We start from the raw sequence: 72,089 nt of genomic DNA, 5'->3' as shown, positions 1-72,089 counted from the left end.
AAGTTCAAGAAGGGCAAGGGTAAGAAGAACTTCAAGAAGGACGGCAAGGATGTTGCCGCGCTCGGTAAGCCAGTTGCCGAGAAGAAGTCAAAGAATGGACCCAAGCCTGAGACTGAGTGCTTTTATTGCAAAGGGAAGGGTCACTGGAAGCGGAACTGCCCCAAATACTTAGCAGACAAGAAGGTCGGCAACACTAAAGGTATATGTGATATACATGTAACTGATGTGTACCTTACCAGTACTCATAGTAACTCCTGGGTATTTGATACCGGTGCCGTTGCTCACATTTGTAACTCACAGCAGGAGCTGCAGAATAAGCGGAGACTGGCAAAGGACGAGGTGACGATGCGCGTCGGCAATGGTTCCAAGGTCGATGTGATCGCCGTCGGCACGCTACCTCTACATTTACCTACTGGATTAGTTTTAAACCTCAATAATTGTTATTTAGTGCCAAGTTTGAGCATGAACATTGTATCTGGATCTCGTTTGATACGAGATGGCTACTCATTTAAATCCAAGAATAATGGTTGTTCTATTTATATGAGAGATATGTTTTATGGTCATGCCCCGATGGTTAATGGTTTATTCTTAATGAATCTCGAGCGTAATGTTACACATATTCATAGTGTGAATACCAAAAGATGTAAAGTTGATAACGATAGTCCCACATACTTGTGGCACTGCCGCCTTGGTCACATTGGTGTCAAGCGCATGAAGAAGCTCCATGCTGATGGACTTTTAGAGTCTCTAGATTATGAATCGTTTGACACATGCGAGCCATGCCTCATGGGCAAGATGACCAAGACTCCGTTCTCCGGAACAATGGAGCGAGCAACCAACTTGTTGGAAATCATACATACTGATGTGTGTGGTCCAATGAGCGTTGAGGCTCGCGGAGGATATCATTATGTTCTCACTCTCACTGATGACTTGAGTAGATATGGGTATGTCTACTTAATGAAACACAAGTCTGAGACCTTTGAAAATTTCAAGGAATTTCAGAATGAGGTAGGGAATCAACGTGACCGAAAGATAAAGTTCCTACGATCAGATCGTGGAGGAGAATATTTAAGTCACGAATTTGGTACGCACTTAAGGAAATGTGGAATCGTTTCACAACTCACGCCGCCTGGAACACCTCAGCGTAATGGTGTGTCCGAACGTCGTAATCGCACTCTATTGGATATGGTGCGGTCTATGATGTCTCTTACCAATTTACCGCTATCATTTTGGGGATACGCTCTAGAGACAGCTACATTCACTTTAAATAGGGCACCGTCTAAATCCGTTGAGATGACACCGTATGAATTATGGTTTGGGAAGAAACCTAAGCTGTTGTTTCTAAAAGTTTGGGGATGCGATGCTTATGTCAAGAAACTTCAACCTGAAAAGCTCGAACCCAACTCGGAAAAATGTGTCTTCATAGGATACCCTAAGGAAACCATTGGGTATACCTTCTACTTAAGATCCGAGGGCAAGATCTTTGTTGCCAAGAACGGATCCTTTCTGAAAAAAGAGTTTCTCTCGAAAGAAGTAAGTGGGAGGAAAGTAGAACTCGATGAAGTACTACCTCTTGAACCGGAAAGTAGTACAGCTCAGGAAAATGTTCCTGTGGTGCCTACACCGACTGGAGAGGAAATTAATGATGATGATCAAGGTACTTCGGATCAAGTTGCTACTGAACTTCGTAGGTCCACGAGGACACATTCCGCACCAGAGTGGTACGGCAACCCTGTCTTGAAATCATGTTGTTAGACAATGGTGAACCTTCGAACTATGAAGAAGCGATGGCGGGCCCAGATTCCAACAAATGGCTTGAAGCCATGCAATCCGAGATAGAATCAATGTATGAAAACAAAGTATGGACTTTGACAGACTTGCTCGATGATCGGCGAGCGATAGAAAACAAATGGATCTTTAAGAAGAAGACGGGCGCGGATGGTAATGTTACCATCTATAAAGCTCGACTTGTCGCTAAGGGTTATCGACAAGTTCAAGGGGTTGACTATGATGAGACATTCTCTCCCGTAGCGAAGCTGAAGTCCGTCCGAATAATGTTAGCAATTGCCGCATACTATGATTATGAGATATGGCAGATGGACGTCAAAACGGCATTCCTTAACGGACATCTTAAGGAAGAACTGTATATGATGCAGCCAGAAGGTTTTGTCGATCCTAAGAATGCTAACAAAGTATGCAAGCTCCAGCGATCCATTTATCGGCTGGTGCAAGCATCTCGGAGTTGGAACATTCGCTTTGATCAGATGATCAAAGCGTTTGGGTTTATGCAGACTTATGGAGAAGCCTGCGTTTACAAGAAAGTGAGTGGGAGCTCTGTAGCATTTCTCATATTATATGTAGATGACATACTCTTGATGGGAAATGATATAGAACTTTTGGACAACATTAAGGCCTACTTGAATAAGTGTTTTTCAGTGAAGGACCTTGGAGAAGTTGCTTACATATTAGGCATCAAAATCTATAGGGATAGATCGAGACGCCTCATAGGTCTTTCCCAAAGCACATACCTTGATAAGATTTTGAAGAAGTTCAAAATGGATCAGTCCAAGAAAGGGTTCTTGCGTGTATTGCAAGGTGTGAGATTGAGCTCAGCTCAATGCCCGACCACAACAAAAGATAAAGAAGAGATGAGTGTCATCCCCTATGCTTCAGCCATAGGATCTATTATGTATGCCATGCTGTGTACCAGACCTGATGTAAACCTTGCCGTAAGTTTGGTAGGAAGGTACCAAAGTAATCCCGGCAAGGAACACTAGACAGCGGTCAAGAATATCCTGAAGTACCTGAAAAGGACAAAGGACATGTTTCTCGTTTATGGAGGTGACGAAGAGCTCGTCGTAAAGGGTTACGTCGACGCTAGCTTCGACACAGATCTGGATGACTCTAAGTCACAAACCGGATACGTGTATATGTTGAATGGTGGAGCAGTAAGCTGGTGCAGCTGCAAGAAGAGCGTCGTGGCGGGATCTACATGTGAAGCGGAGTAGATGGCAGCCTCGGAGGCAGCGCATGAAGCAATTTGGGTGAAGGAGTTCATCACCGACCTAGGAGTCATACCCAATGCGTCGGGGCCAATCAAACTCTTCTGTGACAACATTGGAGCTATTGCCCTTGCCAAGGAGCCCAGGTTTCACAAGAAGACCAGGCACATCAAGCGTCGCTTCAACTCCATCCGTGAAAATGTTCAAGATGGAGACATAGATATTTGCAAAGTACATACGGATCTGACTGTCGCAGATCCGTTGAGTAAACCTCTTTCGCGAGCAAAACATGATCAACACCAGAACTCTATGGGTGTTCGATTCATCACAATGTAACTAGATTATTGACTCTAGTGCAAGTGGGAGACTGTTGGAATTATGCCCTAGAGGCAATAATAAAAGGATTATTATTATATTTCCTTGTTCATGATAATTGTCTATTATTCATGCTATAACTGTGTTATCCGGAAATCATAATACACGTGTGAATACATAGACCATAATATGTCCCTAGTAAGCCTCTAGTTGACTAGCTCGTTGATCAACAGATAGTCATGGTTTCCTGACTATGGACATTAGATGTCGTTGATAACGGGATCACATCATTAGGAGAATGATGTGATGGACAAGACCCAATCCTAAGCATAGCACAAGATCGTGTAGTTCGTTTTGCTAGAGCTTTTACAGTGTCAAGTATCTTTTCCTTAGACCATGAGATTGTGTAACTCCCTGATACCGTAGGAGTGCTTTGGGTGTACCAAACGTCACAACGTAACTGGGTGACTATAAAGGTGCACTACAGGTATCTCCGAAAGTGTTTGTTGGGTTGACACGGATCGAGACTGGGATTTGTCACTCTGTATGACGGAGAGGTATCTCTGGGCCCACTCGGTAATGCATCATCATAATGAGCTCAAAGTGACCAAGTGTTTGGTCACGGGATCATGCATTATGGTACGAGTAAAGTGACTTGCCGGTAACGAGACTGAACGAGGTATTGGGATACCGACGATCAAGTCCCGGGCAAGTAACATACCGATTGACAAAGGGAATTGTATACGGGGTTGATTGAATCCTCGGCATCGTGGTTCATCCGATGAGATCATTGAGGAGCATGTGGGAGCCAACATGGGTATCCAGATCCCGCTGTTGGTTATTGACCGGAGAGCCGTCTCGGTCATGTCTGCCTGTCTCCCGAACCCGTAGGGTCTACACACTTAAGGTTCGGTGACGCTAGGGTTATTAGGAAGACTTGTATGTGATTACCGAATGTTGTTCGGAGTCCCGGATGAGATCCTGGACGTCACGAGGAGTTCCGGAATGGTCTGGAGGTGAAGATTTATATATGGGAAGTTGTCATACGGTCACCGGAAAGTTTTGGGGGCATATCGGTATTGTCCCGGGGCCACCGGAGGGGTTCCGGGGGTCCACTGGGAGGGGCCACCTCTCTCGGAGGGCCTCATGGGCCGTAGTGGGCAGGGAACCAGCCCCTGGAGGGCTAGGCGCCCCCCCCTTGGGCCCATGCGCCTAGGGTTGGGGGGGAACCCTAGTGGGGGCGCCCCCCTTGCTTGGGGGGCAAGCCCCCTCCCTTGGCCGCCGCCCCCCCTCTAGATCTCATCTAGAGGGGGCCGGCCCCCTTTCCCCTTCCCCTATAAATAGAGGAGCGAGGGGAGGGCTGCACACAACATCCAAGGCGCAGCCCCTCCCCTCCCCAACACCTCTCCTCCTCCGTTAAGAGCTTGGCGAAGCCCTGCCGGAGTACTGCCTCTCCACCACCACCACACCGTCGTGCTGCTGCTGGAGCCTTCTTCCTCAACCTCTCCTTTCCCCTTGCTGGATCAAGAAGGAGGAGACGTCAACCGCTCCGTACGTGTGTTGAACGCGGAGGTGTTGTCCTTTCGGCACTTGGTCATCGGTGATTTGGATCACGGCGAGTACGACTCCATCATCCCCGTTCTCTTGAACGCTTCCACTCGCGATCTACAAGGGTATGTAGATGCACTCCTATCACTCGTTGCTTAGATGAACTCATAGATGGATCTTGGTGAAACCGTAGGAATTTTTTTATTTTCTACAACGTTCCCCAACACGATCATACTCCATTGTTCGTCGACTCAGGGGAGCCGAGCCACGTTGGAAACAAAAATACCTTTTCTTTCGAGATGGCCTGGTTTGAACGCGAAGGTTTCTTGGACCTGATTGCCCGGGAATGGGCTAAGGGTGCGGGAGGGAAGACTTTGGTCGAGCGTTGGCAGAATAAGATTAGGCATTTGAGAAGCTTCTTACGGGAGTGGGCTATGCATCTTAGTGGAGTGTACAAGATTGAAAAGGAAAGGCTCCTTTCTCTTATTCAGACCCTTGACTTAAAGGCTGAATCCACGGTGTTGCAGCCAGCAGAACACCAGGTGAAAATCAAGGCGCAGAAGAGGTTGAAAGAACTTCTCCGCGAAGAAGAATTGAAGTGGGCCTTGCGGGCTAAGGTCCAAAAAGTCGTCCAGGGGGACGCAAATACTCAGTTCTTTCACCTGATTGCTAATGGTAAGCATAGAAAGAAGAGAATCTTTCAGCTTGAGCAAGATGAAGGAACGATTGTAGGACAGGACAACCTAAAAACTTATATCACCGAATATTACAAGAAGTTATTTGGACCTCCGGAGGATAGTTGTGTGTCCCTCGATGAGTCCAGGGTTGAGGATGTGCCTCAACTGTTGGCTACTGATAATGATATTTTGGTTGCCCCGATCTCTGAGAAGGAGGTGTTTGAGGCTATTGCACAGATGAAGAACAACAAGGCTCCCGGACCGGATGGGTTCCCGGCTGAGTTCTACAAAAAGTGCTGGCACATTATTAAGGGGGATCTGTTACCTATGTTTAATGATTTGTTCTCTGGACAACTTCATTTATTTCACTTGAATTTTGGAACAATTATGTTGCTTCCTAAGAAAACGAATGCTGTGAGAATTGAGCAGTTCAGGCCGATCTGCCTTCTCAATGTTAGTTTCAAAATTTTCACCAAGGTCGGGACTAATAGGCTCACACAGATTGCGCATTCTGTGGTGCAGCAGTCCCAAACTGCTTTCATGTCGGATAGAAACATCCTTGAAGGGGTGGTTGTCCTTCATGAAACGCTCCATGAAATCCATTCAAAAAAACTAGACGGTGTTATTTTTAAGGTGGATTTCGAGAAAGCGTATGACAAAGTAAAATGGCCATTCCTCCAGCAGGCATTGCGTATGAACGGGTTCGATGAAGCTTGGGGCCGCTAGGTGGAATCGTTTACGCAAAAAGGAAGTGTTGGAATTAAGGTGAATGATGACATTGGTCATTACTTCCAGACACATAAAGTCCTAAGACTAGGAGATCCGATGTCCCCTATCCTGTTTAACATTGTGGTTGACATGTTAGCAATTATGATAGGAAGGGCTAAGGAGAGTGGTCAAGTAGGTGGCTTGGTACCTCATCTTGTTGATGGAGGTATGTCCATCCTTCAGTACGCTGATGATACAATCATCTTTATGGAGCATGATTTGGCCAAGGCGAGAAATATGAAGCTGGTGTTATGCCTTTTCGAACAATTGACCGGGCTTAAAATTAACTTTCACAAGAGCGAGTTGTTTTGCTTTGGTAGAGCCAAAGATGACCAAGAAGCTTATAGGCAATTGTTTGGGTGTGAATTGGGGGTGTTGCCTTTCTCTTACCTAGGTATACCAATTCACCACTGTAAGCTAACGAACAGAGAATGGAAATGCATCGAAGACCGATTTGAAAATAAATTGAGTTGCTGGAAGGGCAAGCTCATGTCATACGGAGGCCGATTGATTTTGATTAATTCGGTACTCACGAATATGCCTATGTTTCTCTTATCGTTTTTCGAAGTCCCAGTCGGGGTCAGGAAACGACTGGATTTTTACCGCTCGCATTTCTTTTGGCAGGATGATGAATTAAAAAGAAAATACCGGCTAGCTAAATGGGATGTCATCTGTAGACCGAAAGACCAAGGAGGTCTCGGTATCGAGAATCTCGAAGTTAAGAACAGATGCCTTCTTAGTAAGTGGCTGTGGAAGTTAGCCCATGAGACCGAGGCCACGTGGGCGCAAATACTTCATAGCAAGTACCTTCAAACCAAAACTTTGTCCCAGGTGACAGTCAGGCCGACCGATTCGCCTTTCTGGAGAGGTCTGATGAAAGTCAAACAATCCTTGTTTAATAGGACAAAGTTTATTATTGGCAACGGTGCTAGTACACATTTCTGGGAGGATACTTGGCTCAGAGAAACACCCTTGGCCATTCAATACCCGTCGTTATATCGGATTGTGCAACGTCGTGAGGTGTTTGTTGCAACGATCTTTCAATCTACCCCCCTTAATATTCAATTTCGACGGTCCCTAGCGGGCAATCGTTGGGAAGAATGGCTCCATCTCGTTAGGAGACTGATGAAGGTTCAGCTTTCCCAACAACCCGATGAATTACGCTGGTAGCTTACTAGGTCTGGAGTATTCACAGTTAAATCAATGTATATTGATGTCATTAACTCAAGCCTCATTCCTACCTCTAAGCATGTTTGGGCTGTCAAAGTACCTTTAAAAATAAAAGTGTTTATGTGGTTGGTTCATAAACAAGTTATATTAACCAAGGACAACCTGACTAAGCGTAATTAGACAGGATCTACTAGGTGTAGCTTCTGTGATCGGGATGAGACAATTAAGCACCTTTTTCTTGATTGCCCGCTAGCCAAAGTTCTTTGGCAGACAGTCCACATTGCTTTCAATATTACGCCACCTCCTATTGTAATCGCGTTATTTGGGGTGTGGCTTAATGGGATTGAGCCTGACCTAGCGAGACAAATTTGTGTCGGAGTGTGCGCGTTGCTGTGGTCTATTTGGAATTGCAGAAATGATTTGGTTTTTAACAGAACATCATGCATTCAATTTTTGCAGGTTATCTTCCGGGCCACTGCATTGATCCGTTCGTGGTCGCTACTCACTCCGATGGACACCAGGGAGCATTTGGTTACTGGATTTATCCGTTGGGAGATGGTAGCTCGGGATATCTTCAACCGGTTTGGATGGTGGTCATGTAATATGATAGGCAATTAGTTTACCTATCTGTTTTTAGCCAGCCGGTTGTGGCGTCCCTTTTCTGGCTAATTTGTTGTTCTAGCCATTTTGGTTCTGTGTGAGCTTTTTTTCAGTTCGAGACTTTTAAGACCGGAACATATTTATTTGTTTTAATAAGAGGGTTGTATGCATCGCTCAGGCCGGGGTGACTCCCCTTTTCGAAAAAAAATGATGAGTACGTCGAATGCAACTCCTTCCTTAATTGCCAAAGAGTCCGGCTAACAATACGAGATCAGACCTCCGAATTTTCCAACGCCAGCAACTTTATGCATCCAGTATTTTGCAATAAAATAGCTATTGGAAATCCTTTGTTAAGCAACAAAAAGAAAGCACATGCGAAATTCGTGCAACCGACAGCATTTCATAACGCCCCACAGCCACAACACACCGGCCTCAAATTTGTGCAAGATTTAAAGTAAAAGAAGGCGAAAAGGCAGCCATATGACAAAACGGTGCATCAACTGGCGACCTAAATCATTTGTTAGTCCCAAGTTGCATTCGATGTACCAAGGGCAGCAGCCTATACATAAATATTTAATGGGCAGCCTCGTTGATCGTATGATTCAGTACTACATTTTGTAGTAGGCGATTATATTAATTAACGGTTTGAAATCTCCATGAGTACGAACCCGGATCGGATTAATCATACGCCTGTCGCCGTACTTTATTGGCGAAAAAGATCGCCAGCGTAGGGAGGAGTGAGGCCATATCTCTGTAGTAGTGGCACTACACAAAGCAGAGCAGTACGTAGCTTCCCGTGTCTGCGCTGCGCTGCGCGGCATCTTCCATTCTTCGATGGATCGATCGCCAAAAGGGATCCGGAGGCGGAGCCAGCCTGACGGCAGCGGTATATTCCATTCCATCCGCCATGTGCGCGCAGGTGGAGCAGCAAATGTTGGTTAGTCAGTAGCAGCAGCGTCTAGCGGTACAAGATTATACTCTTCCGCGATGCAGAGGCCTGCGGACATGTGATCGCGATCGCTGGATCTGGAAAACGTGAAGGAGCTTAGCCATCAGCGATGATGTCTCGCATAGTTTATAAGGTCTTCCAAGCTGTCGGTCCGTAAGCTGTTGCGGTACCGTGCTCGCTGAAGTGCGGCATCAGTGTCATCGACCGAAAATTGTCAGGGTTCTAACCAACCCCATTAGCTTTGGATATGTGTGTGTGTGTGGGCTTCGTTCGATGTTACCGGTGTTCCCATGGGTACCTTGTTGATCATTCGACAATCCTTGTCTCCGACCAATGTAAAATTCCGATGCTTGCGTTGACAATGTTTAATTTTGTCGTTCCGGACGAGGAGAAGTGCAGATAAGCACAGACGATACATACATACATACATACACCGATGCAGAAACATACGGTATTATCTTTCAAAAAAAATATGGTATCGCATCGGGAATTTGGTTATGGCGGTGGATTCTAGCTGCTCCTAGCGGCATGGAGATTTAAGAATGGTCTGCCCACCGTCACCGAAAGGTAAAAGGACGATCAACACAAGTGGCAAAAGAATAGAATTATCCTCCCAATTGGCCGCCAATTCATATGCTCCATGTGCCAAGCTAGCTCTACTAGGTACCTAGCCCTCTCCTTTGCTGCATGTAGCACTGGATCTCCGTAGGCAAAGGACCACTCATCCCGTGAAGGATAAGTAAGAAACGGAACACAGCTGAGCACACACCCGAGCGGTATAACTAGCACCACGTCCAGATCCGATCAACTCGTAAAATGTAAGATAGGTTCATGTTCCCGTGTGTGGCCGAGGCCGATGCCGATGCCGATCCATCGATGGTAATTGCATACATGCATGATAAGCGTAATCACTGGCTAAGCTAGGGAGGCAGGCAGCAGGTTTGCTTGCTTGAAGCACACATGTGTGTTGTGTGTGTGAGTAAATGCCATCCTTGCGTAGGAGGCAATGCCCGGCGGAAAAGCTTCAAGGCAAAACCTGCCTGGCATGGTGATTTCCAGCCGCTTTCGGCTTTTGCTTGCGCAGGCGACAAGGGTGCGCGCTTCAGCTGCTCGCTACAGCTACATGTCGCCAGGATCTAGCTAGCCTGTACCTTTGTGTCTCTGCTCCGCTCAAGGCTCAGGCAGAGCATGTCATGTCACAAGATCGTTTTCTTTCCTTACCATTTTTAACCCGCCAAATTAATTCATACGATCGACTCCTTTAGCCCGAAACACACAACCAGCTAAAACCCTACGCTTCCTGGATCCGCTGAACTGACGGTGATTCCTTTAACCGAGCGAGCAGGCCGTTGTCAAATACTGCTGCGCCGCCAGTGTGCGTACGAATCAATGTGGGATGCACGAAATCGAGATGCATGTAACTGTGCTTGTCGCTGGAGCATGCATCGACCCTGGCCGCGGCCGCGGCCGCAGCGGGACCGAACGAAGTCAATTTCTACTTTGCACCCAAATCAAGCATGTGTCCGCTGACATAATGCTCCGATTTTTTTTTAGCACATTCGGGAAGAGAAGACGGCAAATTATTAGCTGCGTTTCGCATCAATGTAGTACAGTGCTACGTCGTCAGAAGCTGGCTACTTTTCATACCCGGAACAACGTCGCGCGTGAAGCAACCCAAGCAGCAATCGGGCGCGCGGGGAGGGCGGGGGCGCCCACCGACTCGGAAAAATCTCGTCCTCTCGGGCGTCGTCAGGCCTGCCCAACACAAAAAATCTCGCCGTAAAGCGCAGAATGTGCCCGCCCTTCTCCGCCGTCCTGCAGACGCGCACAGGAGACGCTGGTCCACATGCATCTTTCGTCACTCTCACAGCGTCACTATTACTGCTTACCGTAAACGTACAGGTCCGATGTGCTGTGCTCCCATGGTATGGTGGTCGCAGTGCCACACACGCAGATCCTAAATTGGTGGTGGTTCGCATGTTACCTCGCGGCAGAAACACCGCGCCATCACCACAAGTCGGAGGACGGGTGGACAGCGCTCGCCTCGACGTCAACGAGACACAAAATCCATTTCGCAAGAAAGAAAAAAAACGACACAAAATCCATACTCTGCTGTGCGTTGCTCTGCCTGCTCGCGCACCGCATGGCGGAAGCGGAAAGCGAGACCGACGGCGGTGCCAGGCGCGCGTGCCAAACGTGCATGCGGCGAGGTAGGTACTCTGCGTGCTCATACTACAAGCGTCCCTGTCAGGGGCTGCCAATTGGTGGAGGGGTGGACCGCATCCACCCGACGGAGCTAGCTCGCGAGCGAGCGGCGGCCACGTCGAACAAACCGAAACCATCCCCGCGCGCCCGACGGGCCCGGCGATGCCACTCACACCCGACGTCGCCGCCTCATAACTAACCAACCTCGCCGGCCGTACCGCGCCGCGAGGCGTAACCACCACTAACCAATCGCCAGTCACGCGTGATACATGACCGGCCAGAAGAAAACCGCCCGATCGATGCGCATTCCTTTCTCACCCCACCATGTGTGCCATGCCAAGTGGTGATCACCCGGGCTGGCATTCGCGCTAGCTGTGTTAAGTTGGACTTCGAGTACCACTCACTCCTGCTAATAATGGCGAGGCGAGAAACAAATGACAGGAAGAACAACAGCGGGGGGAAGAAATGTGGTACAGTAGTACTGTAAACGGGCCGGTCCGGCCAGCTTGGCTGCGACTGGGACAAGCAAAACAGGACGTAGTATCGGAAAAGAATCCATTGCTTGTGATTGGAACGGTACTACAATCGTCGCTAACCACGTGATTACCATCATCACTGCGCTCGACATTACAGCTGCCCGTGCCATCGTAACGATCGCTATTGGCATGCGAGGCCTGGTGGCTGCTCGATGCCCCCACCTCCGCCGCGGCCGCACGCCCGGCGGAGCCGCCGTCGCCCACGGGTGAATCGTCGCTGTCGGTGTCCGTGCTCGCCTCCGGCTCTGACGGCATTGCGGGCTCTTCATCGGCGCCGCCGCTGGGGCCGGCATGGACCGTGATCCAGCTCGCGTCCCAGGTCCAGTCAGGCACGGCCGGAGCGCCCGCGGCCAGCGCGCGCACCCTGTCCGTAGGATCGGTGGTGTCCGCCGTCGTGTCGTCGTCGTCCCACAGGGCCTGGTCGAGGACGCTCTTCGGGGAAACGAACGTGGCCTTCTCGCTGACTCCTGGCACGGAATTGGACGACGAGGCGGTGCCGCCGGCGGCCACGAATTCGTGCTCCAGCAGCTGCTCTGCCGTCCACCGCTCCCTGGGGTCCTGCTGCAGACACCTCGCCAGGAAGTCCTTGCCCTGGTCCGACAGGCACGCGGGGAACTCCGGCGCCTCGCCCGAGAACGCCACGTGGTGCAGCGTCGCGACGGGGCTAGCGAACCGCTGCCAGGGGGCGGCGCCGGTGGCCATCTCGATGACGGTGCATCCGACCGCCCATATGTCCGCGGCCGGGCCCTGCTCCTCGCCCCGCGCGGCCTCGGGCGCCATGAACATCGGCGTGCCGCCCGTCGGCCGCTGCCGCTCCTCGCCGGCAATGCCCGTCCGGCGCGCGCAGCCGAAGTCGGCGATCAGGGCGCGGCCGTCGGAGCCGATGAGCACGTTGCGGCCCTTGACGTCGCAGTGCGCGACGCCGGCGGCGTGCACGTGGGCCAGCCCGAGCAGGATGTCCCGCGCGCGCGACCGGACGAGGGCCTCGGCGCACCGGCCACCGCACCGCCTGATCTCGTCGGCCAACGACCCGCCGGGCGCGTACTCCATGAGCATGTCAAGGCCGCCGTCCACGGACGCGGAGACCTCGGCCTCCAGGCAGCGCACGACGTACGGCGAGGTGAGGCCGCGGAGGATGCCCTGCTCGCGCCGGAGCTCGGCGGCCCGGTCGGCGCCCACGGACTTGACCGCGATCACGCCGCCCGTCCGGCGGTCGACGGCGATCGACACCGTGGCAGAGGAGCCCCTGCCGATCGCCGGCCCGCGCGTCCACTCCCCGACGCCCATTCTTGCAGCGCCGCAAGAATGGCTTGGCGGTGGCGTGTGGTCTGTCCGGTTGTTGTTTCCGACTCCGAGTGGACGCAATTGGAATTTGGGATGCGGGCGAGCAGTAGCACCACCACACCTTGCGCTTTGGTGTGATGGGTTGTGGTGGGATGTTTATATACTGGAGTAGTCCTGGTCCTGGCTAGCTGGGCGGGCCACTGCAAGTCTGCAACTACAAGGAGGAGGAGGAGGAGGAGGAGGAGGAGCAGGAGGTTGGATGCTTTGGACGAGCGAGGTGGGTAATTGTGGGCTGTCCAAAGCAAAGCCAGCGTCCGACCTGGAGGCGGCCGTCGCGAGGAGAGGAGATTCGCCATTTGGCCGGACGGGACTGGCCCGACGCGGGCAACACATTGGTGGGGTTTTGGCGTGCCTTCCTATTCTATGTTTTTTTTTTCTTTCTCCATTTATCTTGGCGGTAGGAGGCTGGCGCTGGCGGTAGTACAATGGGGGGGTATATGCTGCGCTGGACCTCAGGGTTTTGCTGGTGCTGCTTAATCATGGGAGGGAGGAAGGGGACACTTGTCGTCGGGAGCGCTTTTGCCTAGCTCAGCACAGCAAGCAAGCAGCCCATGGCCTCGTGGGGAATGGAATATTGCACTGGAAGGCCTCACTCCTTCCTTTCCTTGCCTGCGTTTTTTGTTTGTTTGTTTGCAGCGATCTGTCGGGAAAGTTTCTTGCTCGAATTGTAATCTTTAATTTGCAATTTCGGATCTCTTGGTCCGTAAACGCCGCTGCTTTTGATGGGATTCTCATATTAATCTGCATTCCCTTCTTCCAAGCAAATCGGGCAATGGAACATTGCTCTGTTTTGCAACCCGAGATGCCCTTTCCTTCATCAGCTTCACAACCAGAGACAGGCAGTAAAATACTATACCAGTATAGCATAAGGCCTCAATCAGCAATCGCAATAGCACCCCCTCTGAGCTGACCTGTCCACCCTAAACTGTGCTGCTAGTGCCAGGGCCAACCACTTGCCAACAGTCTCGAACCAGATGCCGGTCGTCTCCACCCTGACGGCTCACGCAATAGCACTGCCTTTAGTTCGTACCACAACATTCAGTGACGTAGCCAAGGATTCTTAACTGTTTTCCTCCTCAGAAGGCATGCGTTTTTCTCTGTACATGCGCGCTTGATTTCATTTGATTTGATGCACAACCGCAAGAACACTAACCAAAACAACTGTGACACTCCTGCAACTGTACCTTGTGGCTTGCTCGCAAGGTTTTCCTCCGGATTGGCCGACCCTTTTCCAATTCAACTTGAGCAACCTACCCGGTGAGTGAGTGTGGTGGCAAAGGCACGTCCTGTTGAAACAGATCTCTTTCTCCGCCTCCCTCCGTTGCGTTGCGGCACGGGACGGGATGGAAGAATTGCGTGGCAAGGCTCCCCCTTTTCCTTTCTACAAGTAACCTTTCTTTTTTTTGGCTTTCCACTCCAAGGGGATTGCTCATGATTATAAAATGAATGCTTACTTAATTCTTCGGACGCACTGTTTGGTTATCTCCTTGCCCTTAATTTTGATTTTGCGGCAATATTTTTTCTTTACCAACCCTCCGCAACAAAATATGATGCTGACGTTCCAACTTAGTTGTTCATATAGTCCCATTTCCAAGCACAAAATGAATTAGAGCCGGATATTTGACCTGGTACGGGTTATCGTGGAATAAACTATGCCATCCGTTTCGATCCTCAGAAAGTGGTTAATCCTAACAATTTGCAAAGCTCGTGACAGTGACCGTTGTTTAAGATTGTTGTTAATTAGTATGCCTAACAATGTGTAAAGCTCGTGACAATGACTATTTATAAGTTGATGGCTTCAGGATCTTGCACAAATCACAGCTTGTTGATTAGGATCGCTCAGTTTGCAACCGACAACGCTTCAAGACGAACTCTGTTTTTCGTGCCGAACATCTGGCTTGGTGGCCTTGATCATACTAGTATAGTACCACCTCGGTCCCAAATTACTTGTTAGAGATTTGTAGTACATAACAAATTTAAGACAGGTAATTTGAGACGGAGGGAATATGTAAAAGGCCTCGCATTAGGACAGTATTTTCGGTTTTGGGAGAAAAATTGGACAAGATGAAATTGTTTCTTTCGACTATGGGTAGCAGCGATCAACAGCATCGTTGGAGTTGCCCAATGCGGTTGTTGCAACAGTACACCCTCCATATATTCAGATAAAAATAACACGGCACGCAGCGTTTTCCAAACCAACACTACAGCATTTCGGGTCGAGTGTCACAACACTACTGTCCCATGACCCCTTTTCAGCACGAGATATATATTTATGGCCTCTTTTCAGCAGAACGCAACCACTCCGTGGGCGCGCGCGTCGCGTGGACCTAAACTATGCCGCATGAAATCCCAGCTGCATCTGCTCGACAATAGCCATCACCAACGATCGTGCCATGCATGCATGCGCGCCATTTCTCAAAAAACGGAGGATCTGCGTGCTGGCCGTCCCGTCGATGATCATCGACCGTCGGCGGAGTAATGCATGGCGTGTCGTGGCCATGCATGCATCGAGATGGCTGGCCAGCTGCGGCGGTAGCGTTAACTACAGTACTCAGAGCACCCATCATATCACAGAGACCCAGAGCACCGAGTATGGACGGATCACCAGCAAGATGGATGGATGGATCGACGGATGCATGGGTGGTTTAGTTAGCGCTCGCGCGCGGAGTTTCTAGGTTTGGGGTCACGTCCAGCGACGGACGTCAAGCTAGATAGATAGCTACCAGTCGGGCATCAGACGGATCGGAGACCGGCCGGCCGGTCCGGCCCCAACCGTCGATATCCGTCGCATAAATACTGACGGAAAGGAAAACGTGGGCTGGCCAAGCTCAAGCTGGGGCATAGTACGACATGCAGAAATTAACGTGCCGCACACGCCGATCGCTGTCGCTCGCGGATACGAGGAGCTATATTTTGCGTCGTGACGAATATACGATTTGGTTGGCAGAGCGATTTGCTTGCTTGTGTCGTACAAGCTGTGCCTTTTTAATTTTTGTTTGATGGAAACACAACAATCTGCGCGTACCTTGCGTTGATTTCCTTCGTGAGTGCGGTTTTCTTTACGCATGCACTTGTCCGAGAAATGGATCAAGGCATCCCTCCAAAGCTAGAATTCGCAGCGTACATACATGCAGACAACGAATATGTATAGACAAAAGGGGTTGCAAAAAATAATAATTTTACTGGACCATGGCGGGCTTACATCGGCGTGAACTTTTCATCAAGAAAGATCACCGTAGTTTGAGTTTACAGCAGGGACAGACAGAGGAAGGGGGTTGCCACTTGCGCCAAGCTGGCTCTGCAACCTTTCCTAGGCCGTCTCAAATGAATGCCGTGCACGCCTTTGCACACAAGGGATCTGTGATCTCCAAGAACAGGTGAAGGGATCGAAAGAGATCGATCGATCAGGGGAATGCATTCTGTGCAAGTAAAGCCACACACACACCAATTGATTAAGCTTACTTGCAAGTCTGCGCAGCACTATGCCCACACAGGCATACCTCCCCTAGCAATCATGGAGGCCTAAACAAATGGAATATTATCTATCCGCTCTGCGATTGTTTTCTGCTAGTACTACTATCTGCATAGCTAATCATTGGTTGGGATGGAGCATTTAGGACATTTTTTCTGTTCCATCATTGCTGGAAGGCAGTAACAAAGGGCGAGTGGGCGAGCAGTACAGTGTCTTGCTGGCCAAGTGGTGCCCACGGGGACATCAGACCATGTCTAATTACTACTAGCAGCAACCTACTCTAACTACTATCCCCACGGGCTGGGAGGCTGTCATGGTACTACTAGCGATTTGCGAGGCGCGTCTGAGGGGAAAAAGAAGAGTTTTTTTCGTGTTTGAAAGAGGGCGACGTGGCCGCCCGGGGTCCGGTAGCTAGCTTGTGAACGGAATGCACACATGATCGATGTGCGTCGGGGTGACGACATCAGTCGACTCTCTCTTTGGTTTTTGTTATGATGCGGACTAGTAGTAGTAGTGTGTTGTGATTATGTCGAGTTAATTAGGACAAAGAGTCGCACTGAAGCTACTGGATTAATTAAGCCTGGCCCTGAGCACGCATACAGCGTGCCAATGTTCGTATTCTAGGACGGGCGATTTGACGGCTTCAGGTACCTCGAGACTTTGCCCGTTCGCAAACAAATGGCCCGACTTTGACTGACCGGCGGGGTTAGCCAAACCGACGCACACACACGCATGCACGCGCGCAAGAAAATAATACGCCAGGGAAGTACTCCCTCTGTACCGAAATACATGTCGCTGGAGTAGCTAAACTTCAGCTACTCCAGCGGCATGTATTGGGATTTGCACGATCGTCCGAGCCATCTGATTCAGGGACACGCAGAGATGTTGGTTTGAGGATGCAAAACCCGCACGCACGAACGGTGGGGCGGGAGACCTGACCCCGAGCGCTCACCGCGCGGAGAGCGACGGTACTGTGGCGCCAGCGAATCCCCCGGCCCGGGGCGTTGGGACGTAGGCCGACGGATGGAATGTCCGGAGGCCCCGTACGGTACTCCCTGCGTACGTTTATTTTACGTGCCGATGCCCGAAGCGCGCACGCCCTGGCAGTCGGTACCCAACCCATCGTCCGTCTCCACGCCGGTGAGTCGCCCGCATGCTCACGCCTAAAACGTGGACCATCCATCCATCCGGCCGGTGGCCCCCTCCGCAACCTCTCTGCGGCGCCACCGTCGGTTTAATTCGGTCCGGCCCCCTCCGTCGACCGGTACGGCACGTCCCTTTCTCGCGTACGCACGCAACGCAAAGCGCGCACGGACGGACGCTCGCTCGCTGGGCTGTCGTGCGTCGGCGCGCGCTGGGCGTGGCCCCCCGCTGTACGCTCGTGCGTGCGCTGCATGGCCACACGTCGACAGCGACCACTGATTTGCCCCCCTGCTATGTGTTTGGTTTCGGTTTGGTGCACCCGTTCCTTCGGTGGTGCGCGCGGTGTAGCTGAGCGCTGTGCGTGTCTTTCCGGCTATCAGGCCAACTTCACCGCGCGATCCCAAACGGACGTCCGTTTTGTCCGGTTTCTGTCCATTTAGGTAGGGATTTGGAGTCATGTCCGGGCCTGTCCTGGGATGCGGTGGCCGTGCGCCAAGCGCGCGGCCGCATCCATTTGCCCCATCCTGTCTGTCAGGGCCAAAAATGCCCAAATTTGCATCAAAACTAGTTTCCAACCCAAATATTTGTCTGAAAATTAAAATAGTTTTACAACCCAATTGAAATTGTCTTTAATAAAATAGTTTTACAACCAAATTGAAATTGTCTTGACTGAATATAAATTGGACCAATACATCTATTGGTTGCCAATGTGATCCCAGACATGCTCAACCAAGTCATTTTGAAGATTCAAATGAGTGTGCCAATCATGCATCTCACGGTGAAATTGGACAAACTGTTCAAATGTGGCCGGGTCTTGGTGCAGGGGCTCAATATTTTCACCTTGATAATCAAATCCTTAGTCGAAGATACTCTCATCACGCTCGTCCTCGACGATCATGTTGTGCATAATCACACAAGCAGTCATCACCTCCCAAAGCTTCCTTTCATCCCATGACAGTGCAGGGTTTCGAACGATACCCCACCGGGATTGAAGCACACCAAAAGCACGTTCCACATCCTTTCTAGCACTCTCTTGCATTTGAGCAAATCTCTTTCTCTTCTCACCTTGGGGTTTCGAGATTGTATTCACAAAAGTTGACCACTGAGGATATATACCATCTGCTAGATAGTATCCCTTGTTGTACTGGTGGCCGTTGATCTCAAAGTTGACAGGTGGGGAGTGGCCTTCTGTAAGCCTTGCAAAGACTGGAGAGCGCTGCAACACGTTGATATCATTGTGAGAACCTGCCATGCCGAAAAAAGAATGTCATATTCAAAGATCTTGCGATGCCACCGCTTCTAATATGACAGTGCACCCGTTAACATGCCCCTTGTACTGGCCCTGCCAAGCAAATGGACAGTTCTTTCACTCCCAATGCATACAATCTATGCTGCCAAGCATGCCTGGAAAGTCTCTAGCTGTGTTGGTCGCCAACAATCTCTCTGTATCAGCGACAGTTGGCTGCCTCAAGTACTCTGGGCCAAACACCTCGATCACAGCCTGGCAAAACTTGTACATTGACACCAGACATGTTGTCTCACTCATACGCACATACTCGTCCACCAGATCGCCTGGAATACCATATGCAAGCATGCGGATGGCCGCGGTGCATTTCTGGTAAGAGGAGAATCCAAGCTTGCCAAGGGCATCCGTCTTGCACTCGAAGTATGGGTCAAGAGCAACCACTCCCTCTCGGATACGATTGAACACATGCCTTGCCATGGCGATGAAATTTATCCTACTTGAAAAGTGGGGTGTTGGCAAAGTAATCGGCATAAAGCAGGGCGTGGCCTCTCTCCCTGTTGCGGTTCAGGTTGGGAGCACGGCCAGGGAGTGACCCCCTGTACCGAGGAAGCTGTCGTTGAATATGGTCGTGAACGACCAGTGCAGCCACCACAAGATCTTCATCATCCGACGACGAATCGTCCGACGAACAAAGGAAGTGATGAAAGAAAAACTCGTCTCCACTGTCCATACCTTTGATGGCAAAAGGTCGAACACCTTGCGGTCATGGTGGCGAAGAGGCCGCGATGATCACCTCGATGCAGCAGGGGTGGTTGCCGGCCGGCTACTGGCCGCTCTGGAGCTCTCGTCGGAATCTGCCTCGGCTGCCGTGGTCCATCGCCAACAGTCGTGCCCCCTACGCCACCGGCAAGGACGGCGACGGCCAAACCTCCCCCGATAGACGACCAAAACTACGGCGAAAGCGCGGGCGTGGTGGCGGCCATGTCGAGACGTGGTTTGGTATGGACGGCGGGGGGCTGCGCGGTGAGGAGGCGGCTGGAGAATAGGGGCGGCGCCGGTGGTGGGGCAGGGCGGGGAGAGAGGGTGAAGCATTGGGAGCGAAGGGACTGCTAGTGTCCCCGACAGGCGGGCCACGGGGGGGGGGACAAGGGCGTGCGTCGCGGCCGTCCGCGCGCGTCCGTTTCACCCCAAACCGAGCGCAAGTTTGGGCCGAGGATGAGTCGAAAATGGACGGAATCCGGACATTTGTCCGTTTGAGGCCGCGCGCTGGGCCGCCTCTTTTGTCCATTTTACCCCAAACGGACGGGGTTGGACAGGATAGAGTCGCGCGGTGGAATTGGCCTCACACATCCATCGGCTGCGCTACACACCGAGTCGTCAGCTTGGTAAGCTCTCGACAAAATATTGCAATCAATGATCGGTTGTGCTACACACGCCTTCTTCCTTTCCCCTCTCCGAATAATTACCTGAATTTGACATCAAAGATTTTCATAACGATATAAAAAGCACCCTACCACCACGGGCGCAAGCTGCGAAGTACGAACGGCGTGGGTGCTAATTCTGCCAATCCAACATGGCAAAAATGTTTGGAGACTAAACTGTCCGACGAAGGTGAAAATCTTCCTATGAGGCCGCTGCCAATGCGTCGCTGCTTAGACGAGGTGCTAAGCACGTTAAATGTTTTGCCTAGGTTCACGCATTTGGTATTGTTTCTTCATGTGGTTACCACACTCATCTCTTCATTCTTAATTAACTTGCCACATCAGATTTTTTTGCCTACATGGCAAGCTTAGCATCTGTATAAGGTGGAGTTTTGGGAGGGGCCTGACGAACCTTACATGGAACCTTGCCCTGTAATGTGGTCCCACAAACCGACATGTACCAGTCAGACCTATGTGCCCGGCATGTGGTCAGAGTGCAACAGACGCTCTTCATGTATTGTTTTGATGCAGAAAGGTGAAAGAAGTATGGCGACTCCTCGGACTGAAAGACGTTATTAACCGTGCATGTCAAGTGGACCAAGCGGGTGAAGCAATCCTTGCATACTTGTTAAACTTCCCAGCGCAAGAGGCCACTGTCTTAGGCGTTCCAAATTTCCATGAGCTACTGTCCATTGCCTGTTGATACCTCTGGCGAGAAAGAAGAAAATTTGTTCACAGGGAGAGTGTGCAATCAGTACGAGCACTAGCGGACAATTTTGCCATTTCATGTGATCCGGAAGCTAGAGGTAAGAAGGATGGATGGAACAAACCCCGCAATGGCTATGTGAAACTTGATGTAACCGAAAAAGGCTCACGTCCCGCTTTATATATAAAGCAACGGTCAATCCATCATACAACTCAACACACACCACTTGACACCGCAGCACACACACTTAGGGCAAGATACAAGGGTGATAAGAACAACTATAAGCACCCGACAACTCCAAGCAAACGCTTGAAGCATACGGGGCCCTCTTCGGACGAAGAGAAGCCACCGTCCGATCCAAGGATCGAGGTTTCCCTCGAAGCATCAAGGGGAACGAAGAGGAACTGCGACGACGTTTCCAAGAAGGGTCAGGATGGGTTTTCACCCCGCCAAGCCCTCTTCATCACCCAGACTAGGTACACGAAGCCATCACTCGCCGCACCTCTGCCACCCGTCGTCGCACCTTGACCACCATGCCGCCCTTACGACCATGGCAGTCAGACCACACCCGAGCCAAGAACTCCGCCCATGAGCACCGCAGCTACCACCACCAAGGTCGCCGCCCCGGCATCCAAGAGCCCGACTCCAACTCACCCGAGATGCGCAGCTATGGCGAACGAAGACATGAGCGGAAAAGATCCCTCCTTTACTACTCCTCAGAGGCCCCCAGCCCCGAAACCCACCCCTGAATCGGCCAGACCAAGCCACCACCGCCTTGCCTTGCCCCTCCCGGGCAAGGAACGAGCTCCCCTGTGGAACACCATAACCAACGGAAGGCAAGGATAACTCTGTGGCCCTCCTGGCAGCGGAGTCGTCCCTCAACGATGGACGTCCACTGGGAGCAGACCAGCCCTCCGACGGAGGCAACATAAGCATAACGAGAGGAAGGAGCAAAGTACAAACCGATCCGCCTGCAGACGAGCCGATGCCGGGGCAGAGTCCGGCCGTCGCCGCAGCCGAGACCGCCGAACCACCGTGTAGCCAGCACATCGCAGGAAGGTCACCACGAGGCCAGGCCTCACCGCTCCCCTGCCGCCCATGGCCAGAGCAGCCACCACGCCGAGCAGCTCCCCCACCCATGCTGAAAGGGCATGTTGCCCCTAAGTGTGGTTTTGGTGATTAATGACAATCTCTATGGACTAGTGTTTTCATTGAGATATATTTGAAGGGATTGTCCATAGATGGTGCATCAAGGATATTAGATGGAATCAAGGATAAAGTCCATACATATGAAGATATGTTTACTCTAAGTGTTGGTATTAATTGACAAATTCCTATGAAGCATCAAGTGCATTGAATCCTATAGGAAGAAATGTTCCATAGTGATGCATGAAGCATGTTGGATTTATGTGGGAAGAATGCCATCAAAACATTCGAAGAAGTCCTCATGGTATCCCTCTCTGGATACCCCGTGTGAAAGGATCGATATAGTTGACTAGAGGGGGGGGGGTGAATAGGCAACTAACAATTTTTAACCTTATCTTTATCAATTTAAACTTTGCATCAAAGTAGGTTGTCTAGATATGCAACTAGGTGAGCAACCTATCTAACATATAAAAGCTGCTAGAGTACCCGCCATCCCACCGCCATCTCCGTTTCGAATGATTCCTGTACGCTCGATCTGCCTCGCTGGCTCATTTTTACGGTGCTGTCAAAAATCCAGCCACTCCTTCATCTGCACATTGTGCTTTCCTGCATAAGTGAATGACCGGTGGGCCTCCTTTTCTCATTGGCCCAGTTTTGCGGTGTGTCTCGCGTGTACTCTGCGTGTGAAAAGAGGGGATCCGCATAGAGAGTGGGGTTCGCACGGTAAAACCTAGCCACCAATCCCCTCGAGCCATGCGTCCTCTCCTCTCCCTCCCCTCCCCTTCTCTCGCCGCCATCGCCTGTCGCTGGAGCCCTGCGCCCCCTCCTCCCCTACCCCCACTTCTCTAGTCGCCGTTGCTCGTCGCTTTCTTCGCCCGCATTCGTTCCAACGGTGGCGGCGGCGGCAGCGACCTGCACGCCAAGGGCGATGGCAGTGGCGTTCGATCTGATGCAGCGCCATAGAGAGAGGAAAGGAAAGAGAGGAGGGCGAAAGAGAGAGGAAAAAGGAGATGTAGGTGCGTTGGCTGACGTGAGAGGGTCATCGGCTTGGAAGGACGCGGACAACAACGGCTTGGACCAACAGTGTCTTGGCTTCGGGAGCTGCGCATCGAGGGACGACGACCACATCTGCCGCCATCACCAAGGTGAGCTTCACCCCCTCCCCCCTCTCTCTCTCTCTGAGCCGGATTTGTTGGTGAGGTGTTCCACGGTGAGGTATGAAGAGGCGACGTACCATCTTCTGCATAAAAGTAGTTTTTCTTTCTTCATGTGATTATTTTGGGATCTAGCTCTATGCATCCACTTTTCTAGATTAACTTTAGAAAATGGTGGCAGTAATTGGTTGAATGGTTGAAGCAGTAGTCAATTTGGTTCATATGCTTTGAATAAAATTGTGTTCATAGATCATGTTATGCACTTTGAATGAAATTGTGTTCAATATACCAAGGACATCAAGAATTTGATTCATAAATGCAACCAAGATGCAGAGCGGTGGTGGATGGCGGCAGCCTGCTCCCAAGTTGCAGGTGATGTTGCGAGATAGCAGTATACCAAGGGTTATAAGAATTTGATCCATAAATGCAGCCAAGATGCAGAGCGGTGGTCGACAGCGGCGGCCTGCAGCTCCCAAGTCGCAGGTGAGAAAATAATGTGGCGGTTGTTGGTTTGCATAAATACTGATCGAGGCATTGTGAGAATATTTTGTGAGGTATCCTGATTGGCATATCACAAGCTGCTAATGTTGTTCAACCAGGTGTGTGCGTGGACATCTTCATGATTACTAATTACAAATGAACACACGTATCTTCTGTTGAAGTTATGAGTGTTAAGACTTGAGAGTGGTGGCTCATTGTTTCTGTATTCAAATACTGATGAATCGACACTTCCAAAAGATATGTAAGTTCATTCATCATCTCTGACTCTATGCTATATATCATAAGGTGTTTCATTTCTCAAGCCACTGTTTGGTCTGTGTACAATATGTACTTCCTCTTTGTAGGTCAGTCAAATTGATAGGATAATGTATGATCATGCTTTGTATAGAGCTGACCTCACATGGAACGTCCTATCCATCTTAAACTTCACCCAGGCTTGATACAATTGACCCTTTAATTTCCTAGAAATTCTCATCTTTGCCTGTGCAAATATTATTTTATTTGTCATACTCTTATACATTAAAGTTACATTTTATCCCACAGACTGATGGCCAAAGAAGATTTGGGAAGTTCCACTATGTTCCTACAGACTGTTGGCCAAAAAAGATTTGGGGGGAAATAGCTCTAGAGAAGGATTGAGATGAAAATGGTAGAATCATGGTAGAACTGTTTATATTGCTGATTGAGACGGTGATTGTGATTTATTGCTTTTTACTATTTTTTTATCTTTTCTACTTTGCTCAGATAATTTATACAGGTTGTTCTTTCTTTAGTACCAATGAATAACTTGGTTACACGATATACTTGAAGACTGTAGTAGGAACAAAATGCTTGGCAGACCAAACTAATTAGGTAAGCTGAGAACTAATTAAACCCTAGAATAATTGGTTGCCAGTGATAGAATCATCTTGTACTGTTGTACATAACTATTTTTGATTTCAACTTTGGTGTGGTCATGTAGCTTTGAAGTTTCCTGGAGACAGACTACTCTTGCATCATTATGTGCAACCCACAGGGATCTCGCTCGGTGAGACATGCACACCTATGCCACATCTTTACATGTAAGTTTGTTTTGCTTAGCCATGGACAGTGAGGTCCCCCTTCTCTGATTTCTTCATTCCCAGTTCATTTATTTATTTGATATCAATATCTTTACTATAGGATTTATGTCCTTGCCAACTCTACAATTGTTAATTGCACACTCAGAGTCTGGATATTGAATTAGCTACTTTTGCGATCCCTGGACTACACGAGTCAATAGAGCTGATGTTCATCAGTATTTCTGGATTGCCCATCTTTCAGTTGAGTTAAGGCTTTTTCTATTGTCTGCAAATGAAAATTATTTGATGTACCCCTGGTATGATAAAAGAAGAGATTGCCCTTTTCCTTTGTAAAATTTTCCACACACGATGTTGTCGAGGATGATTTCAGAATTTATATGCTCATTGGTTCCATTACTCCTTTCCCCATTAACTCATATTAGACAGTGGTGTATAAAGGTTGCACCTGACTCTGTTTTCCAAGGAAATACAAATGAAGTTATATTACTTGCAACCTGCGACCCCTCTTCGCTAAACAAGAAAAGTAAAAATGATAACCTATCAGGCAGTAAAATTACGTGGCTGATCTCTGTTTTGTGCATGTTCGGTTGGGATTATGAGTTGTTCTACTTCCCTTAAGAGAGTTTATTTTCCTCTCATGAGATGCATACTTATATTTCTGGAATAAATGAATCTTTTGGGTTGTAACCTGTTCTTAGTAACGATGCCTTACCATCTGCCTTCTGCTCTCCTTTATGTTGTTTTTTCTAAATTATTTCTATGGACTACTACCATAACTTGTTGGTTTAGTTTAGTTAGGTGTCTAGGAAGAATTTGCAGTCTTGCAGATGAATCATGATATCAGGTTTAGGCATGCACATGGCCACTAATCACAAAAAATGATATCTGATAAAGCCATCATCATGTCATGTAATTACTTGCAGAACAATTATATTGTTTTTTGGGCCGGTAAAGCGGAAACGGTAGGACTCTGCAAGTCATGTGAGTGTTGTTTGATTATTTACTTTCTCAAGTGTGTGGATGTCGTTAGCATGTTTAGTATACGCACGGAGATATGCAAAGTGTAAAAATAGTTTCCTGGGAACGTCAGATTTTTTTTCTCCTTGGAACGAATGAAATGTTCGCCAGCGAGCGATCACCCCACCGAACGTTTTTGGTCGATCTGGGGGAGGAGCTGGACCGAACGATTCGCCCAGGCCCCCACGCGAACAGTTGCCTCCTGCAGGCAAAAACAAAACTTTGACTAGGCCTTTACAGCCTCCAATTAGGCTAAAAAATGGCCCTGTTTTTTGTGACGCCTCAACACTTGGATCATCGCTCGAGGTTATTGCTTTTGAGTTTCAGGTGATAGGTTCTTTTTATTGATTTTTTGGAAATCATGATGCTAAATATATGGATTGTGTCAGTTAGCTAATCTATTGGCTCTTTGATGTGAATGGTGACATGATGCCAATGAAAATACATTTTGAACTGATAGTATTTGTATAGTTTAATTTTGACAGAGTATAGGAGCATACTCAATGTCTTCCGCTTTTTGTATGAGGTCGGCTTATCTTGCTTATAGTAATTAGCTAAATAAATATATGGGCATTTAAGAATATCTTTGCAATTAGGCCAGGCGTGAGAAAAATTTCAAAGACGATGATGTTCTCTTTTGGTGTATTTCTATTCTCCCTGTTCCAAATCTTTTTGTTTGGATGCCACTGGCACACCACATGCTGTTCTGAAGATATCATGCTATGGGACTTCTCAGCAGAACCTAAACAAAAGGAAGCTATGGTTTTACTTGCAGCTCAGTTTTCACATCCTTCCCAGGTTTCACAAAAACATACACATATGCTTGGATGGGTGTCCTTGCCTGCGACCTTGCTGTATCCACAGGTATTGCAACTCCTTCCCATCCAATTTATTCGCTGTTCGTCCTCTCTGCTGTGATTTGGCGATTGAAATCAATTCATCTGGATAGGGAGGAGCAATTCAGTAATCATTTACGCACCATGTATAGGCTGAAAGCTGAAAACTAAAGACCATGGAAAAGATAACACCATCTTTTATTGGAAAGATAGAGATGGAAAACTAAAAAAAATAGTATTAGCTTTTTTATCCAATGGAAATTCATACCACGTGAGCCCTGAGGTTGAGAATGGGAAAATGACTGAACTTGTTCACAACACTAGCAGTAATCTTGACCTTTATTTAACTGGTTTTGTATTCTCGACCTGTTTGCATATTTTTATAGATGAATTAGTCCCAGTGTTACTGGTTCACTTGCTACATGGCTCGAGCATGCTACTCCTAACCTAAGTGGTTGTTGGTCCCACTTTATTGATGGATGGAGGAGGTTGAGAATTTTCTTATGTTTGTTTGTATTTTCTTTCCAGATAATCTGCATGGTGCTACTTAAAATTTATGAATGGTTTGTCGACATGTTACTGGGATTTAGAGGCAGAAACGTCTTACTCCTGACTACATGGAGTTCTCAATAAATTATTCTTGTCATTTTTTTCGAGGTGATGTTCGCTCCGGTTCCTCCTTCTCTACCCAGCAGTATGGGTAACTCAAAGCATAGATCTGATTGTGCTTCTTGCAGTCTATGCTTCCTATCTCCAGGTCATCCGCCTCCCAAAGACTACTCCGAGGTATGAAAGTAAAGCCCCTTCCTCCGCCTTAATGTTGACCGCGTTCATACCTGTGTTATATTTTTTGTGTGCAACCACAATAATGGTTCTTTATTTGTTTCATTTTGACATACATGTTTCTGGAATACTCTTACCTGCCATAAGACATGCAGTCAAAGTTGATTTTCTTATAAGCTAGAACATCTCATAGCTAATTGATAGTTGCACCGCCTGATTCTTTTTACCTAGAAGGTCCCGATGCACATTGTATAGCAGACATACAGTGTATGTAGTCTTCTTGACGAGGAGGTTTTACAATGATATAAATATAAAATAATTGGAATCATTGCAATGCATTATTTTCTCTCATTCAATATAAATATAAAATGATTTTGGCATGGCCATCCTTTTTGGTATATAGTGTTTCCGATGACAAACATAGGGGATCTTTTGTACAGATGCAAATTTCCATGTTCTTGTATTAGACCTTGGAACTTTGCAGTTATTGCAAGTTCTCTTACATATACTGTCTTTGGACTTTGTACTTCATTTTTAAATTTCAGAACTAGGATAGTTATATACCTCCTTGGCAGTGGCGGAGCTAGCATTTGACAGCAGGGTGGTCCGGCCCAAAAAATTGATAAGCAAAATGACATATGAATTTTCTAACAAACTATCAATATCTTATAGAAGGTCTTACAAACAACTAAAATTCTCAATTAATCTCAGTTTTGTACATGATATGTTAGCTTGCCTTTTGTAAGTATTTTTCGATCGAGTCGAATTAGCTGCTGCTATATATTGGTGATTTGCATGAGCATAATACTGCTGTAGAAGACCATGCTAATCAAGCGAATATGCTTCTTAAGGAGAATCGAAATAACAGCCAGTCGTGGATGGATTAGAATGGAATATTTATTACCTTAGTGACAGCATCGGGCGGGCGTTGAATCGTGGACATGTCCCCCATGGATTTGGGCGGCTGAACAGATGGACCGAGCTCCCTCCTCCGCCCAAGAAGCAGCCGAGCTCCCTCCTCCGCCCAAGAAGCAGCCGGGGAAGCAGCACCGATGGCCGGAACAACATGGCGGATCCAAATCGCCAGTCTCCTCTGTCCAGAGCTGAACTGAGTGGCTGCCCCCATGAGAGGACACGGGCACAACCAAACCCACACACACCAGACACACGTGCATGGTGGCTTATCCGGTGGGAGACTACCGCTTGCTCCCGCCGAACCATTGTGTCCCACAACGGTTGCACCTGTCCACCCGTGAACGTTGTGTCCCACTGCCGCTTGCACCTGCCCAACCGTGAACTGCCGTTTGCACCCATGAATGTTGTGGTCCACCCGGAAAATGCATATCTGAGCGCTCGCAGGTGCCAGCCATCTATTCCAAGGGGAGAAAAAAAACTGTACTTCCAAGGAGTTTTTCTTTTCTTTCTAAAGGGTCTATTATTCTCAGGTACTCTCTCCGTCCCATAATATAAAATACTTTTTGACACTACATCAGTGTTAAAAAACGTCTTACATTATGGGACGGAGAGAATAGGTTTTATTCACATAAACAAGTGTGACGACTGGTCAAAATCTTACCACTCAATTATTATTTTCAAAAATGATCCATATCTATTATCAATGTTCATTGGAAATACAAAGCATATCAAACATATAAAAATTACATTGAGATTCCAAGACCGTCTCGCATAGCCACTACTGTCGCGGACGCTAGCCAAGAAGTCTTCATGCATGTGCCCCTTGTTCAATACGTGGAGCCGCAATCATCATTGTTGAACCTTGCCTAGATCTGAAGCATCTGACATCAAATCCCGTCACATGACGAGAAACCCTAACCTCATCACCCCAAGGAGACGACAGGAATCTACGCTAGAGCTTCGTCGGCTATGTTCAAATGGACTGAAAGACAAACTCGAAGAAGTAGTGCCATCATCCACTCGAGTGTCGACCTCTAAGGACTAAAAAACCTGACCTAAACTACTAACCGAATCGAAGGCATCGAGATTCCCATCCCCATCATCGATCGACGGAGCGGTAGAAAAGGGAAGGTGAATCCACGGGCTCGCCGGTGAAGTTTCGAGGGGAGAGTTTGCCCTAGCCACCTAGAGTTTACTCTCCCCGAACAGCAAGCGACCGAATGAAAACACATGTCCGAGCACTCCCAACCATCCATTCGCAAGGAGTTTTTTTCCTTTTGAGGGTCTATATTCTCTAAGAGTTTTTATTCACATAAACAAGTGTGATGTGAGATAATGAAAAAAGATATTTATCTTTCCGACCGACATCGGACCTCCTATAGTTTTGAGCAACGTCTCGAAGCAACCAGAGGTAGTTTCTGATAGACTTTGGTCAATGTATCCTGGCCAGCATGCTTCAATGGTTACTAAGACAGCCATCTTTTGTTTCATATCAATGAGACCAAGATCTTTCCCCTTTCGAAGAACTCCGAGCAAGCTACATATAAACTTTAGTCTTCCCTTGCTGCTTCTATGGTGAAAATAGTATATGAGCTCACTTCATATAGTATATAAGCTATTCTTTTGTGCATCGTTTCCAATCTTATGTGCTCACTGCATATAGTATATGAGCTATTCTTTTCAAGCAACAAATATATTAATGCATTCTCTCACAATAAGTAACTTACACATGGCCTTTGCGCCATAGGTGCAACGGGTCATCTAGTATGATGCAACAACAACAAGCACACAAGCAAGCAAGAGATGCAACACAATATACGCTTGCACAAGTAAAGGTACGAAATAACCAAGAGTGGAGCCGGTGAAGACGAGGATGTGTTACCGAAGTTCCTTCCCTTTAAGGGGAAGTACGTCTCTGTTGGAGCGGTGTGGAGGCACAATGCTCCCCAAGAAGCCAGTAGGGCCATCGTATTCTCCTAACACACTCACACAATGCGAGATATCGTGATTCCACTATTGGTGCCCTTGGAGGCGGCGATTGAACCTTTACAAACAAGGTTGGGGCAATCTCCACAACTTAATTGGAGGCTCCCAACGACACCATGGAGCTTCACCACAATGGACTATGGCTCCGAGGTGACCTCAACCGTCTAGGGTGCTCAAACACCCAAGAGTAATAAGATCCGCAAGGGATTAGTGGGGGAAATCAAATTTCCCTTAGTGGAAGTGTAGATCCGGGCCTTCTCAACCAATCCCTAGAAAATCAACAAGTTTGATTGGCTAGGGAGAGAGACCGGGCGAAAATGGAGCTTCGAGCAACAATGGAGTTTGGGGATGGAAGAGGTGTGTCTTCTTGGAGAATAAGACCCCTTTATATAGTGGGGGGATACATCCAACCGTTACGCTGCCCGTAGCTCGCATCTGGGCGGTACTACCGCTGCCCGCTGCCACAGCGGTACTACCGTTGTGGCAAGCAGGCATAGGGCACCCATGGCTGAGGGAAGAGGAGTACACGCACTAGGGCGGTACTACTGCCTTGGGGAGCGGTACTAACGCCAATAGGCGGTACTGCCGCTTCCTACAGCCGCTGGAAAAACAGGGGAGGGCAGCGAGCTGAGCGGCAGTGGAGCGGAAGTAGGAGCGTACTACCGCGCCCTACTGCCGTCCCTACTACCGCCCCCTGCATGGTCTTTTATGAAAACCCAACACGAAAAAGTCGAGACCACAACATGGGCGGTAGTACCAACATCACTAACAAGCGGTACTACCGCCCTGGCCACGGTACTACCGCTTAGCACAAGACACCCCTTGTTTTGCACAACACGGAAACTCCAACAGGCAGGAAGAAAGCGTGGGTGCAAGGAAAATGTGTACGTGATGATTCCACCGATACTCTTCCGAAACGGATCCCCTCTTGATAGTACGATCATCCCTACGACTCAATTCCACCGAAAAGAAACGAAGGAAAATAATCCGTCTAAAGTGAAGTCCTCGAGGGGTAACAATCACAAAGTGCCCTTATATTAGATCACCTGAAACACTTAGAGCACACGATTAGTCCGCAAACGTATTGTCATCAATCACCAAAACTACCTAAGGGATAAATATGCCCTTACAATCTCCCCCTTTTTGGTGGATTGATGACAACACGGGATTTGCACAAAATAGTAATTGAAAATAAGCAAACCCCCTTCTAACAAAATATAGACGGGCTCCCCCTAGAGGTGTGCACCAAGGAATTAGCATGAAAGGCTATGTGCACATCTTTAGGATCAAACTCCCCCTATATTTTGTAGGCATGCAACATCCTTGCATATAAGAATAACAACAAGTACAACTAAGCAAGGACGAGCATGAGAGAAATAATATAAATGCTGAAAATGAGGCATCTCACAATATAATAGGGTACTTGATACTAAAGTAGATAGGAGGGTAGTTCACATATGTCTTATACCATATGGTCTTGCTCATAGCCGAAAGAAAGCGAACAAAAATGAACGAACACAATGAACACGAGACACGAGACACAAACGAACACAAACACGCCAACACACACGCCGACACAAGACCTAAGGCAAATCCCTAACTCTCCCCCTTTGGCAGCAAGACACCAAAAGGGACGAAACGACACACGATGGTAGTAGGTCTCCATGGCATCACCAGTCAGGCCCCTCCTCCTCCTCTTCCTCAGAAACCTCTGCAACACGGGGAGAAGTGTGAACTCCGGTGTCCTCCTCAGTGTCAGACCACGAGCAATGCACTCTGATCCAGGACTCCTCATCAGTGATTGTCGTGGAATTGTCACGGCAAATGTCCTCATGAAAGGACTTAGTCGTGAGGCCATCGCAACTAGGAAGCTTAAAGGGGGTAACTGAGACAAAGGACACGAGGTTTATACTGGTTCGGCCTCTTACGATGAAGGTAAAAGCCTACAATCCAGTTTTGAGTGGGATTGCTTATGTATCGATAACAAGGGAGCGAATCGCTTGACATAGATCTCGAGTTGATGTTACTTGCCCTGAACCGCCGCCGGGTCGTCCCTTTATATACAGAGGTAGACGCCCAGCAGCTCTACAGAGTCCCGATCGGCTCATACACAGTGTCCGGCTCGGTCTCTTAACTATTCTGTCCTTACAATACAAGTCACGCATACATGGAGGTTTATCACTACGGGCCTTAAGTCACCTCTGGGCTTTGGGCCCTTAACTAAACCGCCATCTCCATCCTGGGTATTGGGCTTCAAGAATATTTGTAAGTATAACCCGGCCCCTCCTGGGCGGGTCATACCAATAGTAATATCCCCAACATTAGGCCCCAAATTGATTTGAACTGGTTTATGTCAATCTTCGATACTTTAAGAAAAAAAATCTTTCCGCTCTTATGAAATTTCTGTAACCCGCCATGACGTCATCCTTTGGATTTGTGGTAACCCGCCGTGACGTCACCTGTCATAAAAGCATGTTTTATTCAATGTATCCCAACAGATCTTTGTCTTGATGACCCTCCCAAAAATCGAGGCATCCTTGTAGTCGGATAACTTATATTTTTGGCCTCCTTGTTTTTCGTGCTCTTTTGGTGGTCCTTCCTTATAAATAGACCCGACTAGGTCTTCTTCATTCTTCTCGTTCACGTCTTCTTCCTCTCGCCCCATCTGCTACTGGAGCTCCGCCGCCACCACCGCAGCACATCTTATCTCTGTCGACCTAGGCCGCTGCATCGACCTAAACTTGACTAGAACATAGCAGCGCCCTTCCGCAGTAGATCCATCACAGTAAGTTTCCCCCTTTATGCTCTATAGATCCATGCTAGGGTTAGCGAGTTCATCTGTACAGTTCCCTGTTCCTCCTAGTTCTTCGCATTTGCTTGTGTCGTGGCTTCTTTGATCCAACAGTAGCGTAGATCTCGTGCGGTAGTTGCTCCGCATCCATTTTAGATACTAGTAGATCTTCTTTCCTTGAATTAAATTCCCACTGGAATGCATGAACTCCTCTGCGCCATATTTTAGGTCTAGAAAATTTTCTTTTCTGAACATCTGTTTGATCCAAAATAATGGTTGCAAATTGTGAAACCTGTTTGTACAACACTTAGGCAAAAATCTGCATTTGTTAGATTCATCTAACCATGGCGACTCTGAACGCCGGTTTAAGGAAACTATGCTCAATTGATAACTCTGATCACCCGCGTCGGTTTAAATAATCCTGGCGGCTTATAGAACCTATGACGGTTTAAATAACCTTGACATGATTACCCTTATACCATTAGGCCCCTTCGTAAGCCGCCATCTTGAATATGCACTGTAATATTTTTCCTACCCGGCTTAAATTTGAACCGGTACTTTCACTTTGTCTTAGGTTTTCTTTCAAAATGGCGCCAAAGGAACCTACTTCCTACAACTGGGTTAAATCCATTGTCACTGACAGTACTTTGAATGACTTTGTGAAGACCGACTATCTGTCGAAAAAGAAGTCATGTCTTATCATGCTCCTGACCCAGAGGAGGAATTTCCTCAACCCAAAGAAGGAGAGGTTGTTATTTTCACGGATCACATGAACCGGGGCTTCACCCCACCTGGCTCAAAGTTCTCCAGAGACGTGCTCCATTTCTTTGATCTTCACCCACAAGACATTGGACCCAATTCCATGTCAAATATCTGCAACTTCCAAGTATTCAGTGAAGTATACCTCGAAGAAAAACCCAATTTGATGCTCTTCAGAGAACTATTTTATTTGAACCGTCAGAATGAGTGTGCTAGCGGACAGAGCTTAGAGCTTGGCGGTGTCTCAATCCAGCGCCGTAGGGATGTGATCTTTCCTTACGCCAACCCGCCGAGCCACCCCAAAGATTGGAATATGACGTGGTTTTACTGTCAAGACATCTCTCCAGCTGGTGAAAATCGTCTGCCCAGCTTTCGTGCTCTTCGTCTTGGGCCCAACCATCATTTGCCTGACATGATTACAGCCGCCGAGCATAAATCCCTTGCCCCCACTTTGGCTAAGATCAAGGCTCTTCTGGGGAACGGGCTAACAGGCATCGACCTGGTCCGGGTTTGGCTCACCTGGCGGGTTATTCCGTTGAGCTGCCGCACCGGCTTAATGTGCGAGTATACAGGCGCAAAGAATGACCCTCTGAGACACAACCCTGATGACCTGCCTGAGGATGTCATTTATGATATGACCAAGTCTCTTTTAGACGAGAGCCTGGCTGACTGTGGGAAGGTGGCCTTAGCCCCCTTCTGCAAAGTGAACCCGGATCCAAAGGTAAGCCGCCCATATGAAATAATTACCGTACTTTTTTGATGTCTCACCCATACTTATACATATGTTAATGTTTGCAGGCGGGTGATAAGTTCTGGAAGGTCCAATATGACCATGAGGCTGCTAAGAGAGCCAGGAAGGAGAAGAAAGCCGCCACGAAAAAGGCTGCCAAAAAGAAAGGAAAAAAGGCCACCGCCTCTGACCTCCTTCGACTAGCAGACTCTTCTGAGTCGGAGGTAGCCCTTGACTCCCTTGGCTCATTTTTTAATCATCTTATTGACACTGATTATCAGCAGGAAGACACAGGAGCAAGCCGTAACAAGGCGGACAAGGTAACTATCCTTTCCTTCGACTCCAAGCCTTTGCCAAGACAGAAAATCCGCAGAGTGACCCGGAAAGTAAGGTTTTCCCATCCTTTAGCTCATCACGATCGTTAATTTCTATTGAAGCGGCAGATTCATGAGAGTCGGAGGCAGCCTCGGACCAGCAAGGATGCGGAGCTCTCCTCCGGCTTATCAAACACTCCAAGGAAGCGCCGGAAAGAGGTCACTTCTGTTTTAACTACCTTTTATCCCTTGGAGGGTTATACTCGCCAACCGCTCAATTCTTTTGACTCGGATTACCAGGACACTTCCCCTTCCTCCGGCGACTCAATGCAATCCAACCTTCCGGCTTTCAAGACTGCTCCAGGGTATAATAATGTGCTTATCTTGTTTTTACTTTAACCCCTTGCATCTGTATTAACCTTTATTTCTGACACAGTGGACAAGCCAAACCCAGCAAACGGGTTAAGAAGAGCAAGCCAACTGAAGATACAGTCGTGACCGAGCCGGTTCCTGAAACAGCTGTGCCAGACTTGTTAACTCATGAGCCGCCATCTGAGCCAGCTCAAGACTTACCAATTCCCACTCCTGACCTGCCCGCGGAACGAGCCGCAAGTGAACCAGAAAAATCCAAAAGCCCCTAACCTGGTCAGGACTGATGACCCTCAAAACACTGATGTTGAGATCACCAGAACCGGCTTTGTTGAGCTAGAAGACCGACTGTACTAGCCAAGTGCCCCGCCAAAGGAAAAACTTCTGGACCAACGCCGGCTCAAGCTTGATGTTGCAAATTATGCTCACATGAGTATTGGAGACATCTTTTCTGGCTACATGAGCCAAGTGCACAGCAGTCGGAACCTTGAAATTGATATGGTGAAGCAAATGCACCAAAAATTTGAGGTACCACCCTTTTTTGCATTCATTTATCTGTACTATGCCAGCCCCCAAGTCTATTGCTTATGATTAATATGCTGTAGACTTAACAACAAATTTAGTGACATTAGTAGCATAAATGGATAAAATATGAAAGAAATCCGGCTTACTCTGTAGTCCCCAAGGGGCGGCTTAACCAACATGGTTGAGCCGGTTCTTAAAATATAGAAAAAACACTTACATAGCTTTGATCAGCAATATGCATTAGCCCCCAAGTGCCAAGTATTATTGCTTGCAAAATGCTTGGGACTTACTGTTATGAACCACCAGGTTATGAACCGCCACTGAAAATAGAATTTCTTCGGTAAACATTAGCCCCCAAGTGCCAAGCATTGTTGCTTGCAAAAGGCTTGGGACTTTAACATTGGACTAAAATTGGCTTGATTTTGACCCATATAGGCCTCCACCAGTCAACTCGAATATGAGGTGACTGATCTGAAGAATTGCCTCGAGACCCAAGAGACAGAAGTCCAAAAGGCCAAAACCAAATTCAAATTCAGCATTTTTGAGCAAGAAAAAATGAAGAAACAATTTGAAACTGAAAAGAAAGCCTGGGCTGATGAGAAAACTGCATTGATCAGCCGGGCTGACAAGGCAGAGGCGGCTCTGGAAGAAGCAACCGATGAGCTAACCGGCTTAAAGCGCCATATCTCTCAAATGGTCTCGGCGATCTTTGGTAAGTCGCCCTGCAAGCATTTAAACATTTGATCTTTTTAGTTGATCATAAAATTTTGAATTGACTCACCGGATCATGTTTATGCAGGCCCCAAAAGCTCCAGTTTGAACCAAGACATGCTGATCAAACTGAAGACAGTATATACACTGGTGGAGCAATTGTACACCGGGTCTCAACGCGCATTAGCCACGGTGGCTTTATCAAATGAAGTGCCTACCCTCCTGGTAGAGGTTTTAAAGAAACTGTCCTGGTAGAGGTTTTAAAGAAACTGTCCGTGCCACCCCCAACGGTTCAATGAACTGAGACGGTCAGCTGGAAGAGCCGGAGCGGTAAATGCTTTAAGCCGGGCCAAAGCTTGGTTACCAGAATTAGACCCGGCCGATATTGCCACCGGCTACCCAAGCTTGAAGGAAGATGGCACTTCTTTTCAAGAGGCAGATTTCACCGCTTGCGTAAAGGAGATACGCCCCGTGGCTATCTTGATAGCAAACGAGGTGAATCTTACCAAGTACCAGGCGGGTTATGATGAAGAGAACTGGAGAATTCCAACGCCTCACTATGAAGTGAGCAGTCTGATTCCCCCACTCCGTAAGCATACCTTCGCCCCTGAAGTTGACCCGGCCAGCCTAGTTGATGATGAAGCTGAATTTGAAGCTTTGAACAACATTGCCTGGTCATCGTCAACCTTCCAGGAAAGGGAGCAAGGCGAAGACGCGGAGAGGGCTAACCCGGATGCTTCAGGCCAATCATGAAGGCTAACCTGTCGTGGCGGCTTACGCCTGTGATGTACTAAAAAACAATATGAATCATTTGGACTCAGGGAGTCATGCAATAGAATAGAATTAACTTTAGTTTGGCCGTGCCATCATGCACATTTTAATGCTTAATGTCATTAAGCCGCCATGTTATATATCCACCCGTGTTACTTTTCATCTGCTTACCGTATGCTTGAACAGACCTGTTAACTGTCCTACATATTGAAACAGACCACAAGATCCCTTGGTGGCTTACCGCCAAGCGGGTGAAGATAACTTAATATAAAAGAACCACAGATAAAGTTGTTATAAAAAACACAACAACATCTATGATAGTTTAAATTTGCACCACCGGCTCATATGACCCGGTCAGTAAGGGTGAAAACCCAGTCGACACCCTAAATTTCAAAGATATAAGGATGCTCATATATTGGTGACTCATCAGTCAATATTAAGCTGGGTTAAAAATAACCACACTTATACTTTGTAGACCTCAGAAAAAATCTCAAGTAAAATAAAAGGTGCTTTCCAAAGAAAAACTTTAAATCAAAATAGAATATAAAAAATTTCAAGGCTGCTGATTCGAATACGATTAGTAAACCGTTCCAAAGGGGTTAAGCTAGGATTCGAATACGATCATGTAGCCCCCAGTGGCTTTGGCATTGCGCCGATCAAGAGGGTACCGACAACTGTGTTCTCTTTGGTTCGAATACGACCTATGTTTGAACAGGAAGCCCCCTAATGACCTTGAGAGTTTTTTAACGACTCTGATTCAAATACGATCAAAGTCGGTTCCCAAAAGGGGTTAGGCTATGATTCGAATACGATCAAGAAGCCCCTTAGTGAGCTCGGCAGTGTGCCAATGAAAAGGGTACCGACAACTATGTTCTCTTTGGTTCGAATACGACCTATGTTTGAACAGGAAGCCCCCTAGTGATCATAATTTTTAACGACTAGATTCGAATACGATCGTAAGCCGGATCAAGTTGGTTAAGCCGTGTCAAAATATGATCAGCCCCCAAGTGATCATGTTAGATAATAATGATAATAACAATGAAAAATTTACCTTTTGAGGAAGGAAAAAAGGACAGAGGTCCTGCTTTATTATTTATCATAATATATACATTGTTAAAATATGTATATCAAGAGAGCCGATGGCTCAAGTGTAGTAAGGCCGAAGATGAGCGATATTGCACGGCCGGCGGGTCTCCTCCTTCGACTTACGTGAGTCTTTGTGCTCTCGAACATCGATAAGGTAATATGACCCATTGTTCAAGTTCTTGCTGACCAAAAATGGCCCTTCCCAAGGTGGGGATAACTTATGAGCATCAGTTTGATCCTGGATGAGCCGGAGCACTAAATCACCTTCCTGAAAGGTTTTGGATTTAACCTGGCGGCTGTGATAGTGGCGCAAGTCCTGTTGGTAAATTGCTGAACGAGCTTCTGCCAAGTCCCGCTGTTCATCTAACAGGTCAAGAGCATCCTGGCGCGCATGTTCATTGTCTGCCTCCACATAAGCCGCCACACGAGGTGAATCATGATGGATGTCACTAGGGAGAGCTGCCTCAGCTCCGTAGACCATGAAGAAGGGCGTATAACCCGTAGATCTGTTAGGAGTAGTGTTGATGCTCCATAACACAGAGGGTAACTCCTCAACCTAACAACCCGGCGTCCACTGCAGGGGGACCAAAAGCCGGGGCTTAATGCCTTTCAAGATCTCCTGATTGGCTCTCTCGGCTTGACCATTGGACTGGGGGTGAGCCATTGATGAAAGATCAAGCCGAATATGCTCATGTTGACAAAATTCTTCCATGGCGCCTTTAGATAGATTAGTTCCATTATCAGTTATAATGCTGTGTGGAAACCCAAAGCGAAATATCACCTTCTTCATGAATTGAACCGCCGTAGCTGCATCACACTTACTGACTGGCTCTGCCTCAATCCACTTTGTAAATTTATCAACTGCCACCAAGAGGTGGGTCTTTTTATCCTTGGAACTTTTGAAAGGCCCAACCATGTCAAGCCCCCAGACTGCAAACGGCCAAGTAATTGGAATCATCCTCAATTCTTGAGCCGGCACATGAGCCCGTCTTGAGAACTCCTGACAACCGTCACATTTACTGACCAGATCCTCCGCATCAGCATGAGCCATTAGCCAATAAAACCCATGATGAAAAGCCTTGGACACAAGGGATTTTAACCCGGCGTGATGACCACAATCCCCTTCATGCATCTCACGTAGAATTTCTTGGCCTTCTTCAGGGGAGACGCAACGCTGAAACGCCCCTGTAATACTGCAATGATCCAACTCACCATTGACAATTGTCATTCACTTAGACCGGCGGGTTATCTGCCTAGCCAAGGTTTCGTCCTCAGGCAACTCACCCCGGGTCAAGTAAGACAAATATGGCAGTGTACAATCTAGGATAATATGAAGAGCCGCCACCAATTGTGCTTCCAGGTCAGGAACAGCCAAATCTTCCTCTGTAGGTAACTTGACAGAAGGGTTATGCAAAATATCCAAGAAAGTATTAGGTGGCACCGACTTACGTTGAGAGCCCAGTCGGCTCAAGGCATCAGCCGCCCCGTTCTTTCTGTGATCAATGTGCTCCACTTGGTAACCCTTGAAGTGTCCAGCAATGGAGTCAACTTCACATCGGTAAGTGATACGTCTCCAACGTATCTATAATTTTTGATTGTTCCATGCTATTATATTACCCCTTTTGGATGTTTATGGGCTTTATTTTACACATTTATATCATTTTTGGGACTAACCTACTAACCGGAGGCCCAACCTGTATTGCTATTTTTTGCCGATTTCAGTATTTCGAAGAAAAGGAATATCAAATGGAGTCCAAACGGAATGAAACCTTCGGGAGCGTGATTTTTGGAACGAACGTGATCCGGAGAACTTGGAGTGCAAGTCAAGAAGCAAACGAGGCGGCCAGGAGATAGGAGGGCGCGCCCACTCCTCCTGGGCGCGCCCCCTGTCTCCTGGGCCCCACGAGCGGCCACCAATGTACTTCTTCCTCCTATATATACCTACGTACCCCGAAAACATCCAGGGAGCAACCGAAACACAATTTCCATCGCCGTAACCTTCTGTATCCGCGAGATCCCATCTTGGAGCCTTCGCCGGTGCTCCATGGAGGGGGAATCAACCATGGAGGGCTTCTACATCAACACCATAGCCCCTCTGATGAGTTGTGAGTAGTTTATCACAGACCTTTGGGTCCATAGTTATTAGCTAGATGGCTTCTTCTCTCTTTTTGGATCTCAATACAATGTTCTCCCCCTCTCTTGTGGAGATCTATTCAATGTAAACTCTTTTTGCGGTGTGTTTGTCAAGATCCGATGAATTGTGGGTTTATGATCAAGTTTATCTATGAGAAATATTTGAATCTTCTCTGAATTCTTTTATGTATGATTGAGTTATCTTTGCAAGTCTCTTCGAATTATCAGTTTGGTTTGGCCTACTAGATTGATCTTTCTTGCCATGGGAGAAGTGCTTAGCTTTGGGTACAATCTTGCGGTGTCCTTACCCACTGATAGAAAGGGTTGCAAGGCACGTATTGTATTGTTGCCATCGAGGATAAAAATATGGGGTTTATATCATATTGCATGAGTTTATCCCTCTACATCATGTCATCTTTCTTAATGCGTTACTCTGTTCTTATGAACTTAATACTCTAGATGCATGCTGGATAGCGGTCGATGTGTGGAGTAATAGTAGTAGATGCAGGCAGGAGTCGGTCTACTTGTCATGGACTTGATGCCTATATACATGATCATGCCTAGATAATCTCATAATTATTCGCTTTTCTATCAATTGCTCGACAGTAATTTGTTCACCCACCGTAATACTTATACTATCTTGAGAGAAACCACTAGTGAAACCTATGGCCCCCGGGTCTATCTTTTATCATATTAGCTTTCAATCTACTTTTATTTGCATCTTTACTTTTTGCATCTATATTATAAAATACCAAAAATATATTTATCTTATCATACTATCTCTACCAGATCTCACTTTCACAAGTGGCCGTGAAGGGATTGACAACCCCTTTATGCGTTGGTTGTGAGTTCTTTGTTTGTTTGTGTAGGTGCGTGGGACTTTTGAGGAGCCTCCTACTGGATTGATACCTTGGTTCTCAAAAACTGAGGGAAATACTTACGCTACTATTGCTGCATTACCCTTTCCTCTTTAAGGAAAACCAACGCAAGCTCAAGACGTAGCAAGAAGGATTTCTGGCACCGTTGCCGGGGAGGTCTTCGCTCAAGTAAAGACATACCAATTACCCATCACAAACTCATCTCCCTTGCATTTACATTATTTGCCATTTGCCTCTCGTTTCCCTCTCCCCCACTTCACCCTTGCCGTTTTATTCTTCCTCTCTTTCCCAATCTCTTCTCTCTTTTGCTTGCCCTTTCGTTTGCTTGTTTGGTTGGAATAGATGCTTATTTATTGCTAAACAGAACCTAAGATCTATGGATCCTCATCCGTTTGCTAATCTTTTTAAGAGATCCAATTATGATGAACCAATTGCTAGTGAGTTTTGTGCACTAGATTATCTTTATAAAGCTTCACTTGAAATTTGTGAATATGAAAATTATGATGAAGAAATTTATGAAGAGATTCATGATAACTCTTTGAATAAAAAGCATGATTGCAATGATTTTACTATAAATTCTCTTGATGTCAATTGTGCTAATAATATGCAAAACCCTAAGATTGGGGATGCTAGTTTTTCTATGTCTACTACTTGTTTCAATGATCATGATTAGGGTGATTCTTCTTATAACCTTGAAAATTTATTTAAGCCCCATGATGAATACGAGATTGATAATAGTGTTTACAATAATATTGAAAGTGGGTTTGGAAGAGTGTCAACTTTAGATCCTACATATTTGGAGTATGTTCAATCTTATGATATTTTTGATAAAAGTGGGTTCGGAAAGGTCATGACTTTAGTTAATGTTAATCCCACTATCTTGGAAGAGTGTCAACTTGGCATGCATGTGGATCATGTTGAGAATATTTTTTGTGATAGCTATTTTGTTGAATTTGCCTATGATCCTACATGTAATTATTATGAGAGAGGAAAATATGGTCGTAGAAATTTTTATCTTATTAAATTACCTCTCGTCATGTTGAGATTGCTATCGTCTCTTTCTTTTCCTTGCATATGCTAGTTTTTGCTTGCCTTGCAAATTTGTTTGCTTATAATATGCCTATGCATAGGAAGTATGTTAGACTTAGATGTGTTTGTCACGTGTTTCATGATGCTCTTTTTGTGCTTCAATTCTTGTCTTTCATGTGAGCATCATTAAAATTATCAATGCCTAGCTAGGGGCGTTAAACGATAGCGCTTGTTGGGAGGCAACCCAATATTTTTCCTTGCTGTTATTCAATAAATTTTGCATATACCTACTGTTTAGATGTGTTTTTATGTTTTAATTAGTGTTTTTGCCAAGTAGAACCTATAGGATAACCTATGATGATAGTTGATTTGATTCTGCTGAAAAACAGAAACTTTGTGCTCACGAGAAAAAAATCAATAAATCACATAAACGTGATTTTGCATTGATTCTTTTTGCTGCTAATCAATAAACAAATTTTCCAGTACTTAATATTTTGGTATGATTTTTAGAGTTCCAGAAGTTTACGTTAGTTACAGATTGCTACAGACTATTCTGTTTTTGTCAGATTCTGTTTTTCGTGTGTTGTTTGCTTATTTTGATGCATCTATGACTAGTAAAATAGTTTATAAATCATAGAGAACTTGGAATACAGTAGATTTAACACCAAAACAAATAAAGAATGAGTTCATTACAGTACCTTATGTGATGGTTTTGTTTTCTTTCACTAATGGAGCTTATAAGATTTCCTGTTGAGTTTTGGGTTGTGAAGTTTTCAAGTTTTGGGTAAAGCTTTGATGGACTACGGAATAAAGGGTGGCAAAATCCTAAGATTGGGGATGCCCAAGGCACCCCATGATATTCAAATATAGCCAAAAGCCTAAGCTTAGGGATGCCCTGGGAAGGCATCCCCTCTTTCGTCTTCGTTCATTAGTAACTTTACTTGGAGCTATATTTTTATTTGCCACATGATATGTGTTTTGCTTTGAGCGTCGTGTATTATATTAGTCTTTGCTTTTTAGTTTAACACAATCATCCTTGCTGTACACACCTTTAGGGAGAAGCCCACTTGATTGAATTTATTAGAATATGCTATGTGCTTCACTTATATCTTTTGAGCTTGATAGTTCTTGCTCTAGTGCTTCACTTGTATCTTTTTGAGCACGGCGGTGGCTTATTTTTATAGAAATTGCTAGTCTCTCATGCTTCACTTATATTATTTTGAGAGTCTCTTATAACAGCATGGTATTTGCTATGGTTATAAATTGGTCCTAGAATGGTAGGCATCCAAGTTGGGTATAATAAAAACTATCATAGGAAGTGAATTGGATGCTATGATCAATTTGATACTTGATAATTGTTTTGAGATATGGAGGTAGTGATATTAAAGTCATGCTAGTTGGGTGATTATGAATTTAAAGAATGGTTGTGTTGAAGTTAGCAAGTCCTGTAGCATGCACATATGGTTAAAGTTGTGTAACAAATTTGAAACATGGAGAGTACCTGGCTTGTGCATCCTTATGAGTGGCGATCAGGGACGAGCGATGGTCTTTTCCTACCAATCTATCCCTCTAGGAGCATGTGCGTAGTGCTTGATTTTTGATGACTTCTAAATTTTTGCAATAAGTATATGAGTTCTTTTGACTAATGTTGAGTCCATGGATTATACACACTTTTACCTTTCCACCATTGCTAGCCTCTTCGGTACCGTGCATTGCCCTTTCTCACCTTGAGAGTTGGTGCAAACTTTGCTGGTGCATCCAAACCCCGTGATACGATACGCTCTATCACACATAAACCTCCTTATATCTTCCTCAAAACATCCACCATACCTACCTATTCTGGCATTTCCATAGCCATTCCGAGATATATTGCCATGCAACTTTCCACCATTCCGTTCATCATCATCATGACATACATTACTTTTGTCATATTGCCATTGCATGATCACGTAGTTGACATCATATTTGTGGCAAAGCCACCATGCATAATTTTTCATACATGTCACTCTTGATTCATTGCACCATCCCGGTACACCGCCGGAGGCATTCATATAGAGTCATATCTTGTTCTAGTTTCGAGTTGTAATTCATATGTTGTAATCAATGAAAGTGTGATGATCATCATTATTAGAGCATTGCCCAAAAGAGAAAAAAAGAAAGGCCAAAAGAAAAGAAAAGAAAGGCCAAATAAAAAAAATAAAAAAATAAAAAAAATAAAAAATAAAAGGGGCAATGTTACTATCTCTTTTTCCACACTTGTGCTTCAAAGTAGCACCATGTTCTTCATGTAGTGAGTCTCAGATCTTGTGCCTCAAAGTAGCACCATGTTTTTCATATAGTGAGTCTCATATGTTGTCACTTTCATATACTAGTGGGAATTTTTCATTATAGAACTTGGCTTGTATATTCCTATGATGGGCTTCCTCAAATGCCCTAGGTCTTCGTGAGCAAGCAAGTTGGATGCACACCCACTTTCTTTTGTTGAGCATTCATTTATAGCTCTAGTGCATCCGTTGCATGACAATCCCTACTCCTCATGTTGACATCAATTGATGGGCATCTCCATAGCCCATTGATTATCCTCATCAATGTGAGACTTTCTCTTTTTTTGTCTTCTCCACACAATCCCCATCATCATATTCTATTCCACCCATAGTGCTATATCCATGGCTCACGCTCATGTACTACGTGAAGGTTGAATTTTTTTGAGATTATTTAAGTACGAAACAATTGCTTGGCTTGTTATCGGGGGTGTAGAATTTGGGAACATCTTTGTGTGACGAAAATGAAGCATAGCCTAACTATATGATTTTGTAGGGATGAACTTTCTTTAGCCATGTTATTTTGACAAGACATGATTGCTTTGATTAGTATGCTTGGGGTGTTACTATTTCTTTTATCAATATGAACTTTTATTTTGAATCATTTGGATCTGAACATTCATGTCACAATAAAGAAAATTACATTGAGAATTATGCTAGTAGCATTCCACATCAAAAATTCTGTTTTTATCATTTACCTACTCGAGGACGAGCAGGAATTAAGCTTGGTGATGCTTGATACGTCTCCAATGTATCTATAATTTTTGATTGTTCCATGCTATTATATTACCCCTTTTGGATGTTTATGGGCTTTATTTTACACATTTATATCATTTTTGGGACTAACCAACTAACCGGAGGCCTAGCCCGTATTGCTGTTTTTTCTGCCTATTTCAGTATTTCGAAAAAAAGGAATATCAAACGGAGTCCAAACGGAATGAAACCTTCGGGAGCGTGATTTTTGGAACGAATGTGATCTGGAGAACTTGGAGTGCAAGTCAAGAAGCAAACGAGGCGACCAGGAGATAGGAGGGCGCGCCCACCCCTCCTGGGCGCGCCCCGTGTCTCCTGGGCCCCAGGAGCGGCCACTGACGTACTTGTTCCTCCTATATATTTCTATGTACCCCGAAAACATCCAGGGAGCAACCGAAACACAATTTCCACGACCTTAACCTTCTATATCCGCGAGATCCCATCTTGAAGCCTTCACCGGCGCTCCGCCGGAGGGGGAATCGACCAGGGAGGGCTTGTACATCAACACCATAGCCCTTCCGATGAGTTGTGAGTAGTTTATCACAGACCTTCGAGTCCATAGTTATTAGCTAGATGGCTTCTTCTCTCTTTTTGGATCTCAATACATTATTCTCCCCCTCTCTTGTGGAGATCTATTCAATGTAAACTCTTTTTGCGGTGTGTTTGTCGAGAACCGATGAATTGTGGGTTTATGATCAAGTTTATCTATGAGAAATATTTGAATCTTCTCTGAATTCTTTTATGTATGATTGAGTTATCTTTGCAAGTCTCTTCGAATTATCTGTTTGGTTTGGCCTACTAGATTGATCTTTCTTGCCATGGGACAAGTGCTTAGCTTTGGGTTCAATCTTGCGGTGTCCTTACCCACTGATAGAAAGGGTTGCAAGGCACGTATTGTATTGTTGCCATCGAGGATAAAAAGATGGGGTTTATATCATATTGCATGAGTTTATCCCTCTACATCATGCCATCTTTCTTAATGTGTTACTCTGTTCTTATGAACTTAATACTCTAGATGCATGCTGGATAGCGGTCGATGTGTGGAGTAATAGTAGTAGATGCAGGCAGGAGTCGGTCTACTTGTCATGGACGTGATGCCTATATACATGATTATGCCTAGATAATCTCATAATTATTTGTTTTTCTATAAATTGCTCGACAGTAATTTGTTCACCCACCGTAATACTTATGCTATCTTGAGAGAAGCCACTAGTGAAACCTATGGCCCCCGGGTCTATCTTTTATCATATTAGCTTTCAATCTACTTTTATTTGCATCTTTACTTTTTGCATCTATATTATAAAATACCAAAAGTACATTTATCTTATCATAATATCTCTACCAGATCTCACTTTCGCAAGTGGCCGTGAAGGGATTGACAACCCCTTTATTGCGTTGGTTGCGAGTTCTTTGTTTGTTTGTGTAGGTGTGTGGGACTTTTGAGGAGCCTCCTACTGGATTGATACCTTGGTTCTCAAAAACTGAGGGAAATACTTATGCTACTATTGCTGCATCACCCTTTCCTCTTCAAGGAAAACCAGCACAAGCTCAAGATGTAGCAGTAAGCCGCCATGAGAGGATCCTTGGAATCCCACTTGCCTGATACCTGTTGAGCCACCAAATCTGAATCGCCAAAGCACCTTACCCGGCTTAGGCTCATCTCCTTAGCCATCCGAAGACCATGGAGTAAGGCTTCGTACTCAGCTGCATTGTTAGTACAGGGAAACATCAACCGTAGCACATAGCGAAACTTGTCACCTCGGGGGGAAGCTAAAACAACTCCAGCCCCCGAGCCCTCCAATTGCCTGGACCCATCAAAGTGAATAGTCCAATATGTGTTGTCTGGCTTTTCTTCAGGCATCTGCAGCTCTGTCCAATCGTTGATGAAATCCACTAGCGCTTGAGATTTGATAGCAGTGCGTGGCACATACTTTAAACCATGAGGCCCAAGTTCAATGGCCACTTGGCGACTCGTCCTGTGGCCTCTCTGTTTTGAATGATATCCCCCAAAGGCGCAGAACTAACCATAGTGATGGGGTGGCCCAGGAAGTATTGCTTAAGCTTCCGGCTTGCCATGAACACCCCATAAACGAGCTTCTGCCAATGCGGATACCGCTGCTTGGACTCAATAAGTACCTCACTGATGTAATAAACCGGCCACTGAACCGGGTGTTCCTTGGCAGCCTCCTTGCGCTCCACCACAATGGCCACGCTAACAGCACGCGTGTTAGCAGCCACATATAACAATAAAGGCTCTTTATCAATGGGAGCAGCAAGAACCAGCAGCTCAGCCAGCTGTCTCTTCAAATCTTCAAAGGCAGCGTTGGTAGCGTCACTCCAGACGAAGTTATCTGTCTTCTTCATCATCTGATATAGCGGTATAGCCTTCTCTCCTAACCGGCTTATGAACCGGCTTAAAGCTGCGATACGACCCACCAAACGCTGAACATCATTGATACACGCCGGTTTAGCCAGAGAGGTGATGCCCATGATCTTCTCTGGGTTAGCCTCGATGCCCCTGTTAGAGACCAGAAAGCCCAAAAGCTTGCCCGCAGGCACACCAAAAACACATTTGGCTGGGTTAAGCATCATCTTGTAGACCCGAAGATTGTCAAAGGTTTCCTTCAGATCATCTATCAAGGTCTCCTTCTCTCTGGATTTCACCACTATGTCATCCACATAAGCATGAACATTGCACCCAATTTGATTATGAAGACAATTCTGCACACACCGGTGGTAAGTCGCCTGGGCACTCTTGAGCCCAAAAGGCATTGATACATAGCAGAAGGCTCCAAATGGAGTAATGAACACCGTCTTCTCCTGGTCCTTAACTGCCATCTTGATCTGATGATAACCAGAGTAAGCATCCAAAAAGCTCAAACGCTCACAACCCGCCGTAGCATCAATGATTTGATCGATACGGGGGAGAGCAAAGGGATTAGCCGGACATGCCTTGTTTAGATCCATGTAATCTACGCACATACGCCAGGTGCCGTTCTTTTTTAGCAGAAGCACCGGGTTAGCCAGCCACTCTGGATGAAAAACTTCAATAATGAACCCAACCGCCAAGAGCCGGGCTTCTTCCTCACCAATGGCCTTGCGCCGTTCCTCATTGAACCGCCGAAGAAATTGTTTGACCGGCTTAACTTTTGGATCAATATTGCGAGTGTGCTCAGCGAGTTCTCTTGGTACACCTGGCATGTCAGAAGGTTTCCATGCAAAGATGTCCCGGTTCTCACGGATGAACTCGATGAGTGCACTTTCCTATTTGGAATCCAAATTAGCACTGATACTGAACTACTTGGATGAATCACCTGGAACAAAGTCAACAAGCTTAGTATCATCGGCCGACTTAAACTTCATGACCGACTCATGCTCTGTGGTTGGCTTTTTCAAAGATGTCATATCCGCCGGATCAACATTGTCCTTGTAAAACTTCAACTCTTCTGCTGCACAGACCGACTCAGCATAAGCCACATCGCCTTCTTCACATTCCATGGCTACCCTCCGGCTTCCATGAACCGTGATGGTTCCTTTATGACCCAGCATCTTGAGCTGCAAATATACATAACACGGCCGTGCCATGAACTTGGCATAAGCCGGCCGCCCGAACAAAGCATGATATGGGCTTCTAATCTTGACCACTTCAAACATCAATTTCTCGGCCCTGGAGTCATATTCATCTCCAAAGGCGACCTCTAGTTTGATCTTACCAACTGGATACGCCGACTTACCAGGCACGACGCAATGGAAAACAGTGTTGGACTGCTTAAGGTTTTTATCAGTTAATCCCATGCGATGGAAGGTCTCATAATAGAGGATGTTGATGCTGCTGCCCCCATCCATGAGTACCTTAGTGAATTTATATCCACCAACCTGAGGAGACACCACCAAGGCTAGGTGACCCAGATTATCAACCCGGGGAGGGTGATCTTCCCTACTCCATAGAATAGGCTGCTCAGATCATCTCAAATAACGAGGAACAGTCGGCTCGACAACATTCACAACCCTCTTATGAAGCTTCTGGTTTTGTTTGCACAAACTGATGGTAAACACATGATACTGCCCACTATTCAGCTGCTTTGGATGGCTCTGGTATCCACCTTGCTGTTGTTGCTGCTGCTGACCACCCTGGCCAGATTGCTGGTTATACCCACCGTGATTGCCTTGAGAATTTTGAAAGTTGGAATTTGAACTGCCACCCGGGCCATGAAAGCCGCCGCCACCTGAGCCGCCGCCCTGCCCATTATTACTATCAAACTTGTTGGAATGTTTGAAGGCCTTCATGATCGTACAGTCTTTCCATAGATGAGTAGCTGGCTTCTCCCAAGTGACGTGCTTTGGACAAGGCTCGTTCAACAACTGCTCAAGTGTAGGGCCTGACCCGCCAGACCGGGGTGGTGGTCTCCCCTTACGCCGTTGGTTTTGACCCTGTGCATTAGTGTTAGCCACAAACTCCAAACTACCATCAGCCTTATGTTTATTACTTCCTTGATTTGTCGGGTTCTGCTGAGGGCCCTTGCCATTGCCGTTCTTCTTTCCCTTCCCTGCCCTTTCTTTGTCAGACTCGGGATCCTTGGTACTATCAGAATCGGCGTACTTGACCAGAGCTTCCATCAGTGTACCCATATCATTACAATCACACTTGAGCCGCCCCAGCTTTTGTTTCAGAGGCAAAAAAGGACATTTTTTCTCCAACATTAAAACTGCAGACCCGGCATCCATCTTATCAGATGAATGTATTATGGCCTTAACCCGGCGCACCCAATGGGTTGTAGACTCACCCTCCTCCTGCTTGCAATTCGTCAAATCCACGATTGACATGGGCTGCTTGCATGTATCCTTAAAATTCTGGATGAACCGGGCCTTTAGCTCCGCCCATGAACTGATTGAATTAGGTGGTAGGCCTTTCAACCAAGTGCGGCCGGTACCATCCAACATCATGGTAAAATACTTGGCCATCGTAGCATCGCTGACCTCCAATAACTCCATAGCCATCTCGTAACTCTCAATCCATGCCCTGGGCTGTAAGTCGGCCATGTAATTTGGCACTTTCCTAGGTCCCTTAAAATCCCTGGGCAAGTGCTCGTTACGCAGAGCCGGTACTAGACAGGGAACACCTCCGGCCCTGGTAGCCACACCTGCCTCGATGGAAGTCATCGGGTGAACCGGATATGACTGGTAAGCCGTCAGCTGAGCCGCCTGCTCAGCCGCCCACTCAGCCTCTTGACGGATTCTATCTTGATCTACCAAGTTAAAGGCTCCATGGCACGCCGGGTCATGCCCGCCTGGCTGGTTACGATGCCGGGTGTTGCTTGAGACAGCTGCCAAGTCCATGTACCTGCTATAACTCGGGCTTCGGCTTGGACGAGGGGTTGAGTCGATCCTGTCCCGGCTGTAGGAGTATGCCTCCTGTTGTGCTAAGGCCGTCTGAAGAAGTTCTCTCACCCAGCGGGTTTCAACCACCGCCGAAGAATCGCCATCAACTGGGAGAGCCACCAGTCAAGCCACCGCCATGATCATGTTCTCCAACGGGTTAGAATAGTGACCCGGAGGTGTTGGTACATACTGAGGTGGAGCAGTATTCACGCGGGGAGGCCCCATCACCTGTGGCTAAACCGGCGCCCCGACCCCGGGCGTCGCAACCCGGTCTGCCTCAATACGCGGGGAGAGCCACAACGGGTTACTGGGCCCTGCGCCAGGTGTGTGAAAGAGGTTTCGAGGATCATAAACCCGAGGGAGCTGAGAATGAGTCTTCTGATATCTTCTCCTCATGACCTCATTAGATGCGTTCTGATCCCGCATGAGCCAGAAAGTCTGTGCCTGAATCCGCTGAGCCTGAGCATCCAAAGTCGTCCGCTCTGCGGTTATCCTGACATCTTCCGCTGCTAAGTCTTCCTTGGCCTGTACCATATCCAATTTTAACTGTGCTACTTCCGCATCATGTGGAGCTTGATCCGCCGGATTGACCATGGCGGTTAATAGAGCGATTAGCTTATCTGTGAGATCCATCAACACCTGAGTCAGCGAGCGCACATGGCCTCCTGCCCCGGCTGCTACTGATCCGGAGGTCATGGCTGCCGTAGTTGTGGAGTATTGGATAGGTTGTGTGCCGGCCATGAAGATTCCGACCCTGCTCGGCGGCTCGAGGCAATCCGGAATACTGCTGCCATCGGAATAGCCCCCAAGCCCGCCGTCTTGTAGTTGATACAATGAATCTGTCTCACCTGTGGATGACTCGCCATCAGAGTAGATGGTTGTCTCACTGTTAGATGCAGATCCTTCCGAGAGCCCTCCGCGGATGCATCCCATGAAGGCACGCTTCACCGCAGGCGGAGCCCGGGCGGGTCTCGCACACTAAGCCGTCTCGACGAGGTCGGTACGGATGTCCGGCTCAGGGCCCGGCTCGCGGATCTTGCGATGAAAACGTGAATTCCACTGAAGGTGAGCCGGTACCCATACTCAATTGAGCCGGCGTCAGGGCCCCAGCCCACGTCGTCGATGTCAGAGCTTGCCGCGACGACTCTTGGTCATCTGGTCCATAGTGTATCCCTTGAGCCCTTCAAAGCTGCCCTTCAAGAACTCAAATCCACCATGCGCTGGCCCCATGGTGGGCGCCAACTATCATGGAATTGTCACGGCAGATGTCCTTGTGAAAGGACTTAGTCGTGAGGCCATCGGAACTAGGAAGCTTAAAGGGGTTAATCGGGACAAAGGACACGAGGTTTATTCTGGTTCGGCCCCTTACGGTGAAGGTAAAAGCCTACGATCCAATTTTGAGTGGGATTGCTTATGTCTCGATAACCAGGGAGCGAATCGCTTGACCTAGCTCTCGAGTTGATGTTACTTGCCCTGAACCGCCGCCGGGTCGTCCCTTTATATACAGAGGTCGACGCCCAGCGGCTCTACAGAGTCCCAGCCAGCTCATAAACAGTGTCCGGCTCAGTCTCTTAACTATTCTTTCCTTACAATACAAGTCACACATACATGGCGGTTTATCACTACGGGCCTTAAGTTGCCTCTGGGCTTTGGGCCCTTAACTGAACCGCCATCTCCATCCTGGGTCTTGGGCTTCAAGAATATTTGTAAGTATAACCCGGCCCCTCCTGGGCGGGTCATACCAATAGTTATATCCCCAACAGTGATCCTCTCCTCAGAGCCATCTGGAACCTCAGGCCAACCTGTCTCATAATAGCCTTGTCACGGCGATGAGCCATCTTGGCCTCCTTGTGAGCCTTGTACTGGCCCTTGGCCTGAAGGCAGAACATACGCTTCATCTTCTCCTTGAGTTTCTTCGCCCAAGAGGGCTCCTCAGATGGGGGCACACACTCCGGCCCATCATCCTCCTCCTCCTCATCATCAGATAGGACAATCTCTTGCACTAGAGGTGCCAGAGTAGACGAACTCCACTTCTCCTTCTAACGCAGCTCGATAGTGTCATGAGACACCAAGTTGTCTGTGACAAGCTCCTCATCTGGAAACTTGGCTGCCCAAGTGTCCTCGATAAGCTGCATAAGATAGGGCCCATAGATGATGCACTTGCGCTCCATGACAGCAGAGTGAAGCTCAAACCACATTACATGTGACACATCCAGCACCTGCTGAGAGCCTTGATGTTCTTGACAGAACAAAAGCATGTCAACAAGGTAAGAGTGCACCTGATCCAAGTTGCCAATCCGAGGGAACATGGAGTTCCGGAAGATCCAATGCATGATGTCTAGAAAGGGCCATAGCTCATAAGTAACCTTTCCAGTCTCAGACACCTTCATGGTAGAATAGGGCCAAAGCTTTTCCTTGTGAGTAGCGGCAATCTCCTTATGAGGGCGAAACCCAAGTGGGGTCTGGGCACCCTCATCATTGTACGTCAAGCTGACCATGAAGTCCTTCCATGGTGCGGACAGACGACGACCATGGGTCATCCAAGACAGAGTACGGGCCTGATCATGCCCAAAGTGAACGGTGGCAAAGAACTGGGCCACGAGGTCGGCATCAAAGTCTTTGTTGAAGGTAATGATCCTCTTGATGTCCAACTCCTCACACCTCTGCAGAGCATTCCCAAAGTATGGCAGGTCCTCCTCCATGTGTGTGAGATCGATAGACTTGACCTTCACAAACAATTTCTTCTTTTGCTTCAAGACATCGTGGTAGATTGACTGTTGAAATCTATTCCAGAATAGACGCCTCTGAAGAGCAGGCTCTTGAGCCACATGATAGGGATTGTGCTTCCTCGTGGTGCAAAACTCCATGGCAGACATCTAATTAGCAGGCTTGCGCCCAGCGGAGGTCTTCGATGTTGGTACCTTGGCCTTGCGCTTTAGCGGCTCAGAAGAGACACCCTCACCACCACCACCAGCAGACTCTGGAACATATGACGAGCGATAGCGCTTGGAACCTATTGCACGGTCTGGATTCTTGCAGTGAGCCTGATGCCTAGAGCTACTACCACCTGAAAGCACACACACACAAAGACCACAAAAGCAAGAGAGCATAAGTCGGGGAAAGACGAAAACCAAAAAAAAAAGAATCAGGTATAGAAACAGGAGCAATGGCATCTCAGGGCGGTAGTACCGTGCACTAGAGCGGTAGTACCGCTGATAGGCAGTACTGCCGCTTCCTACAGTCGCTGGAAAAACAAGGGAGGGCAGCGAGCTGAGCGGCAGTGGAGCAGAAGTAGGAGCGGTAGTACCGCCGATGGGCGGTACTACCGCGCCCTACTGCCAGCCCTACTACCGCCCCCTGCGTGGTCTTTTACGAAAACCTGACACGAAAAAGTCGAGACCACAACAGGGGCGGTAGTACCAGCGACACTAACAAGCAGTACTAACATCGATAGGTGGTACTACCACCCTGGCCATAGTACTACTGCTTAGCACAAGGCACCCCTTGTTTTGCACAACACGGAAACTCCAACAGGCAGGAAGAAAGCATGGGCCCGAGGAAAATGTGTACATGATGATTCCACCCATACTCTTTCGAAACGGATCCCCTCTTGATTGTACGCTAATCCCTATGAATCAATTCCACCGAAAAGAAACGAAGGAAAATAATCCGTCTAAAGTGAAGTCCTCGAGGGGTAACAATCGCAAAGTGCACTTATATTAGATCACCTAAAACACTTAGTGCACACGATTAGTCCGCAAACATATTGTCATCAATCACTAAAACACTTAGAGCGATATACCTTTTGATCCACCGCTTTACCATTGGGATCAATGTCAAGTTGGCATTTGACAGGCATTGGAGTGGAGGCCGGCTTGACATCACTTAGCTTGAATCTCTTGAGCATGTCTTGAGTGTATTTGGCTTGGTGGATGAAGGTTCCTTCTCTTCTTTGCTTGATATCGAACCCGAGAAAGAACTTCAACTCTCCCATCATAGACATTTTGAACTTTGAGGTCATGAGAGCGGCAAATTCATCATTGAAAGCTTTGTTTGGGGAACCAAAGATAATATCATCAACATATAGTTGGCACACAAGAAAACTCCCCTTTGACCTTCTTAGTAAAAAGAGTGGGGTCAATTTTCCCAATTTCGAACCCACGATCTTGTAACAACTCAGTAAGATGCTCATACCACGCATGTGGGGCTTGTTTAAGGCCATAGAGCACCTTGTTGAGTTGGTACACATGATCAAGGAAATAGGGATCCTCGAACCCCGGGGGTTGTTTGACATATACCAACTCATCAATTGGACCATTAAGAAAAGCACTCTTCACATCCATTTTTTATAACTTAAAATTATGATGAGAAGCATAAGCAAACAACAAACAAATAGATTCAAGGCGAGCAACGGGAGCAAAGGTTTCACTGTAGTCGATACCCTCGACTTGGGAGTAGCCTTGTGCCACCAAACGAGCCTTGTTGTGAACTATGATCCCATGAGCATCTTGCTTGTTCTTGAATATCCACTTGGTTCCAATGACATTATGATTCCCGATTGGCCTTGGCACTAATTTCCACACTCGGTTATGCTCGAAGTTGTTGAGTTCTTCATGCATGGCATTGAGCCAATCCGGGTACTCGAGCGCCTCATAGACCTTTTGGGGTTCAACACAAGAAACAAACGCGTGATGTTCACAATAGTTTGCTAATTGTCTATGAGTTCTTACCCCCTTTCTTAGGCTTCCAATCACATTCTCCATGAGATGAACTTTGGTGGTGAGCTTGGAAGCGATCTTCGGGGCACGACGCTCTAATTCCTCCTCAGATGTGAAAAGAGGAGGGGTAACTTGATCATCTTGAGCGACGTCTTGAGCTTGTTCTTGATCTTGAGGTTGCTCTTGATCTTGAACTTGCTCGAAAGGGAGAACTTGACCTTGGGCATCACTTGGTGGTTCATCATCATCTTGAGGTTGATCTTTCCCTTGATCTTGTTCACGAGGTTGAGGACCTTCACTTTATTCTTCGAAAGCGTGCGGGTCTTGGGTTTGTGATGGCTTCACTTGAATGGATAATTGTCCTTCTCCTTCAGCCACAAGGGGTTCCTCAATGGGTAGTGTCGGTGTCAAAACCGGCGGATCTCGGGTAGGGGGTCCCGAACTGTGCGTCTAGGCGGATGGTAACAGGAGACAAGGGACACGATGTTTTACCCAGGTTCGGGCCCTCTTGATGGAGGTAAAACCCTATGTCCTGCTTGATTAATATTGATGATGTGTGTTACAAGAGTGGATTTACCACGAGATCAAGGAGGCTAAACCCTAGAAGCTAGCCTATGGTATGATTGTTGTTTGTCCTATGGACTAAAGCCATCCAGTTTATATAGACACCAGAGAGGGCTAGGGTTACACAAAGTCGGTTATAATGGTAGGAAATCTACATATCCGTATCGCCAAGCTTGCCTTCCACGCCAAGGAAAGTCCCATCCGGACACGGGACGAAGTCTTCAATCTTGTATCTTCATAGTCTTGGAGTCCGGCCGATGATGATAGTTCGGCTATCCGGACACCCCCTAGTCCGGAACTCCCTCAGTAGCCCCTGAACCAGGCTTCAATGATGACGAGTCCGGCGCGCATGTTGTCTTCAGCATTGCAAGGCGGGTTCTTCCTCCGAATAATTTATAGAAGATTGTGAACATCAGGATAGTGTCCGGCTCTGCAAAAATAAATTCCACGTACCACCGTAGAGAGAATAATATTACACAAGTTCAATCTGCTGACATATTTTGTGGCATGACGTCATACCACTACCAAGCCTTTACTCGAATTGTTTTTATTGTTCCACCTCCGCGCGTTTAGTGAAGCGGTTTCCTTGGCACGTCTTGTTGAAGCAGAGATCGTGTTCCCCTTATTCCGGTATTCCCATCAATACGGACGTGGGTAACCCAACCGCGCCCGTTGCCATGCCCCCTCCATCGAAGGCGGGTTCCAAACGGTCACGGGACGGCTCTTGGTATTCTCCCTCTTTATAATGAGACCAAGGCCCGTTCTTTTCCTTCAATCCTCTATGGAATCCGCCCCTCGCCTCGAGTTCCAACACCCAGAGCTCCATATTCGGGTACCTTCGATCTTCGACAATGTCTGGCCCCTACCTACGAGGCCGGTGGATGCCCTCCTCCATCACGGAAGAGGACGTGCTAAAGCTAAGAGACACCAGGTACTTAATCTATGAGATTTCGCATAGGGTGCCTGCCCGAGGGCAAGTTTTTCCTACTCCCGAGTTTGGCGAGAGCGTCGTGTTCGTGTCTCACCTCCGTCGGGGTTTAGGCTTCCCGACGGATCCCTTCATGAGGGGGCTCATGTTTTACTATGGGCTGGAATTTCATGACTTGGCTCTGGAGTCTATCCTCCACATCTCATCATTCATTGTCGTCTGCAAAGCCTTCCTCCGCACTACCCCTCACTTCGGCTTGTGGCTCAAAACCTTCAACGTGGAGCCGAAGATGATTGAGGGGCGTCAGGGAGAGTGCGGCGGGGCGGTTATAAGTAAGAGGGCCGATGCTCCATGGCCCGAGGGCTCTTTTCAGGAGGAGCTCGGCTTGTGGCAACAGGAGTGGTTGTATATCATCGCTCCCAGGGGCAGCAGGCAGAGGCTGCCGCCCGTCTTCCGCTCGGGCCCTCCACAGCGGCTGACGTCATGGGTCAACAAGGGGCGCGACTGGGGGGCATCCAAGGACGTTCCCCTGTTGCAGGACCGGATTCGAGGCCTCCAAGAAAGGGAGATCAATCTGGCCGTAGTGGTACATGTTATGTTGATCCGGTGCTTACTGCCCTGCAAACGTCGCCCCCTCCGCCTATGGGAATTTAATCCGGAGGGGCCACGAGCTCTTCAACACTTCACGGGTTTGACACCCGCGGAGATGTACAAAGTGTTCTTCGGATCGCAAGAGATGCGTCCGGAATTGACCGAGGATGCTGGCCTAAGCTGCAATCGCCCGGATACTCAAGTAAGTAGCCCTGTATCCGGACACATCGTCCATTTATTTACTGTGGGTTTGCCTTTTAACCAGCTATCTCTTGGACAGGAGTGGATAGCGCAAGCAAAACTGATACGGTGTCCGCCCCCCCCTCCCTGAGACCACGCAGGATCCCGTGTTAATCAAGATGTTAGAGGTTGCACCTTCGGAGGAGGGCAAAGGAGGACACAAGGGATCTACCACCTCAGCCACGGAGGCTTTCAGTAAGGGAGGAATCGAGAGTCCCTCCTTCCAGGGAGAGAAGAGGACCGCTTCCGAAGACCCGGAGGCCAAGGCCTCAAAGCGGGGAAAGAAATCTGTACCGGAAGGTCCCGTGCCGGGAAGAGCCCCGACCGAACTGTCTCCTCAGAGGAATCAGCCCTCTAGCAATCCGTAAGTAAAAAGGGGGGATTTTGTAATAGTGGACATCGCTGTTTAATTTTTAAGGGTAACCGAAGTTTTCACCTTGTAGTTCGGATCTCAGCCCATCTCAGCACAGCTCATCTTCGGGAGACCTTCGTCCGGAGATGATGGAGATCAAAACGCCTCCATTTGTCACCCCATCATGCGGGGCGGACGACCCTGAGGTGTCGTCGCGGAGGGTCTCCCCGAGTCCGGCGGGGCCAGAGAGTTCGGCACCCATTGGAGTACGGCCGGTAGAGCTGCAGGATTTGCTTAAGAGGGCGTCCATCTCAGAAGATCACCGCACATTAATGGGTATGGTGATTCAGAGGATCTTGTCCGCCGAAAGCGGGTTGTGTGAGGCCGTCGGAAGTTTGCTGACGGGATTTGAGGTACGCAAAAAATGACATACCTTTTAACAGTTTTGCACATGAAGTGCGCCCTGTATAGATAGTAGCCCCTAAGACTTGGTATGCTGTCGAAAGCGACAGTGTGCCGAGGATCATAATCTCAGTTATAGATTGTCGCCTTTCCTATGCAGGTGGCGGAACATTCGGTGGCCAGCCGGACTGATGGATTTGCCGAGCTGAAGAGGCAACTCGACGTTGCGGATGCGGACATCTCGCTGGTTAATAAACGACTCGATGAGTCACAAGGTATGTGGTTGCTCTGCGGTCGCCTAGTAAGGGAGCCGACGCCCATTCCTTACAATTTGTATGCCTGATGTAGATAGTGCTGCTGCTGTGGAAGGCCTCCGAGCAGAACTTGCTCGGGCCAAGGAGCAAGCCAGAAAAAGCGAGGCAGCTGCCTCGAAGGCAGCGGAAGAGCTAGAAGCCGAGAAGGCTGCTCACTGCCGAAGTAGGGAGGAGATGGCCGGAATGGCCACGAAATTAAAAGTTGCTACCGACCGCCTAGAGGTTCTTGAAGGAGAACGCCGAGCGGAGCAAGAGGACCTGAAGAAGGCCGGCGCCGAAGCCAAGGATGCCCGTAGTGCGATGCGGGCTATGAAGGAGGAACTGTGTCAGGTCGGAGACATTGTGGCTGGAAAGCCCTTTATGCTGCGTAGGAAGTTCATGGATCCGAAGTATGCTCAGCTGGGCCGATTGTACGGTGCGAAGGATCCTTATCTGGACTTGGCGGCGAGTGCGGCGGACGCAGTCGTGCACTTTCGAAGCCAGGAGGATCACGAAATGGAAGAGCTTTTCTGGTCTCAATTCCATAGTCCGGAGCATCCACTTCCGTTGAGTGATCTGCTGGTTGAGTGGGCTGAGCTGAATAGATTGTCCCGACTTGCCATGACGGATGTGGTCGCTCATCTGTGGCCGAAAAGGCCCAAGCCGAAGAGTTATTTTGGCTTGTTGCAGCAATTCCTTGGGGCGGTGCTGCGTATTGGGGCGATGAAGCGGTCGACATGCATAGAAGGTGCATGGATGGCTCTTGCCCGTGGTAAGACATACTGGGCGGAGATGGATGCCACCGCTGTTGCATCCCGGGGTTCGGACAAAAGCCGATTTCCCACCGAGCACTATTTTGAGGAAGTCCTGCAGGGTGCTCGTATAATAGAGTCACAGTGCTCGAAAGATGTTATCTTTGAATGACATGTATGATTTCTGAGATCATGTTTAGAATGCAACAACTTTTTATACTTGTGTGTTCAAGTATTGAACTATCTCCTGTGCGGCCGTATATGTATGAATAACCTGAAAGTTGCAGTCTTTGGATTCAGCCCCCACGCACATGGTGCGGGGGTGTTTGCAAAAAGAAAAGCGCCTTTTCACACTTAATCCAACGTCTTGGTCCTTTTAGGGAGGTGATAGCGTAGCAAACTAGGCAACCGGACTATAATGCTTTATCACTTTCACTTAGCCATAGGAGCTCGAATGTGGGGCTACTATATAGCCCCTTGCGGCACCGCTCCTCTCCGAACTTCAGGGCGCGTATGTGCCTGACCGGGAAGCGGCCCTTCGTCAAAGCGAAGGAATTCTAAACATTCTAATGGTCGATCGAGTGGTTGACCACTCTCTCGCTATATCATGACAGTCAGTTTTCGGCTTTCTCTACTGAGGTACTCGCCCGGCCGAACCGGGGCACAATCGCAGTAGTTCTCCTGGTGCCGCGTTAGCCGATGATACAGAACGTAAGGCAGCAAAACACATGAGCCGGGCAAACACAACATTTGACCAAAGACATGATTCGGAGCTGAAGCATATAAGGCCTAACTCGAGACGCCGAACACTCCCTGAGGTGTTCGGTCTTTATGATACCGGGCAGAACAATGCCCTAAGCCCCTAGTGTCCAGGTTCAGGCGGGAACTTCTGACGCGGCCGATGCCAAAACGCCAGCCTCCTCCTCGGTTATGGTAGGAAACCGGGGGATGTGTATCAACAAGAGACAGTAAGAAAGGTTGACGCAGGGTCTTAATCTGAAAAGAATCCTTGCAATGGGTCCCTGCTGCACGTCTGCGCCTGTGTCTCCGTTGTGCTGTATCCTGGACGGGTGTAGCACGTGCTTCATCTGTAAAAGAGAAGGACTTAGTTTCCAAGAAATATCGTGCAGAGGTTGTATAAAAATAGAATAAAAGGAAGAAAATTGAGCTTTACTGGCTCTCATCATTTATACACGCAATCCCTTATGAAGGGGATATGCGGCTGGGAAGCCCCTTGCCGGACTCGCCTAACCATGTCCGAGGTCTGAATGACCTATTTTTAGGGGCTTTGACCCGCAAGGTCTGATTAGTGTGTGGCTGTCGAGGCAGTCTCACGTTCTCCGTGGTCGAGGAACACTCGGAGTTACTTTTTAATGAATTATGCCACGTTGACCGGGCATTTTTAAGCGTAGAAAACGCGTAATGTGGTATTGCGTTAGGGCTGGCGGAAGCTGCGCGCCCCAGTAGTGCTTAAGGGCTACTATTTGAATGGGGCGATGGATAGTGAGCTTTTCGCGACGGAGGTTGTCGGATGAACCGAACACAACCTCTAGTGGTACAGAGCCTGTATAATTCGCTTAAAGGCCTGGCGTCACTCCTTTGAAGGAAGTGCTGCTATGGCAAATTTTGGTATGGTCTATCCCCATTCTGTGGGTGGTGTCCTGGTATTGCAGGTGCCACGCTGGTTTTTCGTGTTATCACATGAAGTGAGTTCACTATTTTGACTTCTAGTGGGAAAGTCTTCTGTTTTCCGGAGTGCTGCTTTTGGGTTTCGTCACTTTCGCTTGGTGTGTCGAGCCCCTTGTGTTCGGCATTAAGTCGGCCGGACTGTTTGAAGACCCAACAATCTCTGTGGGTATGGTTTGCAGGCTTCCCGGAGGTACCATGTATTTGACATAGTCTGTCCAGAATCTTATTTAGGTTGGATAGCTCGTCACTGTTGTCCTTGAGGGGCAGTGTTTTGTTGTTCGGCCGAGAGCTTTTGAATCCGGCGTTGACCGCCGTACTATTCGGGCCATTTTCCTTATTACGGCGCTGATCTTTTCTGCGTCGTGATTTCCCATTTCCATCCCTAACTTCGGATGTACTCGGGTCGCGGGTGCTGCACCTAGCCAGCCAGCTGTCTTCCCCCGCGCAAAAGCGGGTCATGAGGCTTGTTAGTGCGGCCATTGTTCTTGGTTTTTCCTGGCCGAGGTGTCTGGCAAGCCATTCGTCTCGGACGTTGTGTTTAAAGGCTGCTAAGGCTTCAGCGTCCGGACAGTCGACTATTTGGTTCTTTTTAGTGAGGAACCTGTTCCAGAATTTGCATGCTGACTCTCCGGGCTGTTGAGTTATGTGACTTAAATCGTCTGCGTCCGGAGGACGGACATAGGTCCCTTGAAAATTTGCTCGAAACGCATCCTCAAGCTCTTCCCAACTTCCAATGGTATTTTCGGGGAGGCTTTTAAGCCAATACCGAGTTGGCCCTTTGAGCTTGAGGGGTAGGTATTTTATGGCATGGAGATCATCTCCTCTGGTCATATGTATGTGTAGGATGTAATCCTCAATCCAGACTCCGGGTCTGTTGTTCCGTCATATGCTTCTATGTTTACGGGTTTGAATCCCGCTGGAAATCCATGATCCAGTACCTCGTTGGTGAAACATAGTGGGTGTGCGGCGCCCCTGTATTTGGGTGTGCAGTTGTCTTCAAATGCTCGGCGGGTTATGTTGTTCCTGGAGTCTTCTTTTTTGGCCCATAAATAGGTCTGACTGGGTCGTCCTTTTTCCGAGGGTCTTTATGCTGATTGTGTGCCGACTTGTGTGCGGCGCCCCTTGTTGCTCTTGGCCTGTCATCTGGTCGTCTATCCGGCCAGGCGGCTTCTTTCTTTTTTGACTGCGGGGGCTCTAAGGCCTCCTCGTCAAATTCGGGCAACAGCTTGCGCTTCGGGTAGCTCTTTGTCTGGCGACTAGCGCCATGTTTATCTGCACTTTTGAGTACTTTGCTCCATCTCATTCTGAGTGCGTCCTTTGCTGTTTTGAGCTTCCGCTTTTACTTCTTCAAACTTCTTGCAGTGGCGACGAGCCTTTTATGAAGATTCATATGCTCTGGTGATGTGAGATCGTCTTCGCCGGGGATGGGTTGTTTGTCCAGTTCATGTCCGGCTGGCTGCTTGTTGACATGTGCGTCGTCCACCGCTTCGCCCTGCTCTAGGGCCGGGTCCGTATGGGTGCCGTTTTTATCGAGGCCGGTCTTCGGGCGGCGCTTGCGTCGTCGTTTTGGTTGTTTGTTGGGGGAGTTGTCCTTCGCCACGTCTCGTTTTTCCTCATTATCGCTTCCTTTTGGTGTATCCACCATGTATACGTCGTGAGTTGGGGTGGCTTTCCCGTGCCTGGTAGGCGCTGGTTCTTGATCGTCTCCGGCATCGTCGTCCATACCGTCGATGTCTTCGGAGTCATAGTTTAGCATGTCGGTTAGATCGTCGACAGTTGTCAGGACCCCGACTCGATGTCACATCGATCTAGCTGGTAACACCTCATATCACTTTGCGGCCTCACGCACGGTATCCCCACGGGTGTCGTCTTACCTTTTTCCCGGGACCGTTTGCGCCTTTTGGCTCACGTATATGATAGTGTCGCTAGCATCCATATGATAAAGAGCCCGGGCTGACATGACTAGTCGTAAACCCAAAGTGGCACAGACTTACAGGGACAGGCATCCATGACCCAGCTTCGAACGTGTCGGTCATCAGCAAGTGGGTCCGGGCTGTAGCACTGGGCTAGCAGGACTCCGGTAAACCGGGCTGTAGCGGGCTAACAGGACTCCGGTACTCAAAGCGTGACATTTCCCCGAAGGGACAGACACAGGAACGAAGAAGGACACATGCCGGCCAGCCTAAGTGTTCCAGAGCAGTAGCAAGCTACCATGGCTCAGCGGTAACACTAGGAGACATTTCCCGGTAAGAGAGGCTACTAAAGATAAACAACTAGATAGTCAGATCCCACACATACCAAGCATTTCAATCATACACACAATATGCTCGATATGTGCAAATACAACGAAGCATCACAACATGACTCTATGACACAAGTACTTTATTTAAGGCTCAGGGAGCCATACATATCATACACACAAGGTACGGGTCTCACGACCCAACATACAAGTCATACAGTCATACAAGCCAACAGCGGAAGTAACTTGTCTGAGTACAGACAACTAGTAAAATAAAAGAGGCTTGGAAGCCTAACTATACTATGTGGTCCATCACAAGCTCAGGGTCACCACCTGGGTCTTTAGCCTACTCGTTGATGTCAACGTCTACATAGAACCCATCAGAAGGGGTTGCAGCGTCTTCTGTAAAAATGTAGATTATAGCAACATGAGTACAAAGGTACTCAGCAAGACTTACATCAGATCCTACATACATGCATAGTATCAAGAAGGGTTGGTGGAGTTATTGCAGCAAGCCAGCTTTGACTCTTGGCTAGACTATCCTACGATACTCCAACTTGAAATAGTTTTGCGCACACGAGTCCACTACTCACCACTTCAATACACTACCGAGGATCCACCTCCGTCTTCCTACGGAAGAGCCATCCTCGGCACTCACACTTATCTTGAGGCTTTTAATAGTTTCCATTTACTTGTCTATGAACTGTATAGGCAACCAAGTAGTCCTTTACCGCGGACGCGGCTATTCGAATAGATCATGTTAACCCTGCAGGGGTGTACTTCTTCATACACGCTCTCACCACTTATCGTCGTTTACACGACATGTACTCGGCAACCTTCAAGCGGAAGCCCAACGTGGGTGTCGGCCACGACCTACCTAATCACCTAAGCCTCCAGTCCAGGTTTATCGCCTATTCAGGTTCCATCCGCAGGGAGTCCGGCCGAGGTTTCCCATACGGCCCCGAACGATGTGAACAGGGTTCCCGAGATACCTAACGGGTATTCGGTACACCGTGCCACGTACCTACCGCATCACAGCCCACCCCTACGGTCAGCGCTGTCCACGGCCTCCAGTAGGCTACAAACACCAGAAACTACTTGCAACTCCTGGACGGAGAACTAGGGTGAATAAGAAGTCGAGAGGGTCCATTGGTTTCGGGCCCAATGCATGGTAGTAGCTGATTCTTAAATCACACATACAGATCTCAGTGCTTAAGGTCGGCTTCAATGAAACAACCCACCATGTACTCCTACATGGCCTCTCATCGATACCTTTACCAAATCGTGTTCACCACACCACTCTCATTACCGACATAATCATTTCACTCTAGCCCATCACCCAGATGAACCAGACCTGACACAACTCTAAGCATAGCAGGCATAGCAAGGTAGGAACAACACATACATATGGCTCAATCAACTCCTACACATGCTAGTGGGTTTCATCTAGTTACTGTGGCAATGACAGGTCATGCAGAGGAAATGGGTTCAACTACCGTAGCACACAGCAGTTTGAATCGCGTTGTCTTAATGCAGTAAAAGAGAGCAGGAGCGAGAACATGGGATTGTATCGATATGATCAAATGGTTGGTTGCTTGCCTGATGGTTCGTTGCACGGATACGGTTCTTCGTTAGGGTAATCACGGTACTCCTCGGGAACAGATCCTGTCGCAAAGGACATCGATACACAACATCACCAAACAATATGCAACAATATGATGCATGCATGAAACATGGCAATATGAGTGTGTTGGGCTAATGCAACTAAAACCAGAAGGGTTTGAACAAATTTGAATCAAAGATTCAAATTTCAAATTCAAATATGGCCTTTTAAAGTGCCTTTCCTTGTTCTGATTAAAACATCAACTTAACTTGTTTGATCATGCATGAAAATGGTACAGATGGATAGATTGGATTTTTCTGATCATTTTTCATATATTATTTGTCCAATTTGGAGTTACAGAATAAAAGTTATGAATTTTTGAAGTTTAAATAATATTCTGGAATTTCCTGATTTAATTTAAATCCAGAAATATCATTTACTGCGTCAGCCTGACATCATAGTGACATCAGCAGGTCAACAGGGCTGGCTCGGGTCAAACCTGACGTGTGGGGTCCACACGTCAGTGTCACAGGGGCTAATCCCGCGTTGACCCCGGGCTGGTTAGCTTTGACTAACCCCTGGGGCCCACTTGTCAGCGTCAGTAGGTGGTGGATTAGTGGTTAATTAACTAGGCCACGTCAGCTCGCCGGAGTTCTGGCCGGCGGCGACCAACAGTGCGGCGGCGATAGTGGTTTTGGACGTTTCGGCCACCAAATGGAACGTGGCGACCACCGGAGTGAAGCTGAGGACGACCCGCGGCTCTTGGTGGAGTCCGTTGGGGTCGGGGTGGCCGGAGTCGACGGCGGCGAGCTCAGCTGCGGCCGCCGGGGTTCGGTCGTGCACGGGAGTGGTGCTGGAGCTCGAAGTCGAGCAAAGTGAGGCGCTAGGGATGCTCTACTGGGTTCTGTGAACGCGTTGGACTCGCCGGGGTGACCAAATGGTCACCGGAGCTGCGTCGACGGCGAGCTCGGCGACGGCGGAGGTTCGGCCGAGGTGGGGATGCAGCTACGGTGAGGGAACGAGGGGGAGAAGAGGGGGAAACGGTGGCGTAGCTCACCGCGGTTGCAGTGGGCGTCGAAGCGGGCTCGGGGACGCGCTGGAGACGGCGAATTCGTCGGCGACGGTGGTCGGAGTCCGAAGAGGGGAACGGCGACGTGGCGGCGATGCAGGGCTTCCGGGGACTCGTGGAGCGGTGGGGAGGAAGAGGGAGTCGAGGCGGAGCTTCTGAGCTACTCGGGGGAGCGAGGGGTGGCCGGAGTCAGTGGCTACGGCGAACGGCGGCGACGGTGGTGTTCGGCCGAGAGCGAGAGAGAGCGAGGGAGAAACGGGGGAGAGTGAGCGAGAGCAGGGGGGATCGGGACGGGCTGCGGGCGTCGTCCACGCGGCCAGGGGGGCGTCGGCAAGCAGGAGGTGGCCGCGCGGCCGCGCGCGCGCGAGCACGCAGCAGCTTCGGGGCGTGGGGAGGAAGACGACGGGGAGCTACAGTGCTGGGCTGGCTAGCTGGGCCGGCCAGCTGGCTGGGCCGCACAGGTAAGTTTCTCCTCTCTTTTCTGTTTTCTGTTTTATTTAATAATTCTGCAACTTTGTTGAATTAAATAAAATACCTAGGCAACTCCAAAAATCACCAAACTACTCCTGGTCCATAGTTGGAATATTTCCAACATGAAACATTTTAGTTTGGAGATATTTGAGCATTTAAATATTTTATATTATTTTAAATGCCCAAATTCAAATAGTTATGATTTAACTCAAGAACCCTAGGATGGCCTAGAAAAGTGTGCACCATTTTTGGCAGAGGTTCTGAACCAAGGCTAAAATGATGGACATTTTAGAAGGGCATTTCAGGTTCATTGAAAATTATTTTAGTAACCCTAATTGGTTTCAGAGGGGACTGGGGGTTCTGTCATCCCCATTTCAAGTTTCTGATGAAAGAATAAACATGATGCAACACTCTAATGCATGACTAGCTAGGGTGTGACAACTCACCCCCACTCAAAAGAATCTCGTCCCGAGATTTGGGTTCCTCCGAGAAGAAGGCGGGATACTCGAGTCGAAGACGATCCTCCCTTTCCCAAGTTGCTTCATCTTCAGAATGGTGCGACCATTGAACCTTGAGAAACTTGATATTATGACGTCGCGTGGTACGTTCGGCTTGATCGAGGATACGAATGGGGTACTCTCGATATGTAAGATTATCTTGGAGATCAAGCGTTTCGTGGTCCACTTCACGGATAGGATCCGAGAAGCAACGCCTGAGTTGAGAAACGTGGAAGACATCGTGAACTCTGGAGAGGTGCGGAGGTAGTTCCAATTGGTAGGCAACTTCTCCTCGTTTGGCAAGAATGCGAAAAGGTCCAATGTAACGAGGAGCCAATTTGCCTTTGATACCGAAGCGATGGGTTCCCTTCAGAGGGGTGACCCGAAGATAAGCCTTCTCGTCAACCTCGAAAGTCATAGCCTTATGTTTTCGGTCATATTGACTCTTTTGACGGGATTGGGCTGTTTTCAACTTTTCACGAACGATACGAACTTGTTCTTCTGCTTCCTGAATCATATCCGGGCCAAAGAATTGTCTTTCCCCGGTCTCTGACCAGTTAAGGGGTGTTCGACATCGTCGTCCATAGAGAACTTCAAAAGGGGCTTTACCCAAGCTAGATTGATAGCTGTTGTTGTAAGCGAATTCGGCAAATGGAAGGCACTTCTCCCAGTCCATTCCGAACGAGATAACAGAGGCTCGAAGCATGTCTTCTAGAATTTGGTTGACGCGTTCCACTTGACCACTTGACTGAGGGTGGAAAGCGGTGCTAAAGGAGAGACGGGTTCCCATAGCATTTTGGAAACTTTCCCAAAATCGAGAGGTGAAAAGACTTCCTCGATCCGAATTGATTTCCAAAGGAACACCATGGAGGGACACTATTCGGGAGATGTATAAGTCTGCCAGCTGACTAGCGGTTATACTCTCACGAACAGGTAGGAAATGAGCTACTTTGGAAAGACGATCGACCACGACGAAGATAGCATTATTCCCTCTCTTGGTCCTGGGAAAACCGGTAATGAAATCCATACCAATTTTATCCCATTTCCATTCAGGAATAGCTAAGGGTTGAAGGGTGCCAGCAGGCCGTTGATGCTCTGCTTTTACACGACGACAGACGTCGCAATTGGCAATATACTGAGCAATTTCTCTCTTCATCCTAGTCCACCAGAACCTCTGGCGTAGGTCCTGATACATTTTAGTACTACCGGGATGAATGGTGAGAGGAGATTCATGGGCTTCCTTAAGGATTAATCGCCTTAGGTTGCGCACTTTGGGAACTACTAATCGATCCCCGAAGTACACGACTCCTTGATCATTAACGGAGAAACAATTCGCAATTCCTTTCTGAATGTTCCTCTTGATGCGGGAGATTCCCGGATCTACCTTCTGTGCTTTGATGATTTGATCCGTAAGGGTAGGTTTTGCCACCAAGGTGGAGAGAAAACCTTGAGGTACAATGTGAAGGTTAAGCTTCCGAAATTCCTCATGGAGAAGCGGTTGACTTTGTTGTAACATCAGGTTGTTACAATAAGATTTACGACTTAGCGCATCAGCCATGACGTTGGCTTTCCCTGGGGTATAGGTTATCCCTAAGTCGAAGTCAGTGATCAATTCAACCCAACGTCTTTGCCTGAGATTCAAATCCGGTTGGGTGAAAATGTACTTCAGACTTTGGTGATCAGTGAATATTTCGCAACGATTACCGAGGAGGTAATGTCGCCAGGTCTTAAGTGCATAGACTACGGCTGCAAGTTCTAGATCATGAGTAGGATAATTCTCCTCATGTGGGTGCAATTGCCGTGAAGCGTAAGCAATTACGTGTCGATCTTGCATGAGAATGCAACCTAGTCCTTGTCGCGAGGCGTCGCAGTAGATAACAAAGTCTTTGGAGAAGTCTGGTGGTACCAGCACGGGAGCAGAAGTCAGGCGTCTTTTCAGTTCCTGAAAGCTGTGCTCACATTGTGGAGTCCATTCGAACTTCTTATCTTTCTTGAGGAGTTCGGTTAGAGGTTTAGCAACTTTGGAGAAGTTCTCGACAAAGCGACGGCAATAGCTCGCTAAGCCTAGAAAACTCCGAACTTGCTTGACCGATTCGGGTGGAGTCCAGTCAAGGACGGCTTGAACTCGCTCAGGGTTAACAGCAATACCTTTACCAGATATTACATGACCCAGATAGGTCACTTCTGGCAACCAGAATTCACATTTAGAAAATTTGGCATAAAGGCGATGCTCTCGAAGTTTCTGCAACACTAGCCTTAGATGTTCGGCATGTTCTTCCTCGTTCTTGGAGTATATGAGTATATCATCGAGATAAACTACGACGAATTTATCCAAATACTCCATGAAGATTGAGTTCATTAACCGAGAAAAAGTGGCTGGAGCGTTGGTTAAACCGAAGGACATGACGGTGTACTCGTATTGGCCGTAACGAGTAACAAAGGCCGTTTTAGGAATGTCCCCGTTTCTGATTTTGATTTGATGGTAGCCCAACCTCAAATCCATCTTGGAGAAGACTGAGGATCCAGCGAGCTGATCATACAGATCGTTGATCCTGGGAAGTGGATATTTGTTCTTGATTGTGACCAAATTGACAGGTCGGTAATCTACAACCATTCGGTCCGTACCATCCTTCTTCTTAACGAATAGGACGGGGCAAGCCCACGGAGATGAACTAGGGCGGATGAAACCCTTTTTCAAGGATTCATCGAGTTGTTTCTTAAGCTCGGCTAGTTCTAGGGGTGCCATCTTATAAGGCCTTCTAGCAATCGGAACGGTTCCTGGAATGAGGTCTATTACGAACTCAACATCCCTGTCAGGTGGAACCCCTGGCAATTCCTCTGGAAAGACATCCGGAAAATCACGAACTACCGGAACGTCCTCAAGGTCTGGCAAAGGGCTGGCGTTAAGAGAATATAATTGTCGCTTGGCTATTCGAGTCAAAACATTGACTATCTTCCCCGAAGGATGGGTGAGTTGAACGGTCCTAGAGAAGCAATCAATTTTGGCTTGATGAGCTGACATCCAGTCCATACCCAAAATGATATTAATATCTGAAGATTTAAGGGCTATCAAAGATGCAAGAAAAACAAGTCTGTCGACTTGGATTTCATTTCCATGGCTTACTCTAGAAGTTTGCCATTTGGATCCCGGAGTTTGAATTACCATGGAGGATGGCAAGTCACAGAATGCAACGTTATGCAAACGAGCATAATTTTCAGATATAAAAGAATGAGAGGCTCCTGTATCGAAAAGAACAGATGCCGGGTGGCAATTAACAAGAAGCGTACCGAGAACGACGTTGGGATCTTCTTGAGCTTCTTCGGCAGAGATACAGTTGACATGGCCACGTGAAGCGGTGACCGGTTTGGCATGAAACACTTTTCCTGTCGGCTTGCCACGGCCAACAGCTTTAGCAGATTGATTGGGGTTCGTCTGGGGACACTCACGCATATAATGACCAGATTCCCCACACTTGAAACAAGTCACGGAACTGGTACGTGGAGGAGCATTATTGGATGGACCCCCATAGGGCTTGGCTGGTGCAGACTGTTGAACAGGGCGAGGCGCCTGAAAAGATGGCCTCGGTGTGAACCTGGGTGGCAGGGCGGTATTGGGTACCCACACGCGGCGCTTCTGAGGACCAGCACCGGATGAGGAGCCCATATCACGTCCATGCTTGCGTGTTGCGTCATAATCAGTCTGACCAGTTTCAGCACTGATGGCTTTGTTGACAAGTTTCGAAAAAGATGTGCACTCATGCAGACGGAGGTCGCGACGAAGCTCAGGACTAAGGCCCTTACGGAACCTTGCTTGCTTCTTGGCGTCAGTAGAAACTTCCTCGGTTGCATATCGTGCAAGGTTACCAAACTCCCTGCTATAGACATCCACAGAAAGTCGGCCTTGGGTGAAATTGCAAAATTCTTCACGCTTACGGTCCATGAGACCCTCCGGAATGTGGTGTTCACGGAAAGCGTCGCTGAATTCAGCCCAAGTTGTGACATGGCCCGCTGGGCGCATGGCTCCATAATTCTCCCACCATAGACTGGCGGGGCCTTCAAGATGATATGCAGCAAAGGTGACCTTGTCAGCCTCCGCTACCAGCGCGGAACGCAGTTTGTGAGAGATACTGCGAAGCCAGTCATCAGCGTCGAGAGGCTCGACGGAGTGGTGGAACGTGGGTGGATGCAATTTGATAAAATCACTGAGTGACACCACGTTAGCCCTCTGATGGTGTGCTGTGTTCTGTTCAATACGCTCCAACAAACGGTTTGTCTCCCGCTTGTTTCTCTCAGCTTCCATCATCACCTCGGCTAGTGAAGGAGGATGAGGCAGATGTTCATTTCTGGCTTCACTGCCTTCGGCCTGCTCTTGGGAAGCAGGGTTGGCGCGCGTGTTGACCATCCTAGGTAAACAAGGCAATGATTTAGTCAGAATGATAAAATTCCGACATAGGATACATAATGCAAGGAATAACTCGGAATGCAAGATGATCATCCGTATGACATGGTAGATACAGAAACTGCTTCTTTATTCCATCGTCATACACACCATACAAGGTTTAGTACAAGACCAAACAAAGTACTATTACGGTGAAAAGAGGATTACATCTCATCGGAGGCATCTCAAGCTC

The 72,089-nt window shown here is 47.8% G+C and overlaps 1 protein-coding gene and 2 long non-coding RNA genes across 5 annotated transcripts; 2 read left to right on the top strand and 1 right to left on the bottom strand.

Annotated features, from left to right (window-relative positions):
- Positions 1-11,414: 11,414 nt before the first annotated feature.
- On the bottom strand, positions 11,415-13,610 carry LOC123159458 (mitogen-activated protein kinase kinase kinase 18-like). Its single transcript, XM_044577298.1, has one exon. The coding sequence runs from the start codon at positions 13,055-13,057 to the stop codon at positions 11,612-11,614; it is 1,446 nt and encodes a 481-aa protein (XP_044433233.1). The 5' UTR covers positions 13,058-13,610; the 3' UTR covers positions 11,415-11,611.
- A 10,457-nt stretch (positions 13,611-24,067) lies between these two features.
- Positions 24,068-26,783, top strand: LOC123157867 (uncharacterized). Of its 3 annotated transcripts, none has more exons than XR_006479099.1 (4): positions 24,068-24,144; positions 24,248-24,755; positions 24,865-25,260; positions 26,757-26,783. It is a non-coding gene; the product is annotated as an uncharacterized lncRNA (long non-coding RNA). The 3 variants fall into 3 exon arrangements; XR_006479100.1 differs by having other exon boundaries at positions 24,080-24,144; positions 24,447-24,755; positions 24,865-25,209; XR_006479098.1 differs by having other exon boundaries at positions 24,080-24,144; positions 24,447-24,755.
- A 559-nt stretch (positions 26,784-27,342) lies between these two features.
- Positions 27,343-27,618, top strand: LOC123155840 (uncharacterized). Its single transcript, XR_006477644.1, has 2 exons — positions 27,343-27,474; positions 27,555-27,618. It is a non-coding gene; the product is annotated as an uncharacterized lncRNA (long non-coding RNA).
- The last annotated feature ends 44,471 nt before the right edge of the window (positions 27,619-72,089 follow it).

The sequence above is a fragment of the Triticum aestivum genome, chromosome 7B (assembly GCF_018294505.1).
Source record: "Triticum aestivum cultivar Chinese Spring chromosome 7B, IWGSC CS RefSeq v2.1, whole genome shotgun sequence".
NCBI classification, from domain to species: domain Eukaryota; kingdom Viridiplantae; phylum Streptophyta; class Magnoliopsida; order Poales; family Poaceae; genus Triticum; species Triticum aestivum.
Note: the sequence above shows the minus strand (reverse complement) of the source record. Positions and strands in the feature narration are given on the sequence as shown.

Bases quoted from the DNA above. Each gene is read 5' to 3' on its own strand.
- LOC123159458 (XM_044577298.1), bottom strand. From the start codon at position 13,057: ATGGGCGTCGGGGAGTGGACGCGCGGGCCGGCGATCGGCAGGGGCTCC.